Raw genomic sequence first — 72089 nt, 5'->3', positions numbered from 1 at the left:
ACAGTGGTCCTGGGTGGTGCACTGCCAGCAGCCACTAAAGATCTTCCTCAGGAAAACGTGAACTGCTGGAGCAGATTGGCACGGGCACTGCTCACCACCTTGCTGGTAGAGGGGGGCAGGTTCCTGCCGTGGCTTTGGCCAGCCTGGCTGCACTTCTGATAATGGTAATTACAGAGCAGCAGGCTGGTAGGAGAGGTCAAATATACTACTCAAAAAATTGAGAACTATAAGAAAGATATTTATAAAAACTGACAATGAGGTGGTGCCTGGAATGGAAGAGCAAAACCGTAGGTCTGACTTTTGATAGCTCACATTTATTAAAAAAATTGCTCTTATTGCACAGCTGTGAATTAGAAGTTCTCTCCAGTCTGCCCTGAAACAGTTTTTGGGTTGATTTTCTGACTCTGCTGGTCCTGCTGTAGTTTTAGATTTATTCTGAAAATAAGAAGCAACCCAATAAGTGAACTTTATACCTTGAAGAGGAGCTGAAGCTGGAGTTGGACGGGCTAGAAGGTCATACTTTCAGAGGTTGTGAGCCTCACAAGGTGACCTGTTTGAAAAGCTGGTTGGAGAAGGTCAATTTAAACGGACATTTGTGATGAGAGGGGGCTTGCAAAGCCCTGGCATCAGAAAGGAGTAGGCACATATGCGAAGGGTCAGGGATTTGCTTGTGAGGCCGTGGAGGAAAGTGAAATCTTGGATTCAGAATGTAGAAACGATGAAGTCAAGAGATATGTAAAGGTGGGATGTTGCAGAGGAAGGAAAAAAATCAAGTATAAGCAAATTGAAGAGGGTTTGCCCACTTGTTTATTAACACTTAACACTTGTTTATTGATGCCTGATATATTACACTTACAAAGACAAGCATTAAGGCAAATGTCAAAGACAGCAATAAATTTCCAACCAAATCTGAAGCTAGAGTATGGTTTGCATTGCTGAATTAGGAACTGAAGGCAAGATCCTTAATTATATTTTTTTTTGATGCAGTATGAGGAACATTTGCTGCAGCAGCTTACCTCCACAGAACAACTGGATAAACCCAGAACTAGGAAAAGCATCCTCTTGTTCATAATTTTTATTTCAGGACTATGTTCCCTGTTTTTTTCTGTGCTATAATTCCAGCTAGTTTTCCACATTTGCTATCAATTGGGAAGCAACTATGCCCTGACATTTCATTGGCAGACTAGTTAGCTGAGGAGAAATAAAATTTTATTCCAGCTGTAGGCATAAGTCTTCTCTGCATTCTCCTTCCACCACCACTTTAAACTCCTTGATGTTTATTAATGTTCTCTACTTTGCCATAAGCTAGTTGAAAATATACTAAATAATATATTGCTTTTTTATATATAAAGTAATTTACATTCATGATTTCCAGCAGAGCTGTAATGCCATGGTATTTTTTCAAAAATATAGAGACACAAGATTCTAATATTTTTGCAGGGGTGATGTGAAGTAGCCTCATATGCTGTCCCTCAGTGTTGTCTGCTTAATGCCACTACTCAGAAAGACAAGCTTTCACAGTGGGGCATATGAAAAGTCCTAGGATTTAAATATAGCTTAAGACTTTCAATGAAAACTGCAATACAATAGAGTCAGTAAATACTTTTTTTCCAAACCAAGACAACGCATATTTACACATTTTGTGTAAATATTGTAAGTACCAAATGAGTAAGCAAGAAAAAATAATTGCTTTACAACCAACAAAAAATAAAATTACTGTGGCAGAGATTTAAATAAATGCAATTCCACACCTGAAGGCCCACATCTCTTTTGACAGTTCAGTTAACCTTAAGCAACATAGGTGTAATTTGTGATATTTATAAAGCCCAGCAATAGGAACAGAACTTCCAACATGAGAAATGTGGATAAATGTTTGCAAAGTTCAGACCAAATCTAATCCTTTGGATTCTGTTCTGTAGGTTTGTAAGCACTTAGCACCCCACATCAATAAAACACATGAGATAGTTTGCACACTAATACACAGTTTTTCCTTTAGGTGAGATTTAATTGCATTCTACTGCATTTTTTATTTGAGTAGGGTCAGCAAAAGAGAAAACGCAACTAATAATGTGCTGTATATGTGTTCAGACCTTTAATCTTTTTTTTTCTACAACACATCAAGTAAAATCCTCTGTTAGAATGATCACTAAATTGATAGACATTGTGTTATACCTGACCAAGACATACCAAATAATTACTATTCGAATAAATTTCAAGACACAGTTTTTAAATTCAATTACTTGCCTTATATTGTTTTCAGTACCAATTTAGATTCAGAAACTAACACTTTTGCTTTTAGTGAAAATTCAGGAGTATGAAAAATGACTGCTGGGTATGCCGAGCTATTTTTTTCCTCTCCTGTACTGCATACCTGGGTGTCTACATCACAGGTGAGGTGTGCCAGAATGCATGTTCTTTATCTTCCACACCTAGAGCAGCAATCTGTCATGAACACACAGGAGACAACAGGAATATTGCAATGCTAGCAAACAATACAAGAGAAAAATGCAGTATTTGTGCCCTTTCACAGCTTCTCTACCTTTTCGTTACTAGTTTTATTGCTAACTGAGAAGTTAGGCATGTCTCCAGGCTGTAAAAAATAACAGATTTAAATATTTCCAGTGCCATTGACTTGGCAAGGGAAAATCCCTAGAATTGTTTATAGAAACAAAGAAAATGACTTTAATATACTACTTTGTTAATACAAGTTCAGTAACACAAATAATGACACCATATGTGGGTCACTGTAGTTTGGTTTTTTTTTAATTTTTCTTCCTGTATTGCTGTCCATTCTGTATTTTGTATGCCTAACCATAAAAAATAATTTTTACATTTTTTTGATCTGTATTAAGACTTTGTAGGGTCATGCTTGATTTGACACAATTTATTGTGACTCTTCCTGCTGAGTTTAATCATAGCAAGATGCAGATTTCTTTCTGCTCATGGTAAAATTCAGCACAGCCAGACTTCTCCCAGGCTTTGCACATCTGTTTTGCTAATCTATGTTCTGCAGAATGACAAATACAAGCCATGTAAGTCATACATTTTGCTGACTCCAGTGAATATACGTGAAACACCTGAAGTACTGCATGACAGACAAAAGTCAAAGGAGTTTTTAAAACCTAAGATGGTATTGGTTCTATAGTTGTTTGTATGCTAATGATTGCCAGCCTCTGAAGACTTTAAAGAAGCAAAAAGAGATTAATTCAAGTCCCTGCAGGATTAGATACCCAGCTAGATCCTCTTTGCTATTATTCTGTTCTCTGGAAGCACTAACAGCAGTTCAGTGGGGCTGCTCACAATTTGGTGGGAGATGTATTAGTCCATAGAGCTTAACTTTTTCTGTAACACTTTGCAAAAACACAAGACTTTGTTTAAATTTTGATACTGGGCAGACTAACACAGAAATAGGTTGGGGGAATCATGCAGCAACCAGGAATTTATAGCAGAATGGGCCTTGTCCACCACTTCATCGAAATTTCATAACATCTCATTTCAATTTTCTCAATGGATTTGTTTCAAATACAGTAAATTTCCTCTTGTAATATTCAGGGCTATAGATATCTCCATGCTTCATCTTCAGTTTGAATTAAATTGAATGAAATATTAAGATAAATTAAATCTGCTTTGTCATGTGAACTGTGAAAAATATCTGAATGGGGAGCAAAACAAAACCCAAAATCTTTCAACCATATACAAAAACTCTTCAAAAACTTCAGATTTATTTTTGTTTCTTCCTTTTTTCTTTTCCATATTTACTTGTTTATTTGCTTCATTATTATTCTCCATGGGTTTGGGATGTCCATTTGGGAAGTTCATCATGTCAATCACTGAGCTTGTAACTTCTGTAAAAATGAGAAGATTTTTTTTATGTGGGACCTCTCTTAGGAATGATTTCAGACTAAACATCTGTCCAGCTTCTTCCACTGAAAGATAACTGATGAATGTTGTATTCATATTTCTAGAGTCCCATACCTTGTCAGTGATATTTCTTGGGGGCAGTTCTTCACAGTCTTTGTCTTTGTCTTCGTCTTCGTCTTCGTCATCGTCGTCTTCGTCTTCGTCTTCGTCTTCATCTTCGTCTTCTTCGTCTTCGTCTTCTTCGTCTTCTTCTTCTTCTTCTTTGTCTTCTTCTTCGTCTTCTTATTCGTCTTCGTCTTCTTCTTCTTCGTCTTCTTCTTCTTCGTCTTCTTCTTCGTCTTCTTCTTCTTCTTCTTTGTCTTCTTCTTCGTCTTCTTCTTCGTCTTCTTCTTCGTCTTCGTCTTCTTCTTCTTCGTCTTCTTCTTCTTCTTCGTCTTCGTCTTCTTCTTCGTCTTCTTCTTCTTCTTCTTCTTCGTCTTCTTCTTCGTCTTCTTCTTCTTCTTCTTCTTCTTCTTCTCCTCATTCTTCTTCTTCTTCTTCTTCTTTGTCTTCTTCTTCGTCTTCATCTTCTTCTTCTTCCTGCCTCTGCTCCTTAGTCAGGGCTCCTTCCAGGCTCTCCCTGACTGGCCAACCCACTCCCTTTTATCCCAGTTATCTTCACTAGCCACAGCTGCAGCCCATCAAGAACAACTGGGACCTACCAGGGCAAGGCCTATATACAGATATTCAAGTACTATATCTCCCCCTTTTCCTTTTACTTACAGATATTCAAGTACAATACATATCTTTCACTGTGACTCAAAGACCACCTCTACTGTAGATAAAGACAATGAAAGTAGAGAAATTATTATTGAAGTATTTTAATAGTTTGCAATGTTGTTTATTACTCTTCTGTATCACTTTAAAAAAATGCAGCAGTACCAGCTAAATGAAACTGAATTATTTAGGCTAATTTATGGAATCTCTACACTATACTGCTAACAAACACTGAGAACAATTTATATAACCTCCTTGATTCCATCCCCCACTTTATTAATCTCTCTACATCCTCAATAGGTCTTATGGGCCTGAGGGGTTTTCAGATTAAAGATTAGTGGGTGTTTTATCTACAGGTTTTCTGGAAATGAATAATTAAAACCGATATGCTCACGTGATGGTAGCTTTCAATTATTACTTCATGCACATTAATTTTTCTTCTGTTTACCTAGTGCAATCTGCATCTCTTGGGTTTCATGTAAGCCTGAGGATGTTAAGGAACATGTGTTTTTTCCTCTGGTATTATCATCATCCATTAATTATCTACACACTTGCTGATACACACCGTGTCATCTCCTCCCCACATATACACAGAGACACATGCTAAATTTCTTAAAATAGCTTGTTTCAGCTTTTCAGTGACAGATGCCTTTCGTGTAGTACCCTATGATCACTGTCTTTCTTACAGCTATAAAACCATTGGGTTTCTTGTTCAAAATTCTTACATAGGTCCTGCAGTTTAGAGGAGGTTTCTTTTAAGCACTACTCTTATAGTATAAAGGAAAGTAAAATAAAACCTTTGGAAATCTATCCTCAAAAATATGAGGTGTAGTGCCTCTAGCCTATGCCTGTGAGTAACTAAATGCTGAGAATACTCTCTGGGCCAACTGAAAAATATCACATGGCAAAAGAAAAATCTTGATTAATCTATTATTTTAAAAATCTGTTTTAAATTGGCTAAAACTGATATGGGATTTTTTAATCCAATACTGCCTAAAGAGACTGTACATTTTGCACAGAGTTCAGAATTACCTTAGGAAATTTATGATTTTGCCCAAATTATTATTTGAAAAATCAAAATTCTGCATTTGAGGATGTTTAAACTCAAACAAAACCATTTTACTTTCTGAAACTAAATTACAGCATCCCCTCTGAGTTCACAGACAATTTCTTCTTGGCTGAATTGTGGGTCACTTGTGGTTTGGATGGTTCATCTCTCTGTTGTGGATCTAGCCACGTCCTTTGCGAGGTACCTCCCTCTTCCCTTGTGCTCAGCTGATGTGATGTGTGAAAGGTATGGGAGAATTGTGTGCCATAGATTTCATGGAGAACAACTGATGAGTAAAAAACAGTTTATTGGAGAAGGGTTAAATGATAAATGAACCTAAAATAATCTTCGCTAAGATCCAGCAGACAACTAAACAACCAAAATTATTATTTCAATTCCTAAATGGCTGAATTAGCCTTTACAGGAAGAAATGCAATGAGATGTTTCAGAGAATAATTTTGGGACATATCTGGTTTTCATCATTATTAGAATAGAAACAAGTGGCAAAAATTCCATGCAGTAAGGATTCTCATTTTTTGTATTCCTTGATGTTGATTTTTTCATATATTTAAAATTATTATTTCAAAAGGAAAATATAAAAAGAGGTCTGTTTCTAAAACTAGGTTATTTCATAACATTTCACATAAAATATTTTTTTACTTCCCAGTAAAATATTCATTGTAGTTTTTAAGGAAACGGAAGTATCAGGAAATGTATTACAAATGCCTACAAATTATGTGCAAATGTAATATAAACTGGGGGGTTTGAACTAGGTGAACTTAAGGTCCTTTCCAGACGAAGACATTTTATGTGTGATTAATTAATTGATTAATTAAGATTATGTGATTAATTAATTGTATTGTAAATACATTATTAGCAATATTGATGTTTAGACAAGGAAAAAAGTTCAGTACTGACTTCTCTTCAGTGACCTATGCAATGTTAATTTTTTTTCTTACAGTTTAAAAGAAAATGCTGCCCTAATTAGTGGTAGTCAAATATTGTATCATCTAAAAATTGGTTCCTTTTGACTAACCATCTAAATTACTTTGTACTTATTTGAAATTTTTATGAAAATGACAAGACTTGCAAGATATGTTTTGTGTTTTTTTTTCTTTTTTTTCTTCACTGACAGTTAGAGAAGGATTCTTACTTGTGGTGCCTTTAGAAATAACCCAGTCTTTTCATTTGTGATGAAAAGAAAAAAAGGAAAAAAAGCACACATGTAACACAAAACCTCTAAAAGCAAAATAAAACAAAAGAAATTATAACTGAAGTTCAAGGCTCCCATGTCCAGCATGTGAGTGCCTTCATTCCATTTTCAGTTAAGCGCATTGTAGAGAATTTGGAAAGGTTTTGAAGTTTGTTTCAAGATTATGTTTTGGGTGCTGCTTTGAATCATGGTACTCACAAATTTTGTTGTAAAGGTTTATAATATTTGGGGAGTACATTTTACATCTAAAGTCTTCAAAATTCCTTGATGTCAAGTTGTACCAAGAGGAAATAAATTTCATCCATTTTATCCATCTCACAATTTAAAAATTGTGCTTATCTTCCCAGGAAGTTCCTAAGCAAGCCACAGGAGTGAGGATGTTGAGAATTAACTTGGTTTGAACCAGGTAAAAAACTCCCAAATCTTCATTCACACATGTCTCTGGAGATGGGAAAAGAAATTCAGAGCTGGACAATATTTTCAGAGTAATGCCATCTGAGAATGGTGTGCCTGTAACTATCTGTCCTACTAACACTTTCCTTGAAATTCTGGAATCTGTGGAGCAACCACCAACCTCTTTGCTTCTAGTCTAACAAATTATGAATGCAAAGAAGTCAATAAAATGTGAGACCTCATAATCTCACCCATATATAAGTAATACAAACCAGTCCTATGCAGATGGATTAAACCTAGTTCCATGAAAGACCTAGGTGTATCTAAGTGTCAATTCTATATCAGAAGGAATCCTTGACTTTTTAGGTTATCAAAAGAGCTCTTGGTGAGTTGGGACCTGGCTGGTAACAATATGCAAGGGCCAAACCTCAGCTGGTGTGAATTGATAAAGTTCTGTGGAAATTACTTTATACCATCACCGACTTGCCCTGATGCTCTTGTTCAATGTGTCCAATGAGACTGTACAATCCAACCCTGATAAATCTGATAATTCAGCATGTCCTGAAATATACTGGAAAATAAATAACTGCAGTTATTTAATTTTGAAGTAGAAATACAATTCAATGGAAATACAGGCATCAGCTTGCTAGTGATCAGAATCATTGGACATTAAAAATTCACTTGAAGTTAGCAATAGTTTCACAATATGGTAGTGAGGTTATTGCTAAGGTTTTGTTCTTTTATGTTAATACTGACTCCATTTTTATAGTAGCAATGCAGCTTGTTTCTTTAAAACTTTTTTTGCTAAAGCTGAGATATGACTGAAGGAAAAATCTAATATTTCTCTGCCTGAAGAAATAGAATATTTGTTTCGCTCTACACCAATGTTTTAACACATGAAAACATATGTATTTGAAGAATGGGTTTATTCTGAATGAAGTTCAAAAGGCAGTCTATATGACTTGTGCAACTATTTATCTAACAAAAATTAATGGTTTTCTGTTGGCAGACAGAGACTGGCAAAGGTGGATATACCAATAGATAATTAATACTGTGAAGGTATCTTTAAAAAATCATAAAATAGCTTGGGTTGAAAGAGACATTTGAGAATCATCTAGTCCAAGATGCACCGCAGTAAGCAGGGACATATTTCACTAGACCAGATAATTTTAAGCACCATCCAATTTGGCCTTGAACACCTTCAATGATGGGGCCTTGAACACCTTCTCTAGGAAACCTGTTCCCATGCATCACCATCATCCTAAAAAAAAAGTTTTCTTTATGTTCAATCTAAAGTTATTGTCCTTCATTTTAAATTTAATGTTTTTTTTCTGGTCACTATAGACCTTAGTAAGAGGCTTAAAAATTATTTGTCTGTCTTTTGTTGAAACCCCTGCACACATTTAAAGGCTGCAACAGTCTTAGAGAGCCTTGTCTTCTCCAGACTGAAAAACCTCACCTCTCTCAGCCTTTCCTCATGGAAGAAGGATTCTAGCTTCTGACCATTTTTGTGTCAGTCTCTGGACCCACTGTGACAGCTCCATGTCTTTCCTTTGCTGTGGGCCCCAGACATAAATGCACTACTCCAGGTGTGGTTCACAAGTGCAGAGTAGAGCAGGAGAATCAGCTCCCTCACTGTGCTGGCCCCTTCACTTTTGATGCAGCCCAGGGTAGGGTTGGCTTTCTGGACTGTGAGTGTACATTGTCAGGTTTTATCTAATCTTTCATTCACTGACACATCCAAGTCCTTCTCTGCAGGCCTGCTCTTTAGTAATTAATCCCTCAGCCTGTATGATTCTGGGGACTGCCCTGACCCAGGTGCAGGACTTTGCACTTGGACTTGTTGAAGCTCATGGTATTCAGAGTTCATCACTCTTTAAACCTGTCAGGATCTTTCTGGATTATATCCTTTCCCTCTAGGAAATCAGCTTCACCATTCAGCTTGATGTTGCCTTCAAACTTGCTAAGGGTGCACTCAATCCCATTTTTAGGTATTAAATAACGTATGTCCCAGTACATACCTTTGAAGAACACTGCTGGTTATTGATTTCCACTAGGAAATTGAGCTGTTGACTATAATTCTTTGTGTGCAACTATCCAGCCATCTGTCAAACGCATTTCTCTCCAATTTAGTGGCCAGAATGCTATGGGACGCTGTATCAGAAGTCTAGGCAGATGACATCCATAGCTGTTTCCTTGTCTGTGGATGCAATCACTTCATTGTAAAAGGCTACTAAATTAGTCATCTATGGTTTGCCCTTGTTGAAGCCTTGTGGAATGTCTCTAATCACCTCTCTGTCCTTCATGCATTTAGACATGTCTTCTAAGGCATCTTCTTGGAGCACATCTAGCAAGATGTGTTCCGACTTCCTACTGGGCATAGAAAGTGAGACTGACTGGTTGTTAGTTCTCACTGTCCTTCCTCTTACCATTTTGTGCCATTCTGTGATTACCTTGACTACTAATTGACATGTCTCATTACAATATCGCTTGTCTAAGATGAAATGCAGAGAGCAGTCACAGCTGAACTGAAGATAATTTTTTTGGCTTTATCTGACTCTTTTATAGCCACAGAAGAGGATGTACTGATAGTAGAACTCCTAAATACTGCTGAACACATTTTCTCCAATAAGAAAAAACATTAGCCACCCTCTTGGCAAAGACAGAGGAAGAGATCAGACAGCTGAAAAGTTATTAAGTTTGAATGATCATTACTTGCTCATATTTCATATCTGGGGAGAGAGAAAATGTGCATATTTATTCTTCACATGAACTTGCTCGCACACCGGCACACATTTGCTGTTTAAAAGCATTGGTTTCACAAGACTGAGAGCAGTTATGAGAAAGAACAGGGACATAAAAAGACTGCAGCAAATGTCTGCTTGACAGTGGCTTGCTGCATATTTCAACCTCAGTTCTTAAATGGAGAAAATGATGCTACATTGGGTAAAAAAAAAATAAATCTTTTGACAGGATGTTTAAGGACCTGCAATAAGAAACTCGAAAACAAATGGTATAGTATAGGTGATATGAGACTGTTTTTGATACTTCACTTGTTTAGCTAAAAAAGTGCAAATGACAGAAACACCAGGGAGCTCAGAATAATTATAGTATTATACAGTATAATGTGCATCTGATATCCAAACCTGTTCAGAACTAGTGAGGTCATACAATCTGCATGTATTTTGAGCATATGAATTATCTCAGGATAGGTGTTGCTGTCATACAACTCAGGGTAGTGAGGAAGGTGCCAGATTGGATGTAGCCAGGGCAAATATTCCTGAATATTTCATACATATACTTTCAGCAGCAGGTCTGCTCAGAAACACATCTTGGATTGAGATTTTGCACAAAATCTTTAGTTAAACAACTGCTAGTTTAAAAAAGAGAAACATAAGGGGTGGTTTAGAGTCTGAAAATACCTGTTGAGTGAAAAAATACTTGAAATTCTTCTATAACCATTCAGAAAAAAAATAACTTCTAGTGGCTGAAATGTGAAGAAAGATAAATGCAGATACAGGACATCTATTCTTGTTTTGCTTGTTTGTTTGTTTTGCTCAACAGCACAATTACCTCCAGAGCAGCTTCCTAAAGTGACTCGGTGAGTGACTGAGTAGCGAAAACTCAGTGCTTTACAAAAGTATGTCTTGCATCAAATGAGAATTATTTCAATGGTGTGATACTGTGTGCATTACAAGAAGCTGAAACAACAATTTTTTCTGACTTTATATTATCTGAATCTGTTCTACCTTGCACATACAGCAGCAAATCCTTTCATCATCAGCTTAGAGTATTCCACTTGTTTGGTGTCTTAAATTGTATATTACAAAATAAAATCAGCAAAGGACACCAATGATATGGAAAAGGGATGGCTTGTTATGTGCCAAGAGACATAATGTGAGAACACAGCTTTATAGCACCTTTTGTTTTATTTTCTGATTTCAAACAACAGTGTACCATTTTTATAAAACAGAAAGTATCATATAAAACAGTCTGGTTAATCTAAAATACATCATATATATTATTCCATTTTATCCATATAGACTGCTATGCTATATATTTGTCAGCATATATTGTTAAATTGCCATTTTTGCTGCAATTCATTCCGAAAATATGATTACAAAATCAAGAATATGTGAGTCTGCAGGGACTCATATTGAAATCCCATGTAGGCAAACCAACATCCAACCCTCACATGCCTTCATTTGTTATCTTAGATTTGCCTATGCAATAATTTTGTGCTTAAGAAATTGAGGAGCTGTCAGTGACAGGTCGTGAAATCAGATGAAACTTGGAGTTGAATACTCTTTCATGAGTAGCCCAGATGCAGAATGTAATGGAGGTTCCTGTGATCAGAAATTCTGCTCAAATTAAATCCTGCTCTCCCAACTTTTTCTCTTTTTAATCCTTAGAGCACTCTTCCCTGAACAGTACAGACTGTAGGCTTTCTTGATGCTATCTCTGTGTTTGCAGACACTCAGTGATGTAACCTCCCAGAGGCTGCATTCTGTCACCCCTTCCAGAAGGACCCATCTGTAAACAAAGCCCAGACTTCAAATTGTCCAAAGGTCTTCTTAACATATTTGCTGTTCCTCTCCAAAGAACCCTCTGCCTATAGGACTTGCAGCACTTTGAATTTAGCCGCAGATTTTGTAAATATCTATCTTTATGGATTCTGTCTCAATCAGATGGAGAAAGATTTTTGTATCTGGCTTGTTCATACCCAGAAGGACCTGTTAGAGTGCTGAGACACGCTTGTTTTAATGTCTACCACAGACAGACTGTCTGCTCTTACAGAGCTAACGCACTTTTTATTACATTACACTTAAGCAGATATTCTCTGCACAGGAACAAAATACCTCCATGAATTCCCACTGAAGGATATCTTCCTTTGCACAGGAAGGAAAGGCATGTGCCTATTCCTTAGAAAGAGCAGCTGCTTTACCATTTAAAACTGAAGTGAGGGAATGAGATTGCTAAATTCACTGTATATGAGGAAAAAGGCTCACGTCAGTCACTGTTTAGGTCTCTGCAGATTTTTTACTCCTAAACAGTGTGGTTTGTGTTAAAAGCCAGCTAAAGAATGTCACAAGAAGGAATACACCCAAAATTTCTCACCTCACCCACGGTTGTTGTCCCCAGAGACACAGCCCTGACCTAACAGGAGTCACAGTGGTATCTAGGGACAGGGAACAACTGCAGGAGGTTGCTGCTTTTCCCAATATTTTTGCTTTACATGCTGTCCTTTCAGCAACATTAAATGATATATCAAGGCCATTTAAAAGCATAGGTACACAAAGTAAGAATTTGGGATGCCATCTTAAAATGACTGTAATGAAAACCAATTGCTATAATGAAGTAAATTTATGTGTGGTTTATTGTTTATCTCTGTGTAGTTTAATTGCACACAAAAAGTGGATCTGTGTTATGTGACTGTGCTGTGCCTGAGGGTCCCCAGGGAGTTAAATTTTTAACATATGATGAAATTACAATGAGTCAATGCTGCATTGTCTAAGAAAGCGCTTTTCATGAAAATAATGCTTCAGATACCATTATCATCTCAGCAGCAGGTCACAAGAGGACTATTATTGTTTCATAGGATTTTATTTTTCAGGCAGTTAAAGCAAAACATTTAACAGAGGTGTTATTGGTTTCGTTTGTGCTGGGCTTTTTTGTTTTGGCATGAAAAATTCTCATTTGATTTACTTATATATATATATATGTGTGTATATACAGACACACACACACATATACATACATATATGAAACTCTCAAAAAAAAAAAGAGAATATGTTTTTCCAAGGAAAATAACTTTGTCTTTTCATTGAAAAATACCATTTTCAAAAAATCTTACTCTCATTAACCTCCTTTACCATTATGAAATGGTCAACAATGTATCTATGGTAACATAATTACTTGAAGGAGCTGAATGTTAAACAAAAGAAAAATTATTATGAACTTACCATTTTAAAAAGTGTTCCTTTTAATAGATGTGGACTAAGTCCTCAGAGAACTTTACTTTCTGTTCCTTTTATTGCAGCTGCCCTACTCACCTTGCTACCTCATATTTCTCTTTTCTTGTCTAATCTGAAATCATTCCAGTCTCCCCTAAAATCACTCAATCAGCTCATAAAGCCACAAGCTGATGTAATCAAAAGAATAATAAAAAGTGTGGTAAAACCTGTGGGGAAGTCTGTGACAGAAGCCATAAACAAAAGAAGCAGCAGACAATAATAAAGTTAAATTAATTGAACAAAGGAGAAATGGGACTGAGCAGAAAAGACAAGGAATTGGGTGGTTGCCTCTATTTTTGCCATTAAATTAAGACTCAGCTGCAGAAAAACACACTGGGGGATTAGTGGTTGTAATTTCTGTGCCTTGTCAATACAGGTATAAAAAAATCACTGGAGAATAATTTCATGAGGACAATTCTGATCTCTTCCACTTTAAAATACGCTCAAGTATTATCACACAGGAAGATCCTTAAACACAATTTATGGTGCTTCATGTCCAGTGGAACTGAGCCCTTTAAAAAATTTCCTTCTGCCTGGAGAGTCATCAACGAAGGCTTTTTATTTTCACCTCCATTCTGAGGCAGTGGTGTAGGAAGAGAATTGTGGGAGGGTGAAATGGAGGGTGACTATGATTGCTGGTCCTGCCATGCTGTGACAAATGGAAAACTGAAGCAAAAGATATTTTTTTGCCTGTGTCACTCTCAAACCAGTGCAAAACTTTATTTTGTTAAGATCTAGAGCAAACCTCCCTCTTTCTTCAAGTTACATTATTAATACTAATAATTTGCTGTTAGAAAAATATCTTCTATGCACAATTATTGGTAGATAATTTTCTGAGTCAGTTACAAAACCTACTTGATCAAAACCAAATTTCAATAAATATAACATCAGCCATTTTTGTTTAACAGAGCTTGACAAACATCATGTTATAGTGGCATTAGACCACAATGGTGAGAAGTGGGCCCTCAAATTCAGTAAAAGTAGAACATATATCTGAAGGGTTTTCTGGGGGTGGCACAGAGATTACTGACTTTCATATACTATAAATGGGCAATGACAAGGTCAAAGGCAGAGAGAAATCTTGCAGAAATGCTCCAAATATAAAAAGTCTTCAAGAATGAGCATCCTTACATGTGTCCCTCAATGGCCAGAATGAAATTCATTCAAGATGAGGTAGGTGAAAAGGAAAGCAGTGAAATTATGACTGCTGTGGGAAATAAACAGGTAAGTGTAAATATTTTTTTTTATAGTATACTTTAATATTTCCTGGAGAAAAGGATAAAGTATCCAACAGAACATTAAAAAAAAACTCTTATGTAACAGAACTCCCCTGAGTTTCAGGCAAGGTTACGAAATTTGAACACCATGGAGAGTTATGGTTACTTGGCTTGTTGCTTCTATCCAACTGTATCACATAGAAAGAGGAGCAGTCTCTTAAAGCTGCCTGTGAGAGAGCTATGCATAAAAATCATTAATGTCTACCAAGACCTGGATTCATACTCTACATTACATTAAAAATGTTCCACTAAATGACCAGAAATCCACACTATGTCCATAAGGCCCAATATATTAAGTCAATACAATTCTGTGAGAGCAATAATGATTTAAATCAAGGTGTACTGGTTCCATTTATATTCCACTTTGTTTTTTGTACAGCTGACTATAACACAATCTGTCTTGTTTGAGCAAAAGCTATAAATACATATGCTAGGAAAGGTAGCTGGTAGCCTGGTTTACTGTACCCTAGTATTCAATTAACAAATCTTGTTCTTACAGCTGTTCTTCAAGAAGATTATTCAGACACAGAGCTTCTCTCTGAGCTTTTGTTCCACTTGCCCCACAGTCAGATTTCACTGGTGGCAGCAGTTCCAAATAGGTCCTGTACAATTGAGAAAGAATTAAAAATCATTTACAGGGAAAAAAAAGCATAGTGGAAAGTTTCCTTTTTAGCACAAAATTAGTTTTTGAAGAATACAAATATTGATATGTATATGATAATTTTGTATAAGCCAGCCGCCTTGAGTGAAGCAAATTAAATTACAAACCCTTTCTAATTTTATTTCTTTCATATTCTTAAAATCAGGTAACAAATTCTTACTCCTATAGTTTACTGTTACCCCTAAAATGGGTAATACTGTTCCCTTGTCAACTTCTTTCAAGATAAATAATAATTTAAAACAAATTTTCTTTTGAATGATTTGGATTACAGATAATGAAGAGAGTAGCATAGTATAGTTACATTACTATCCAATACCAGTAACAAATATCACAAGCCTTCATCTTACTGCAATTTTATGTCAGAATAACTTAATGGAATGACAAGAAAGATGTCTGGAGAGTGTTGCTTTTAAGGGTAAAGGTTTGCAAAAGCATTAGTAAAACTAATGGCAGACATCTTGCATTAGTGTAGCTCTGATAAGGTGCTGCCAAAGTCCCAGAAACGTTCAGGGTCAGACATTTGTGATTAAAATGGTTATTCAAGTTCGTCCTCATACATTAAAAAATCAGTGAGGAGCCAGGGAAGATGTTTTTAAAGGCAGATCCACAAGCTGCAGGGCTGAGAAGGTCCTGCCCACTCACACAGTGCAAGATGCAACAGGCTATCTCTTGGGAAATGAGTAATTAAAATTAAAAATTTTTTGGAGTTCACTAAATCATGAGAAAAAATTGTTTCAACCATACTTGCATTCAGTTCTTCAGAAGAAAAGGACTGGAAATACAGCTCATTTTTGAAACTTATCAGCCAGTGATAGCAGTGTGGCTCATATGGCTTCATATAGAGTAAATTACTGTATATAACTAAGTTTTTCCCAAAGCAAATAAAACATTCAGTATGCCAACTCTATTATTTCATATTTAGTGGCCATTGTGGTTAGTATATTAAAAAAATTATCACTTACCAACAATTACTGTATCACAGTGCTTTTTATTTCATCCTCTAAGGACTGAGAAAACATTTTATCTCAAATATCATGATTTAGTAACAATTTCAACCACTGACTTTTGATCGAAATCAGTATAATTCTGCCTTCTTCCTAAAATGCAAATAGCTATTAGAATCAACAATTTAAACCATATGACAATTTGTAGATAAAAAAGTGAAGAAGTTAAGTCTTTATCAGCTTGCAATTCAGAACAAATAAGCTGCTGAATATGCCCCTTTGGAGTCAATCCTTTTAAAAGCTCTCTGCTGAATCTGTGCAGCTGACTGAGTTTGGACCTTAGCTACTCTTAGGAGCCCTTACACCACAAGCTGCCAAAGCCTTTTATGATTTTTTGGCTCACCTCATCACTTTGTTCCCCAGCTCAAAAAAAGCCACTTCTCTCAAACCTGACCAAGGTCTAGAAGCAGATAATCAAATCAGTCTTTCAGAAAACTTATTTCACATAATTGTTTTTGAATAATCTTCCTCTTTTCACTCTTCCTTGTGACAGAAAATGTAGAGATCTGCCATTAGCTAATGACTATGAAAAACCTAAAAATTGCTTGAAAGGAAATAGAACTTGATATCTCTGTAAAATGCAGTTTCTGAATCAGCTACTTACATTTTGAAAGAGAGCCATTGATCACTGACTTTGTACTCTCAACAGTCCATCTTAGAGAAGTGTTTCTCAATCTTTTTAAATTTAAGGGTCACTTAAACCTTTCTGCAAAAAAATCTGAGCATGGCTTTTTAGACTATTACCACAGTCCCATACATTAATTTACAACCAGTTTATTGCCCTTCATTCATTATTTTCAATTTTATAATTTGCCTTTCCTGTTTGTCAGCCTGTTTGGATTGTTAGTTTATGATTTGTTTGCATTTTTTTAATAAAATCTTTTTTAATCATTGTGTAGATCTCCATTTACTATCATTCTGATCCCCAAGGGGCCTATAAAAAAATGGCAAATTGCCAGTTAAGAAAGGAATTATTTCGTGTAAATGTCTTTCTGAATTTCAGGAAATTAATTAGATTACTTTGGAGAAACATTTAAAATTTTCTCTAGAAGACAATTCTTTGGTCTGGTTTTCCTAAAGGTTAAAAAATAAGCTTATTTTACAAGTTCCACTGTATACCAAAACCACTACATGAAGAAAGAAAGAAGCTAATGCTAACTTGTTTACTTGTTTTGTTGCTGTAGATTGTCCATAAACAATTTTATGAAGTTTAATTTCTGAGCAGTTTATATGCTAATCTGGAGTTCCAGATAGCTTCTAGAATTCAAAATTGCAGATCTAAATCAACTCTATTACCTGTTGTCCAGCTGTGCATGAGTAGGTATTCAATCATATAACAGCTGCTGGTACCATCCAACTTTCAAGAACAAGAACCCAAAAGACGAGGAAAATTGTTAAAGGGACATGGCAACCCACTGCACTGTTCAAGAATAATAGCTCAGAAGAAGATGATGGCTATTGGCAAAAGTTGTGATCATTATCTTCTACTATTACTTACTAGATATGCATTAATAAATATTGTCTTCTATTAATGTTTCAAATATCTACCTCTAAACACTTGTGGAGGTCGACCCTGGTTGGCTGCCAGGTGCCCACCAGGCTGCTCTGTCATCTCCTCTTCTCAACAGGTCACAGAGAGAAAACGTGATAAGGACAGGCTGATATCACCCAGTTACAGTTACAGACAAAACAAACTTGACTTGGGGAAAATAAATTATTATCAGTTAATAAAAGTAAGATAATGAGAAATCTAAAACCACTTTGCCTCCGAACCCACTCTCTCAGTGAATTGGCACTTCTCATACAGCTAAACACTTCCTTCCCAAAGAGGATGGCAGAGTCAGACCAATCTGGGGGCCATTCTGTCCCCAGACGAAGCTCCTTTGTTTTGTGGGGTCCTACCTGCTGGTCTAGCCCAGAATGCTAACAGAGGTGTGTGTCAACATTGAACAACAAAGGTGGTGCTGAGCATCAAGCCCATAACCTCATCCTCTACAGTTTGTAAGGATGGACATAACCACAAAATCTGTGTCAGACCCTGGGAAAAAAGGTCTCCCGAGGTCTCCACACTCACATTTATCTATGAGTAGTGATTCACACTCCACATCTACTGCAGATGGCCACATTACCAGAGAAATTCAGTCCTAGGGTGATGATAGACTGATAAGTTCCTCCCCAAAATAGTTGCTGGACTGTGTGGACCCAAAACCCTGACCCCAAAGGGAGAGCTTCAGCAATCTCTTAATGCAGCAAAATAATATAATAAAGGAAAGGATTAGATTGATTCTAAACAATACTAAAAATATAAAATATGAATTATCATGGGGATTTCAGGGAAACACTGTAGTATCCAAAAACCCTGTCAAACAGAACTTGAAGTATTGCAATTATATTTTCCCAGAGCGAGAAAGGAAGGTTTCAGTGTCCCGTTTCATGTCTCATTGGAAAATTAAATGCAGGGTGAAATGATCTGTTCAAAGCAATTATTTTGCACTTAATCCCTAGAAATCATTTGGAGACTTAGAATAATGACTTCCAAGCCCTTTGGCATTTGGCCACAATCCCTGAAAATATCGCATAATTCTGGAGAAAGATTATGCCCCCCTCGTTATGCAACTTCAAAATTGTTAAAATCCTTTTGAAAACCCCTTCCCAGAGCAAAGACCATTTGCAAAGTGACCTTCCAGACACAGAAATTCAGTCTGCAGGCCTGAAAAGAAACCTCACCCCTATGTGTCTAAGGTCTATGTTCCATATCTGCAATGTAAAAACAAAAATTCTTTTGGCAGAGTTTCCTCCCAAATAGCAGACAGATTATTACATAACTGGCATCCCAGCTCAGGTTTTTGGTGGGTAATTGAAGGATTTCTTGTCCTAGAGATTAGGTAATTTTTATTACATGTAGGTGATTCAGTGCAACTTGCTTTACATCCTATCCATCCCCAATTTTGGCAACTTTCATCCCAATTTGTATTTGTCAACTAATTTAAAATGGCTTTGGTGAGGATTTTTTTCCTCAGTGTCTTGAAGCAGATAGCCAGACATAAAAATAGTTTAGGACACAGTTATAAATGTTCATGCTACATCCAGTGAAAGCTAATGAAGAATTAAGTATTCTGGAACTGATCCCTATCCTATTAAATCAGTGTGTGTTTTTACATACTGATTTAAATTGACAAGTCAAAACTGTGAAGATTTATTTTAAATATAAAGCAGGAGGAAAGTTATTCATAGTACGAACAAGAGGGAATTATATTTGATAAAAAATCCCTAGTTTCCTTCTTAGTTCCTTAATCTGTTGATTGCCTTCCAGAGAGATAAGACATGCTTTTAGTTTAACATTTCTGAAAATCATATAACTTTTTTTATTATAGTATAATGAAAACTTCAACCCCCCAACTACAAATTTTTGGTGGATGTCAAAAATAGACATTTACTATTAAAGACAATTTTTTAAATGCTGCAATGATCTGTTAAAAAAAAAAAAGGAAAAATTTAATTCCATGCTCCAATAAAATCAGACTCTAGCCAGTCTCTGAAATTGACTAATTAACTTACAAAAAGAAAAGTCTGTGTCTTAGGGTAAAACAGAATGAAGACTGAAAGAATTAATTTGGAATGCACTGTATGGTAATATTAATATTAAAGATGCTTTTAGAGCCATAAAATATTTCTCCATGCTAGCAGAAATTTTTGTGGTGTTGGGTTGAATTTGAGGCCTTTGTGAAATTAAAACACCAATGCCAATGACTCCACTGGAGCAGCTAGTTTGGCTTCAAGGACGATTATAACTTGTATTTCTTTAAAGCTGATGGCTTATACTTACACTAAATGAAAGGCATCAACTAACATTGTGGCAATGAAGGTGTTCTTCTAATAATATTAAGATTAGAAGACTAAGTTTTCTTAATAGCTTTTCTTTCTTTGTCACATTATTTAAAGGCAAGGCCTGCTGCCCTTCCTTGCTTTGTTTACACAGTCAGGACATTGTCTAACTCTTCATTTTGGGGGGATGGCATTACAGCCCTTCACCAGGGCACCCCCCTCCATGTCATGAGTGTCACATCTGCAGATTGCACAAGTTAATAAATATTGGTTTAGCAGCTCAAACTTCCCAGGCAAGGTGTGTGGAGCACAGAAAATGAAGCATAACAAGAAAGTTATACTGCTCAGTGCAGTAAAGGCAGTAAAGATTCTTTCTTGAGAGGCCCTGAACAGAAGTGGAGGTGTCTAGAGGGAGATAATGTCAAAAATATAGGTGTTTCCTTCAGGACTTGATGTACACTGAAAGTGTTGCAGGGCTTTGCAAGGGTCTTCAGGGGTGAAGAGATAGATGAGAATCTTGACTCCATGATCAGAAGGCTGGATTTATTAATTTATTATATATAATACATTAAGACTATACTAATAGGAATAGAGAGAGAGATTCAGAAGCTGGTAAGCTAAGAATTGAAAAGGAATCAATAAACAAGGGAGCTCTCTCTGATACTGTCCCAGAGAGAGCTTGGCCCCTGATTGGCCCTTAATTGTAAACATGGAACATGGGCCAATCACAGGTGCACCTGTTGCATCCACAGCAGCAGATAACCATTGTTTACATTCTCTTTCTGGGGCCTCAGCTTCCCAGAAGAAGGAAAAATCCTAAAGAAAGGATTTTCCACAAAAGATGTCTGTGACATTAAGAAGGATCTTCAAGATGTGAAATTTGGACAGGTTATTCATCTGGCAGTTAGATAATTAACTCCTACTTGTCCAACCTTGAAATGATGCTTTCCATTTCCATACCAGCAACACTTTTCTTGTAGGAAAACAGATTTAAACAGAAAACCTTTCATAGAAATAGCATATTCAGTGTGTGAACTGACTTCATGTGCCTTTGAGACAATTTGCCTGTAATTCTTCAATCTCATTGTCTCTATATGAAAAACAATTTATTTGAACAAAAGTTGATTTAAGGGTGTCTTTTATACATGACAAATTTATCAAATCCACTGCTTTCACAGTAAACATGCATTATAGAGAAAGTTCTGATTGTTCATTCAAGTTACAATTGTCAGAGTTTATTATATTCCTGTTGGGTTGCTTGTGTGGCTTTGTTTTTCTTTTCTGCGGTTTATTGCCTATGTTGATGAAAAAACAGAAAAACATTACCATGGAAAGTAATACTACAATAATCTACAGCAAATCTACAATATTCTCATTTTGATTCACCTATAAAACAGCTCTACTGTAAAATTTCAGTGTATAGAGGGGGAATTTGAAGAAAATTAAAATGCAAAATATAATTTTGTCTATGTCCACATTTGCTGAAGTTAAGCTGCTGCATTTTGGTCTCTATAGGGCCAAGTCAGGAATGGTACATCCTGATGTCCTTATGAAAGTTAAATAAATTTATCTCTTTCCTAGGGTTACCATGTCAAGTCGTATTTACAACCACACACAAACAACTTTCTTTAACATAAACATTAGTAATTTTTCATAAGCCCTATGTACAGTTACAGGTCAAAATATTAAAATAATGCTCCAAGTGAAGTAATAGGTTGAGCTGAAAGTAAGAGGATGCAAATTATAATATGCAATTATATATACAAGAGAAACAAACCTTTCTGAGGTCACCAAGATTTCAATCAGGCAAATAGATTTGAAAAGTAAATTTCAAGGTCACTAATCTGGAAATCAGTCATTACCATAGTACAGACTACCTAATAGACAGTGTTCACTGATGGAGGTTTATCTTTCTGAAGTTTTCCTAGCCTCTTTCAAGGTTGAAATGCTCTCTATTATTTATCAAGCAAAGGAAGGATAGTCATATGGAGCATAGATATCAAGCAAGGCCTATCAATAATGTTTATTTCCATCTAAGCATAAAATGTGTTTGGGGTGCAGAAGTAGAAGATCAATCACCAATCCACGTGTCAGGGGACATGTCACCTGTTCCTTGCCTTTGTTGTCCCCCTGCTTCTATTTCCTATATTTTCGTTATGGTCAGATCACATCTAGGGCCCCATGGATGATTAGTTAATAAGAGTTTCAAGATAGTTGGAAGCAAAATGCAGCACACTGTAGGAAATAGACCAGTAATAAATTTTATTCAGCCTCCACCTTATTTTCCCTCAAATTTCCAATGAAGCATGTAGTTTCATAAAAACATGGAAAGGTATATTGACTTTGAAACAAATTGTGAAATGTTTCCTTCAGCATTAAAAACTTTCTAGAAAATGTCTTTTTCAGTAGGGATCCACTGAAAGAAACCTATATCTAATGTGATGGTTTTAGGTTATGCTAAGAATGCTATTGTTGCTTTAAATAGAAAGAGAAGACTGTTGTGTCCCATCCTAGCAATTCTACAGATAACACATTTTAAACAATACAGTCCAACTTTATAGCAAGTGTACAGACTACACAGCTAATTCAGAAAAAAAACAGGGTACATTGATTAGCCTGAATTTGAAATTATTTATACAGTTTTGCAATGTAAATCAAAATATTAGGACTGATTGTTTGGTTTATTACAGCAATATGCTTGAGGACTTACTGTATAAAGAAATAGGATAATTTGTGTCAGAAATTAGGACATAAAGCATTAAACTCCTTGGGAACTTCATGTGGTGACTATATAGATGATTCCCAGTTCTGTTCCTCTCATATTTTGATGTAACTTCTTTCTTTAAAACAAAGACTATTGCAAAGGGCAAAGATGATGCCTTGATTCCACTATGATTAATTCATTTTGCCATGGATTTCAATATCTTTGAAAGAATACTTTCCTAGTGATTTCCATGTTGCAATGCCTTGTCCTGTTCCAATCTAACTTTTGTTACTGGATTTATCTGGTAAAACTCCTCTGCAGGTATCCGAGATTTGGATCTTATCTCTGTATGGGTAGAATTTTGCTGGCCTGGCTATTACAGTGTGTGATTTATAAAATCATATCAATCTTTTTTTAAATTGTCTTTTTAAAAGTTTAAATCAAAAAACAGACGTGCATGAAAGCTCTCCTCAAGTTAAACTGAGATGACTCAAAAAAGCCCATTTGACTTATAGCAATCCAACAACACTAATAGGATACAGGATAGTTGACCTGTGTTTGAATTTCTCTGCTGGCATATTGAATTCATGATCACTCTTCCCTGGAGCTGGAAAAGGAACTTCCTTCTTCTGTGTATTATAGGCTGATGGTATCAACATATGCAGAAGAAATGCTGCAAGAAATCAAATGGGGTTTAGCATGGTGAGATCCAGCTTTTAGTTAAACAGTTAAGACAGGAAGAAAATCTGGATATATGTTGAGTGTCTATATTTTAAATATTCTTATTTTTAAAAGGATTTTTATATATTAAACTGCTGCACAGAAATTTTTAGATTCCTTGGGAGAAAATATTATATTCACATATATAAATTATTAAAGCAGATGTGGTGACTGGTTTCTACAAAATATCATGTTTTGTTTTAACATAATTTTTATATGCTTTAAACTCTTCTGAAACTTAAATTCATTACAGAAGGCTTCTTAGATTCCTTAATCATTGTACATTTAGATTTAATTAGTAGAAGAAATTTCTTGCATAATATCCAAAAGTTATCTAAAATTTTCATAATGTATCTGGAAAAATTGCAGCTGCTTCCATTGTTACTTTTTAAATTAGAGTTTTTGGCATCTAATGTATTAATGCTGTATATGCTATCAGACACCTATATTTTCTAGAGAGTTAAAACTTGAAAATCAATAAATCTAATTAAGAACTTCAGGTTTCTGGAATTCTCATCATGGCTACTTCCTGTACAATAAATAATAAAAAATAAGTAAAACCAAGCTGAAAAAAGAGATTATGAAAGAAAAAATCAGTTGAACTAAAAGGTGCCAGATCCTTCAAGTAAACAGTTATCAAAGAACTGTGACAAGAGAGTCTTACTGATCTGAGATATATTCATACCATTAAGGTGTTTTGTAGGTTTGTTAAAGTAGGAATTTTTAACCTTTATGTACACAATGAAGAAGAAAGAGTTTAAATTGAGGGTAGTATGTGATTTAGCTTAACTGCACATTTGTAAAGTCGCTGAACTGAGTCTGGATGAGGGATAATAGAGAATATTTTTATTTCTCTTGTACTAATTTATTCATTCCCACAATCAAAAAACAGCTCAAATATATCAGTACAGAAGCAGGACACAATACTAGAGTGCAAATCCCTATTTAAGCTTAACACCTAAACCATTACAAATACATATTTCTTAGTATCTGTTGTGATGACAATAAGATGTCTTGTTAAGAAGGTCCAAGTCCCCAAGAACTTATAAAGTATAGAGACAACAGCATAAATTTTATGTCATTCCGAGATGCTGCAATACTTCTGAGAGGTAGCTGAACACAAGATCAGAAATAGCAGCTGTCATTTCCTGGTTCCTCTTGCTTCCTGTAATTTCTTATGCTAATCAAATGAAGACTGAGACTTTATCATTAAATCCAAGTGTTTGAAGCTACTGTTGGCTTACTGACCTATATATGCATGTTTTTATTTTCAATGAAAATATTTACACCCCTGTCCACCTATCTTCAGTATTTTTAAAGGTGGTACAAGCAATGCACACAAGTTTCTGAGGACAATGTGGTTCACCAGTCTTCATTCACACTAAATCTTGCAAGGAGCTAAAGCTGCCAAGCTTCTATAATTACAGGTCCAAATGTTTGTGCATCTGGGCTCTTGCACATGTGTAGGAGTGCACCAGCTGTTCCCTTTCTCTGCATAATTTTCTCCTTTCCATTTTACCTTGTGAATTAAGGTTTCCTAAGGCAGCTGATAAGAAATTTGGGATCAGATGAGCATGAACTTTATCAGAACTAAGTCTCTCAAATACACGTAGATTTGCCAACCACTGTAAAAAACTAGGATTTTTGCTTTGATCTTCCTGATCCCTTAGTGAGGCAGTAAGAGAGCAAGAACCAGTGAAGAATGAGCTGGAAATCATATTCAATGTGGAGTGGGTTAAACTGTTGTTATGGGCCTAGAGGATGATTGAAGTAGAGACAGAAGCATGGTTAAAAGCATCTGACACAGCCAAGAACGGAGGATCAGAGCTGTGAAGCTGGAGAGGATAATGATAGATACTGGGGTAGTCACGAAGTGAGAGAAGAAGCCAAAAAACTAAACGGATACACTCTACTTGAAATCAATTTCTTCTGGAGGCTTGTTGTTTTGTAAAAGTTAAGAAATGGGGCAAAAACAGTGTTATGAACTTTGCAATATGTTCATCTACTCAATTATGGCCCCAGTTGCTGCAGTGAACCACCACTACCTCAGTGTTTGGAATAATTACAGATTTAACTACCTTTCCTCCTAATACTTTAAGGAGCTTCGTGGGGTTTTGAGGTTTTTGTTGCTTTTCTTTTTTTGTTTTGTTGAGTATTTTTGTTGTTGTTGTTGTTTTTTTGTTTGGTTAGTTGGTTGGTTTTTTCCGTGTTTTTTTGTTTTGTTTTGGTTTGGGTTTTTTTTGTTTTTGTTTTTTTGGGGGTTTTTTTGGAGTATTTTTGCTGGTTTTTTGGTTTTTTTTTTTCTTTTTTTTTTGTTTTTTCTTGGAATTAATAGAAAATGAATTCCCTTTTTCAACAGTAACTAACTACCAAGGCAGATCACATGTGAGATGAACCACAGGCAGTGGTCACACATCAGACCAGGCACATTCACCCTTTGGCTTTGGAGCCCATCCCAGCCCAGTCCCTGTCCCAGGCGCTCCCCTGAGCCATCCAGCTGCGCCTGCGTCCAGTCCTGGCCCTGGCCTGACTGCACTGGATTCTCTTCCTGCCTTCTCCTCCGACATAGCTGGTTAGAAAAAATTTGTCTGGGGATGCCTAGGCTCTGAACAGCCCTGATTACTCTCTCTGGATCTTCTCTGCTCTCCTGGTTTAGGGAGTGCAAGATTCTGTCTAGATGCCAGTCTGCTGTCACTGTTAGCTCCTAGCTCCCTTGCCTCAGTGAAGCAACCCACCCTTGCTGCCTCTTCAGGGGATCAACTAGCTTAATGAAAGCATGCAAATGTGTCCCTAGAAAGCCAATAATAGCCAGAAAATTAATGCAGACATATAGATTAATGGATATCTTTTCCATTTTTGACAGTCAGGCTGATATGCTTGTGATAGTGGTATAATTTAGATGCAGTTTTGAAAACAATGTAAGTAAAAGACTCAGAAGTACATATGCATAATGTTCAAAATAGTATATTTCATTATAACATATAAGAGAAACAGGTTTAGGTATTTGCCTGTGTGTCACTTACAGGGTATCTCTTTTCTCCAAGACAGGCCATAAAGTGAACGGTCTTCCATAAGAACCTGCTGAACTCACTATTTAGGTAAAAGCAAGTGTGAAGAGGAAGGATTTCTAATGTGCTCTCAGTGTTATTGAAATCTGGATTTCTATTGCACTGAGTAGAGAGCAGAAAGACTCAACAAAATGTTATCTCACCATGACGTACAAGTGTTGCAGGGACATTTTCACTCTTGTTCCAGAGGCACCTGATTGATAGCCTAGAGCAAGTCCAAATCCTGAATGACTTTTCAAAGTAGAGCTTATTCCTCCAATTACATTGGCAAATGATCTGGTGGCCTATGTAAACCTTTGGGCATAGGGACCATGTGCCCTGTATGGTCCTACTAAGCAGGAAATCATACTCTTCTAGAAGAAACTTCTGAGTGTTTTTAGATGAGAGATTTTTTTGCTACCATAATTAGAGCAGAAAGCGGCAAAGCAGTTTAACTATGAACGATTCACATGGCTAAATAACAGTGCTAAAAGCCTTAGTTTTCTAGGAAAGGAAGAAAAGTCATACAGATTTTTTTTCCCCCTCTAACTTCACCTCTTCAGATACTTTTCTCCTCTTCACATGAAAGAGACTTCTTGTCTCCAGATTTTTTACTGATGATTGCTCTCAGCAAATTCTTACTTTTCTCTATATGGGTATAAGTTACGTCCATCAGCTACATAGTTGATTTTCCCAGTTCCATCAGCATTAATGAATTCTTACTATGCCATAATATTAAATATTCTTAAACTCAAATTGTATTCTTGAGTAAGTAGTTTGAAAAACTTAATACATTTCAATACACAGTCATTGTATTTTATGGGAAAAATTGGCATAGAATACTCTCGAGTCCTGAAAAAACAAATAGATATATTTTTTCATCCTTTTTTTTTTTTTCATATAAGCATGCATGTATTTAACCTGTTACTTTGTCTTATTTATGCTTCATTCCCGGACTTTCACATCTGTCCATATCAGTAAACACTGAAATCTTGTTTTGGTCAAGACTGTGCCTGAATTTTCCTATTCTCTATTATTATGCTTGAGCCGGCTTGTCAGGTAAAACCTCCATTATTCATATACTTCCACATGCTTCCTACAACAGGTAGGAACTCTTAAGAGATGAAAGTATAAACATTTCCATTTATTTGTTTGTTTTATTTTCAAAATAAGCCATGAAACTCTTCAACACAATCTGCTGTCTTTGAGTAACCATTTAAGCATACTGCAGTGAATATCCATCCTCCCACATCTTCCAACTTCTTTTACTACTCCTCATCTGAATTTAGTTTGTTAGCATTTCCAAAAGAGAATAACATTTTTCTTTCTCCTGCTCTCAGACAGTCACTAGGGATGACTTGAACTTTGAATCAAAATGAAAGAATTAATAGGCCATGGTAGTACAGCACAACAGGAAATGATAAATAGCATAAGCAGGTGAAATTGTAGGCAAAAATGCCAGAAAGCAGAATGCAATTTTTTAGGCAAACTGGGAAGTGTCCAGGACACTGAAGCCAATATGAAAGCTACTGGAAACTTGACATAAAAGATTAAGCATAGGAGTAATCATAGTTAGTATTCCTGTCATATTTTCATCTTCAAAACACAAAGTCAATGAACAAGCCATTATTCATTTTCCACAACTGTTTAACACAATGATTTACCTAACTGATCTATAATATCACTTCAAACACTCACTTTTCTTCCCATGACTGTCCTCAAATTTGGCTAAAGGCTGAAACAAGACAGGGAAAATCTTTGTCAGAAAGCTTAGAAAGAAAAGCTTACTGGAAAAGAGCTCTGATTTCCAATATTAAAGTAAAATCTTGGAAATTAGAGTTCTTTCTCAGTAATCTGAAATTTCAGACACAAATCATGCACTTCAGTGTGAGAGAAACTCCAAATCTCAAATCTCCAGACAAACTTAACCCCTCAAATCAAAAAATAGTTCTTTCAAATTTCTAACATAAAACGTTTCACTTAGACCTGAAATTCCATCTAAGAGGCCGTGTCCCAAAGTTCCTGTTTCAGTCCCTTTTCTCCAGGATTTATGAGGTGTAGGGATGAAAAAAGTTTGGTTGTCCCCATTGAGAACAAAGCCCAGATATCAAAAAACCTCATGGTACTGTTAGTAACTGTGCTGAAACTCAGCTCCATTTCAAATGATCAGAAGATGCTGTCTCTGACTACAGGGTAGTGCTGGGGCACAAGGGACTCCCTATCAGCTCTTTTACCTCCAGTCTTCCCCATCAGCAAATGTAGCTGTCTTATCCTGGATTCAGAAGCCTAATCATGATTCAGCATGCAGGAAATGTGAGCAATCAGGGACAGTGGCTCATGAGCACACTTGGAGGTTAAAATAAAGTATAAATGCTCAGACTTGCAAGGAATCAAGACTCCAGGTCAATACTGAGAAAGTTGGAAAGACATCTTTCCAGGTCCAGCACTGTGTGCAGAGAGAATTTATTACACTGGACCCATAAATTTACAGGGCTACTCAGATCTGGGTGTCCTTTATCCCTGTCCCAGGGCTTTCTTTCCACAGACAAGCTGGACTATGCATTCAAGGACTTTTCATTATTCACTGAGAGTAAATTTGTCTCAGAAAAATTCTGACCAACTCTAATTTTACCTGAGCTCATTTAAGTTCTATCAGTAACTAATTCACAAGATCACAAAGCCAGAGTCTTTCTGGGATACCTCATTTTAAGACTTGTTGTCCACATTCTGCAGAAGACACTATTTAAGGAGTAGTTTGTAAAATATATTATGCATGTATGCAACTTTGTTAGCTGTACAAATTGATCTCTAGAGTTTGTCATAAAATGCTCAAGTACAAAGAGCTAAAAACATGAAAGAGTAGATGGAGAATAAGATGCTTCATTAATATCAAGAGATAGATAAGGAATAACATTAGTTTTTATTACTTGGTTACTATTTGTACAGTTCTTTGAATATATAACATGCTCCATATAAGCATTAAATTATTATTATTATTATTAAGCTGTCAAATTTCTCTGCGCTGTACTTCTCTCACTTGCTGGGTACTATGAAAATGAATACATGCCGAAGACGATGAGCACTAGATCAATCAAATCAAATCAAATCAAATCAAATCAAATCAAATCAAGGCAACACCTTTAACCAGCATTGCTGAATCTGTTTTTCAGATGGCAGTAATGATTTTGCACCTGCTGCTGTAATATTCATTGAAGTACTTCCTTCTGACTTCACATATTTTTAACTTTTTGGCAGCATGAATGGACCAACGCTGACCCTACTATATTTTTATTTTCATGCTATACTGTTGTGCTGGTAGCATTTCTATCTGTTTGCACCCAATTTGGAATTCTTTACCAGTATCATATTATTACAAGAACTAGTTTTATTGAAAGTCATGAGGTCTTCATTCTACCAATGTGTTTAGAGCATCTAATGAAAATTAGAAGCCTGCCCATTTAAGGCAGCTCAAAGTATTTACAGATACTGATCTCTGGGTTAAATTTCATACAGTATATAAAACTTATATGAGTATGCATATCTATATGCATATCAGTGCAATGTTGTTAATGCCATATAATTACACTTGAAAGGTGAATTGACTAGTGCTTTACAGAATCAAGCAAGGTTCCTTTCATAAAGCACCTGGCTAATCTAAGAATCAGAACTGATGTTCTTTTAGAGGTAGGGTAACATTTTAGTGCAGATAAATATACAAAAGAGAAAATCAGAGAGACATATGACAGCAAAAGATACAGAAGAGTCGGGAAAAGAGACAGAAAAAAGGCCCTCCCCAAATAAAAAAAACCCCAAAAACAAAAAACCAAACCCAAAAACCTAAACCAAACTCATGAAAGAATTTTGAGGTTAATCATGATGATTTTACAATGCTTGATTTCCTCAAGTGCAGGGTAAAGCAGTGTTTCTCATGCCTCATATAAGTATCAACAGGATTGTACCAAAGTAACCTGGTTTCATCACCATCTTTTCCTCCTAACCAAAATAACTCACAGGACCATGGATTTTGGGTAGCCATTCAGTTTGAAAGAATTGTACATCCTTGTTCCTTTGAACTGTGACATCATCCTACAGAGTTCAGAGTGCTGCAGTCATCTTGTGTCCTTGGTGTCACTGTGTGTTATCAGAGTAGAACGTGATATTTAGCTAAATGACTTACTGAAAAAACTTGATTTTGCTTCACTCTCAGTAATGTACCACATGGTAGAAAAGAAAGAAGTGTAACATGCATATAATTTTAAACAAAATCATTTAACAGTAATTTTTAGGGCTGCAGTGAAACAGGAAAGCCAAAAAGAGTCTTTTTGCTAGGGAAAGAAACACCCCTAAACAAAAACTTATCTCTAATGACTTCCTACCAGTGAGAGACAGGATTGACACTTTTGCTCATAATATCTGAATGAAATGTTAGCAGCAACTAAAGCCATGGAAATGAATTCACATGCCCTGTGGGTGTGAATCTACAGCCCAGGAATAATTAGGTTACTTTTACAAAGTGTAGACTTTTACAAATAAGCCAAATTTCTAAATTAATGTGGAATTTTAGATAAGTATCAGACTAATACATTGGAAGATTATTTTTTAACCTCCTGCTAATGCTGCTTTAAGCTTGCTTAGGCAGGAACAGCATCCAGGGACATATATTTGTCCATGCCCTTGTCTTTAGCCTGCCCTACAGCCTGTCAAGGACTGGCAGAAAGCGTTGCTCTGGATAATGTCTGCTGCCTCATTATAGTCTGCCTCGGAAGAACAATTTTGTAATTCATATAAATAAGATTTTTTTGTTGAGGCCAGTGTACTGAGAGAAACATACGCTGTACGCCTGTCACTCATAAACTAATTCATACATATCATGTGTCATAGTAATATTTTGTACAGATTTATTGAATTATTTTATAGGCTCTGTTGCTGTTCTAAGGCTATTTCGCAGCAGCAAAATCCAAATTCTCTGCACTCACTTCTAGATATCTTTAAATAAATCTATGTGTGCTATAATCACTGAAGTATCAGTGAAACTTAAACATTGAAAAAGGAGTACATTTGCATCTGGACCTACAAATTTTTTTTCCATTCAGCTTTAAAATAGCAAGGACTTATGCTAAAATGAACTCCATTGTAAAACTAGACTGAAATTCCCAAACTTCTCTCTCCAATGTTTAGAAGAAACCAAGGCAATTGATTTGTTCAGACTTTGCACCACATTTTTAAACTATTAAATTAAAGAAAAATAATTCTGTCCCTCAGTCCCCGTCTGAGCACCTGATGTAAAACACCAAAATGCCTCTTGGACCTGATAAACCTGACCTCAACCTGCTCCCATCTATCAAATCAGAATTGTTCTTGTGCTCAACATTATCTCCTCAGGGCTCAGAGACTCAGAGCTGGCCTCAGGTGACCTACTAGAAAAACTTCAGTAATGTTGCATACACATTCTATTTATTGAAAGGAGGGAACATTAGCAGTTGGTACTAATAGCCTATTTAGGAGGACTGCAGTTGAGAGAATGTTGGAATGAGATTGGCGTTTTACATGAGGAATTGGTACTACTTTCCTAAAATGCACCAGTGGTCTCCAAGTTATATTTGTGCTTCAGAGATAAGCCAAATGCCATTATTCTGTCCTGCAGCAGTCTGTATTTTTAGAAAAGATGAAATAACCAACACTTGCATTTTTTACATCTGTGATATGAACCAATAACCCCATGAAATTGGATGAGCACTAACCTTCTGTGAAAAACGATTAGCCCTATGCTATGTTCTAAGATAAAAATAATAAAATATGAAAAGTTTTTGAAGGGCAAGAATTACTCCTACTGAACTGAGAATTAGATTTCTTTGTGGAATTACTGAGAAGAGTTTTTTCCCAGAAAAGTGTGAAGCAGCAAGTAACACTATTTATTAAGATTTAATGAAATGCGTGGAAAAGCTTGACTCTAAGATACATTTCTCAAAAACAATGTGGTAGCTGGGATTTCTGTTCATGCCTTTCATCTTGATCTTCAAAACTGATGTGAATGCATGCAAGGCAGAATATGCCAGTGCCGCCATCAGGAAGATATTAGGCATTAAAGAATTTAAAATTTGATGCTTTACCAGTCATGTGCATTAGTTCATTTAAAGTTTTTCTTAACCCCTGCATAAAAACCTTTAATTTAAAAAAATTTAAATTATATTCAAGGAATAACAAACTTTATCTTTTTTAACTCAAATTTGGACTTCATAAGTAGAGGATTGAACCTTATCCTTAAATCAAATTTATATTTATATTTTTCAATTAATTTTGTTTTTTAATAGCAAATTATCCAGGTTTTTTCATGCGCAATTCCAAAAATCAAAACCTGTAAATTTAATGTCTTGATTCCACTAATTCAATCAGACTTAAATATACCTTCTTAGAAAAACTAAAGATCATAATCACAGATAAAATTATTAGAAAGAAAAAAGGTAACATTTTCAAAAACAGCGACATGGTTTTGAAGCTGAAATTCCATGTCAGAAATTATTGGTGACTCTGGAGATTGTTTACATTTCATTCAGAGTCAACAGAATTTAAGCAATTATAGCTTACATTCCTTTTGATACTTCTACATATGCTTAGGAGAAAGAATAAATTACAGGAAAAGGAAGATCACTGATCTATTTTTCATAAAGTATTTGTTGGACTGCCTGAAAACAGAAGGCTGTTGAGTAACTTAGAGGTTATTCATATTTTGGAAGACATAAAGGATGAGGCAAGAAGAAACAGTAGAAAATTTAAATCTTGGAAGTAGAAATGGAATGCTAAGGGGAAAAAGAAGACTGGAAGTCCCTCTGGATATCCATAGTGTCCCATATTGGGAAAGCTACCCTAGTAGTTTCCTGGTAGAGCTTTGGGCTTTCCCAGGAGCTCTCCCAGTGACAGGCACCTCTGTATCAGTTAACAGACTCAAGGCAGATGGGCCCTGCCTGGTGGGGCCCAGAGCTTTTCCCTGTCTCACCTGTGTGAAGGAAGGACACTTTATTTGCCTTTTGTTTTGAGACAAGGTCAAACAGCCTGATAGAATTCCACTCATTCAAATCTTTATGGATGCATGTATATGAGTCTGTTTTAAATCCGAGACAGTTCAGAATCCAGTTATCTCCCTCTTTCCTTCAAATGCACTGAATTCTTATCTTTACCTGAAAGCTTTTCTGATAAGTGCATTTATTTTTCCCTTATATCCAATGTTACTGGTACCATGATCCTGATGAGAGCACTTGGAAACACCAATAGGTTTAAATTTTAATTAATAAGCTGGAAAATAGGAACAAAAAAACCAACAAAGAAAAGCCTGATATCTGTATACAAAACAGAAAATTGTCTGGGGATGGCAAAAAGGAAGTGCTTTGATAGCAACCATCCATTAGGAACTTATAAAGATTATTCCAATAGGACTCAGCTTGCCCTTGAGTTTCAATTCTCTTGGGCTAGAAACAGGGTTAGAAATAGGATAGTCAGTGAGTTCATGTGCTCCAGGAAGGAGCATATGAAGGAGATGATGGATGCTTTCAATCAGAGGATACAGATATAGGGAAAGGGAGAAAGTTCTTACACAGCTATATAGGTTTCATCTTTATATTGAGTCCAATGATTTTATTTAATGACTGGCATCCTTTTACTCTCAAATTAAGTCATGTATTTAGCCCTGAATACTTCTGGACAGAGAGTCTATAGATGATCTTAAGACAACAAAATATGGCTGCTTATACATATAATAATACTACCAGTAAAGATATAATATCTTATGTTATACTTCACAGTGTACTTTGACTTACTTTTTGGCCCTTCTAACTGTACAGCCTGTACAATTTGTCCATTTAGTCATCCCATGATTGTATATAGGAGTGAAAAACTACACAGAGACATCCAAGCCAACCATATCAAATTTAGCCTGTATTCCAAAGCAAAACAGTCTTGGTTTTGCTAAACTCTCTTTATGAACATATGCACTGTTCCTCTCATTAACTTCAGTGGTGTAGTACACTAATGGCACCGGACAGTTTCTGATATCTTAATATGTATGAATGGTCAAAACTAGTTGAACGTGATAGAGCATTGATTTAGACAAAACTTTGAATTGAATATGTCTAGAACTCGTCCTTTTTGTGATCTCCTCTAGACAACCTATAGTATTGTCTCTTAAACTGGAAAAGGTAGCTTTCATTGGAGAGTGAACTTTAAAGGAGACAAAAATTAGAATGATTGTCTGCCTAGCAATAAAAAGTTTATTAAGTTCTTCCTCAAAAGAATGTCCTTGGCAGGAAGTCTTGGTCTGAACTGGAGGCATCTTAGACTATGGCAAACTTAGCTTATTTCTCTGTTGTCTTCTGCTGCCTCCATGGCCAGGATACCTGATTCTTGTTCCTTTCTACCTTTTTTCTTCCCCTCTCTGTTTGAGCTAAAGATTCTCTGGTTCTTACTGTGTTCACCTCGCCTTTTTTTCCCCTTTGTATCCTGCAGACTGGAAACCTCTCCCTCAGACATGCTCGTGATCCATCTCACCCTCTCCTTTGTTTCTACAGAAAGATGACATCAGAAGAGAAAACACCTGAACATTCATTGCTTGGAATTATCCAGATACTGTGGGCACACTATGATAGCACAGCCTGGACGCTACGGGCTCCTCATTGACGTAATGAGTCAGCCAGGATCTCTGTGCCAAGAATATATCCTCATTGAGAAGAGGGAGAACAGCACTAGTGTTAGAGGTGAAAATGTGGAAGTCACTGTGTCACATCTGCCTTACCACTTTACACATGGGCTTTTTTCTTTGAGGCAGGATTGTTGTAAGGATCACACTCTATATATCACAAAGATGGAAGAATAGTAGAAAAACAGTCACGAGAGCATGTCTGCATATCCTAGAAAAGAAATAAACTTTCCTGAACTACTCTATTTCATTCACTAGATGACATAGTATATCAACACATTTTGGATGTTAACCTAAATATTATTTGTTTAAATTAATAGTCTGAAAGCAGCTGTTAACCAACAATGCTTATGATTTTACCATTCTTTGTGACTTAATGGTTATGAAAATAGAACATATTTCATTTGATGTGGATCATCTTCTATGATTCAGAAGAGAACAAAGAATATATTTATATTATTTGATTAGCAGCAAAAGCAAAATGAAACAAACACTATTGCAGTCATTAATCAGAATCAAGTCCCTGCTGTGCTAGGCACATATCAAGCTGACATGGGAGATATTATTTATTTACCACAGAGAGAAATTCACTTCTGTGTAGAAAGTTAGAGGTCTATATATAATCTAAAGCCCACATAAATCTACCGGTTTTATGTTGATTTTTCAAATGCAGTAACATCTTTTTCATAAAGAAAACAAGATTACACAGGAGAAAAATTGCTCTTTTTTTTCAAGCTGAATTTCTCTTTTATTGCATACAAGATTTACAACAAGTTTATGTACCTAAGTGCCATTTATAAGGTTCAATGTGGCAGTACTGACTGAAATTTTATCGCCTTATCTGTACTAAGGTTCTCAAGATGAACAAGTCATTTTTCTGAAAACTTGATAGCTTGCTCTGAAATAAATGTGAGGAACCATTTATGAGCTAGGATACATTTAAATCCTCATGTTTCAATGATTACACTGTGCTAGTAAAAAGGCAAAACAGTTTGAACAAACAACAAATAGCTTGGTTTTCAACACCAACAGAACAAAAGGTGTGTAAAGCATCTCATTTTAGATGTTTTTCTGCTCTAAAAAGAATCCAATCTCCACCTTTAGGTTGTAAAATCAGTCATTCTAGATCCTACATCTTCATAAAATTCATGACTTGAAAAATGGAGGGCTGAATAAGTCATTGGAGGGTTTCTTGCAATGCAACATCATAATATAACTCTTTCACACTAAGTCTAACAGCTGTATCACAATGCAAAGTGTGATGCACGGAAATTACTTGAGTGCCATAGTGAAATTAATATTTCTACCTCCATGCACATGTAATTTGTGTTTGAATAAATACTAACATGGAAAAGATAGAAATGGGTGACTTTCAGATATTTGCTATGACAAGTATCCTTTAACTGTTTTGATATTAGTTGTATAAAGACATTGTTCCTGGAACAAGGTCTCTCTACCTCAGTTTTTGGGAAAGCCCAAATTCAGAAGTAAGTGAAAAGTAAAAAAATCCCACATTTGTTCAAGAGGAATGTTGTTTCTTTACACCATCCTGCTCTGAAAGTTAAAAATGGGAGCTGTTTGAAGCTTTGAGAGCTGTGAAATGTTCAGAGTTTAACCTGAGATAGATATACTAGGAGAGTGAAAATGAGGTGAGCAAGAGAAATGAGGACTATAGTTTCCATGTGACTTAGAAATTTGTCACTTCTATCTCAATGCATTTTATGATTCATGACTACAGAATACAAGATAGCACTGCATATAGTAAAAGATTACAAACAGAAGTTTTGAGGTGGATAAGCTACAAGCTATGCAAATCTTCCCCAAAAAAGCATAGATAAAAATTTTATAACTTTGCACTTGTTTCCTATGCATGCGGAATGCATATCTTTCAAATGTTTTATCCATAGGCATTTTTTGGTTTTTTCATTGAAAAATAATAACTCATGACTTTAACATTTTAAAATCTTGGTCTCTTCAGGAAGAAGAGTGTTCGGAGCCTCTCTGAGAAGATGAGAGTGCAGATTCTAATGATATAAAATGTCCTGACTTTTTCCCTGCAGCTCTGGAAGAGATAAGATTTTAATGCCAGCAAAGATCCATTAGAACAGAAATAATATTTGAAAGGAAATTTCTACAATTTCTATACCTTTCAAAAGATACTACGCTGTTAACCACATGACCAAAAGTATTAGATTAAGGAAAATAAATGCCACAATTTAAAATTGAAATGTCATTGTATTTTTTCATTAAATACATTGATGCTATTCATGTTCTTAAATATTATTTTACCAAGCTTTTCTCTGAAACTGTGATGACTAGCCCATTTTTAGCATTTCTACCTCACTGTTTGATAAGAATTGCATCCAGGAATGAAAGTTGTGAGGACAGGTGTGTTTCACTTGCAGAATGCTGATTTGTGTAGGTGAGATTTTAGAAAAGTAGGAAATATGGTAATATGAAATAATGAATTCTCAAAGCTACAGATGTTCCACATTTCTACATGCAACATTCAATTCTTTACAAAGCACTAAATAAAATGGCATTTTTTAGCCAGAAACTCACAAATATTAGCGACAACATTTAAACTACTTTTTGACAGATAAAGTTGATTCTTAAAACCCACAAGAAATTAAACCATAAAAAAATATTACTATATTCCAGTACCACACCAGAGATGCTGCTAGCAGCACATCATAATTAAATGTTGGCCTTTGGCATTAATTTTGCATGTTGTAGCCAGATTTTGTAATATGGAAAATCACTTGTTATTAATAATTTAGATGTGCTTCAAAAGAAGGAAAACAGTGATCAATTACCACGCTGATGTGGTTCCTGAAAGAAAAATGCACAGCAGTAAAAAAACATTGAAAGTGATACTGGATCAGACAACAACTGGTGCTCAAAATCCCGTGTGTTCAGTAAGCATCAAAAAAATTCTTTTCATCGGTTTCAAATTGCTTCCTTACACCTTTCCTTCCCATACACACCTCTAAGAAATAGAACACTTTATGCAGCAACCTTTTCTCAGTATTGCAGTATATTGTCTAATTAATGTTGAGTACTATAAGTGGTGTGTGTTATACGTAGATTATTAAAAAATGGGTTTGTAAAAGCTTTTTAGTATTATTGGTATTTTTGTTGTATTCCAAATTCATGACTTCTGAACGTGCAGAAGTACTGCAGTATTACTTTATTAATAAAGTTTAAGGGAGGAAATATTTGGAGAAGAATAATGAGGTTGTAGAGTCTCCCTCACTGTCAATATTCGTATGTGTCAGCACACAGTCTTATGCTATGTGCTCTGGGATGACTCTGCTTCAGCAGGAAGGCTGGACAAGGTGATGATTGTGGTCCCTTCCAACCTGGCCCATTCTGTGAATCTGTGATTTAATGGCACAATTTAGACAAGAATATCAAACATGAATATCATTCAAACAAGAAGTCTTTTCCCTTCTCTTTTGCCCTCACACAGTTTCTGAAGAGAAAGCAATTATCAGAATATGCTCAGTATCCACTTTTCCCATCTCTTGTTTATTGCATTTGACTGTGTGATGAAGCTCCTGCCATGGAAGGCATTGTGAGAGGACACTTCTGGCATGCAAGAAGGGCATGGCTTTAGTGTCATGGACAGACACCTTCACACATGTTCACCCACCCTCACACATCCCCAGCAAGGCTCCAACCAGATCTGGCTCCTACACTGTTCGGCCATGTCAGTGTGGGCTCTGCTCTAACTATGGCCTAGCTAAGACAATTAGCACTTAGTCTTGTGCTAATTTGGCTGCTCAGATTTAGCACAGGTTGATATTCCAGTAGATCTGCCCTGCTGAAGATGTGCACAGATGGAGTTAGAAGATTGTTCACAAAGCAGCATTCAGCTGTTCCAGTTCAGTCTCCTCAGGACTCTGGAGTTAGTGGATACTGATAACATTTTTGGGGGAATCATGTAAAGCAGGAATGTAATATAGATTCTCCAAATTACATCCCACACACTCCTCCCTGCTACAGAGGAATGTGCTTCCTGTGCAGTAATTTTTCATGTAAGTAAGCCACAGTCAGTTCAACACATGCTTTCAGTTCTGGGTTAACAATGCAGTCTTGTTCTTAACTAGCCTAAAGATACTGTGAAAGCCATTTCACAGACATACATTTAACACAGCACTTACCAGCCTTTAAATATCGACAAAATGAACTTTGCTTCAGGTACTAATGCCCACAAAGAGAACCAGAAATTTGCCTACCACAGGAATGGTCAGTAACACTCCTTCTCCTTCAGCAAACTTCAAGTCCCAGTGTTTCCACTGTACAGCTTTGTGTTTAATAAAAGAAATGGAAAAAAAACCCCTTTTTTCTTTTTTTGTGGCTGCAATGGCGGATTGCCAATGAACCTGTCACCCCACAGGTAATATTATATTGCTGCAACATAGTAAATAAGTCCATGGGCATGCACAGTCTTGCTCTGACCTGATTGTAAATCCTGTGATCAACATTAGCACAAATGTCAACTTGGCTTAGTAGGACTGAACTCTATTTGTTTGATTCTGGACCCAGAGCAGAAGGAGATGACCAAGTTCAAGGCCACCTAAGGAGCCTGAATGTGCACAGGTCCGTGGGACTTAGCAGGATTCACAGATCCAGAGGGAATTGGCAGAAGAAGTGACTAAACCACTATCCATCGTATCAGTCTCACTTTGTGCCTAACAACATCATGAATCAGATCTTCCTAGGAGCTTGCTTAGGCACATGGAAAATTAGGAGGTGACTGATGACAGCCAATATGGTTACAGTAAAGGACAGTCATGCCTGACAAATTTGGTGGCCTTTTCTGATGTGATTACAGAAGTGATGAATCAAGGGAGAGTGGCTAACAGTGTCTACCTGGAGTTGTGTAAGGTATTTGAGTATGTCCTAAATGATATTTTTGCTTCTAAACTGGAGCAAAAATATCATTTGAGATACTGACTTGATGGCCAGATCACTTCATGGATAAGGAATGGGCTGGATGTTCAGACTCAGAGTGTTGTGGCCAACAGCCCTGTTGCCCAAGTGGAGATCAGTGACAAGTGGCATTCCTCAGGGACCAGTGTTGGGAAAGATGCTTTTTTACATACTTTTTATTGACATGGACTGTGGGATTGAGCTCCCCCTCAGCAAGTTTTTATTTTACACCAAGCTGTGTGGTGTTGTTCACAACACAGAGAAGGGATGCATCTAGAACAACCTAGACAGGCCTGAGAGGTGGGACTGTGTGAACTCCATGAAATTCATCAAGGCCAGGTGCCTTGGTTCTGTGATTAATTAATGACTCAGATCACCATCCCAAAGAAAAACAAGAGTTGATGATATTATCCTTATCTTCCATCAGGGAATGATTTAGAATTGCTGAAGTTAAAAACAATGTCCTGAATTGTACAGACCAACCTGCTGGTTTTCTGTGCAAATTACAGAGCATCTATGAATATGAGGGCAGTGTACCACACTTTTTACTAAGAAAAACCTCACATTCTCTATTAGCTCCATGACTGAGTAAACTAAACCTCCCAACAGGTTTCCATCATGCATCATCTATCACATCGTAAGGTTTAACTCAAAGAGATATCTGGAAGATAAATTGTAAATGTAATAATTTATTGAAATGAAGCTGAAAGCAAAAAAATAAAAACATAAAAAACCAGATAAAATATGACAACAGCGTTATGACCTTATAATTTATTCACTGACCCATAACTTATTCACTTGACAAATTTTAACTATTGCATTTAGAACCATTTATACTGGAAATTATTTGGTAAACTATCACTTGGAGTGCTGCACAAACAGTACATGCTCTAGTCACAGTCTCTACCAACATATCTTACAGGTATTTGAAGTATAAATGAATTCTCCTTGCTACATCTTAGGGAATTTTGTGATGTATATTTATCTTTGACACTGAAATATATGTAGTTGTAATTATTTATATCAATATATCTATGCTGAGGCTAAAGTAAAAAGAAAATTACAATTTTGTGCAAGTAAAAAGGAGATTTATGCCACAGAAAAGCATCTGTGTAAGTGCTTAACTATCCCATCAGCTGCTTTATGAGGGCTTCAGAGAGTTTTCTGTTGCTCATGAATTGCTCTGGAGATGCTCACACCTTGACATAAATTTCATTCACAGAAAATAAAAATCCAACTTAGTGTTACATAATAACACTTATGGCTGGCTCTTAAATCCCCATACAGCACCAAGCATCAGGTAAGCAGAGTATATTTCAAAGAAAGAAAAATTTCAACAATGGGAATTTTGCAGTTTAATTTAGACTGTTAGAGAACCTTAGTTAAAATAAACAAACGAACAAAACCAAACAAAACTTAAACAGAAACTCAACAACTAAAAACCAAAACAAAACAAAAAAAAAAAAAAAAAAAAAAAGAAAGAAAAAAAACTTCAGAAAAAATGATATGAAGATTGGTAGGAGACTATCTTCATATAGTTAAACAAAACAAAAGAGATTTAGAAAACTGGACTGGAAATTGTGGGATCTCAGTCTCTCAGAACTGGGGTGCAGGGTGAGCAAGACCCCCCCTGGGGGGCTCGGGAGTCCTGGAATGCTGCCAGAGATGTCTGGTGGCTGGACTTTGATCCCACATGGGAGATGACATCAGTATGAGGACGGGAGGATTTCACTGGGGTGAATGGTGAAGGGACAAGTTAATTGGAGTGTGAGATACAGGGTTTAAGATCCCTGTACAGGGGGGTCTAGAGAGGCAAGATGGAGGGATTGGGGCGTGCCCTTCTCCTTCTTCTTCTTCCTCTGGGCCTCCATCTTCTGTGGTGATGTTGGCACTCCAGGATTGGACCTTACTAGGGGAACACTGGTTAATAAGGGTAGAGGGTATTGGAGAAAAATGATAAATATTGTATACGTAACTCCGGGTATAAAGATAGGTGACCGCCCCAGGGGCTTTCAGTGTGTGCCCATGGCTGACTGCTGAGCAGAACTCTGTCAGGCCAAGAGAAAATCTTTTAGATAAGCAATTAATAAACACCGAGACCGAGAACAAATCCGAAGCTTCCTCTCGTCCTTTCGAACCCGGGGGCCCAAGGCCATCTTTGGGCTTTTCCCCAGACCATCTGAACAGCTGAGAAATCCCACAATTGGCGTCCGCTGTGCGGGCTATCTCCCACCAAACCTTTCGGGGGGGGGAAAGCCCTGAAGAGCTGAAGAGCCAAGAGAACAGCACTGATAACTCCAGAGGAGGGAAGCCTGAAGAAAGAAAGAAGAAAAAGAAAAAACCGGCCGGGAGAAGCTGCAAAAATCAGCAGTCACTGAGAAATCCCATCTCTCAGCTTCTGCTGAAGACAGCTCGTAGCAGAGCGGCCTGGACTGGGACCAGAAAGGCGCCTCTGATCCATCCCTCGTGATCTGCTGGACGGAGAACAAGGGCCTCCAGACCACGCTGACGACGGATTCGGTAAGAAGGCCAAAATAAAAATAATGGGGGCAACACTCTCCCAAGAACAACGGGAAATCTTATCCACCTTACAAAGTGTAGCAGAATTATATACAGAAGGGATCCCAAAGAAAGAATTAAAACAGCTGTTATTATGGGCAAGGCTCAATTACCCACTTGCAGAAACATATCTTTTGTTCGAAGTCGGGTTTTGGCAAGAGATTAATAGGCATTTATATATTTTAGCAACAAAAAAAGATGAGACAGCGTTAAAGCTACTCTCGCCAGCAAGAATCATGTTACAAGGTATTTCAGTCCAGTCTAAAAGGCTGGAAAAGCAGCGAGAAGCTGCGGTACCCTCAGAGAAAGGGGCGGAGCGGCAGAGCTCCGGGAAAAAAATTGCTCTGGCTTTGAAAGGCCAGGGGGAAAGGGCTCTCGAAAAAAGAGAGCGGGAAAAAATATTAAAACCCCCGATCAAAAAATGCAACAAACCCCAAGGGCGTCCTGAAACTCCAGAGAGTGTGGAGGAGTCAGGAGCAGAAGGGGGGGAGCAGGAAGATAAAGGATCGGGGGGGGGGCCTGTTCGCGGTGAAAGCGGCAAAGCGGCGGCGGCGGCGGCAAACGCGAGCAGCGCGGGTGAGGATGAGGACACGCGCGCGGAGGGCGAAACTCGCAAAAACCGGGGGATAGACTCACATACCAGCGCGGGGGCGGCGAGCGCGCAAGGCGGGCTGAGGGAAAACGCGCAGCCTCAGAGGGCCGCCGCGGCGGGACGCAGGAGGCGCGCGGGTGTGACGTCAGAGCCGGTGCGACGGTCAGCTCGAATCGCGGGTAGAGCCGGGGTGCCGGCGGGGGAGGCGAACACAACGTCAGAGGAGGAGGGGTCGGATTCCGGGACAGACCGAGGGGCGGGAACCTCGGAGGTGAAACAGGGGGGAGACGATGATGACGTCACCTTGGGGGACACCGGAAGTAGCTCAGAGAGCACGCACGTGCAGAGAGTAAGACGCGGGCGGGCCCGAGCCCGGTCCCCTGTGACGTCGCGGGTGAGGAGGGGCCGTGCTAGGGATTCTACGTCCCAGGGCTCCACTCCGTCTCCAGATCTGGCGCCTTTGGTCCCGAGCCTCGGAGTTTCAGTTCCTTCCCTTCATGGGAGACGCCGAGCAGGAAGAGGAAGTGGGACAGTCGAGATTGCACCGTCATCCGAGCCAGGGGGGCCGGTGACAGCGCCACCTAGTGGCAGGAGGGCAGAAGTGCACGACATGCCGGGTCGGCTCGGCGGAGCCACAGCGCCATCTCGTGGCGAGACTGCAACAATGCAGCAATTTTTTCCAACAATATATAAAAAGAAAAGCACCTCGAAGAAAACAATGTTAACACGACAAAGGGATTATCCATCCACTTCGGGATTTCATGAAGATGATGAAAGCTCAGATGAAGAACAGCTACAAGGGGAAGATGTCATAAGGATCACAGCATCGGAAGGTGTCCTAACATGGATGCTATCAGCAGCAGAAGCAGCAAAAAGCTTCTTGCATTCATTCGATGCAGTAAAGAAGAAATATCAACAGGATCCTCGAGTTTCCTTTTCGGATTTAGGAGCAAGGCCAAAAACCTCAAGGCGAAAAATGAGACACTATGAATCACCGATGACATCTACAACACCATTATTCATGCAAATCCCAATGGAATCTGATGAAGAGGGGTTTCAAGAGCCGGTGAAGACAATGGATTGGAGGCAAATCAGAAAAGCATTGGAAAAGGAAAAGCATTTATTCCCGGGATCAGGGGATTTGACAATGCCAGTGACATATGATGCCCAGGGACAGAATCCAAGGTGGGAAAGGATGGGTCATGAGACACTCAAAGACTTAGGGAAGGCAGCTCAGACTTTTGGGCTGAACTCACAATACTTCAAACAGCTATTAAGAGGGACATTCTCTATGTATGATCTCACACCATATGACATTCGAAGTATTGTGGCAATGATCCTCACTGACACACAGAGTCTTGTCTGGGAAAAAAGGTGGAGAAAATATCTTGCTGAGTTGCGGAACAGATACCAAGGTGGGCCGAATGCGAACCTCACAGAAGGGCAATTAGCAGGGGATCCTCCAGATGACAATCCAGGGGAACAAGCAGCGCGGCTTCCACGGAGAGTGTTAAGCGACATCAAAGAAGCAGCGCGATTGGCAATCATGCAAATTACGCCGACAGGAGCTCCGGATGTCCCGTTCTCTTGCATCAGGCAAGGTCCCACAGAGCCATTCATGTCATTCATCGACCGACTCACGCAAGCCGAGGATCGACAGGTGACAACAGAAGAAGTGAAGAGGCCTCTCTTGGAGAATTTAGCTTTCGGCAATGCCAACCCGGATTGTCAACGGGTGATTAGCACCATGCCAGGACGGCCATCCTTGGCAGAGATGGTGGAGGCATGCAGCAAGGTGGGGACGCCTCAGCACGTCGCAGCGATTGTAAAGGATGAACTAAAAGAGGAATGGGAGAAACAGCTAAAGGGACGCTCAGAAGGGCAATCAGAGGACAAGACATTGGAGAAGATGTTCGAGAAACTACTTCATCAACAGGACGAAAATATCAACAAAGTTCTTGCGGCAATGCAGAAAAGAAACAGACCCCAAGGAGGACAGTGTTACGGATGTGGGGAATCTGGGCACATGAAAAGGAATTGCCCACGGACACATATACCAACGCCAGTCCAGAGAGCGGAAAGACCAATTTGCGCACGGTGCGGAAGAGGAAGACACTCCGTGAAAGAATGTTATTCCCGGACAGATGTGGAAGGAAATCCGTTGCCGCATCCGGGAAACGGGAAATTGAGCGCGGGAAATCCCCGGCGCGCTCCGACACAAATACTGGCGGTGTCACAAGAACAGACAGGGCAGTCATCAGTGAGCGACAAGCAGATGCCCTCAGCAAAACCCTCAGTCGATTCCACAGTGACCCAGACCTCCTCCCACCAGGGGCACAGTGTGCATTGGCAGCTTCAAAACTAGTATGCTTTCTAGATGAAAGTCATGCGGACATACCAACAGGTATCCGCGGGGACTCATACAAGAAACAAGATTTTTTGATAGTTGGACAAGATAAGTGCAGTATTCTTGGGCTCATTGTCTATCCAACAGTTGTCTCAGCAGACAAAAATACAGAGTTAACAGTTTTGGCAAGAGCGCTTCGTCCACCATTGACTGTACCAGAAAATACTGTGGTTGCGAGAGCCTTCGCACTGCCACCACATGCAGTTGGAGAGGTCATGTCAATCTTCGACGAAGAAGGTCTCCCTATGAAAGAGCATGTTGAAGTACATACAACATGGGTGAAGCACATAGGTCGAGACCGACCCACGCTCACGTGCCAATTGACATGTGGGGACAGGACAATATCAATCAGAGGTATGCTCGACACAGGGGCGGATGTAACAGTAATATCGTACATCTTTTGGCCACGCAATTGGAGCTTGGTCGCGCCATTGGGCTCTCTCTCAGGCATCGGGGGAGCATCTCTGTGTCTGCAAAGTGAGAATTCCGTCGTTGTCACGGGACCAGGAGATAAGACGGCGATCATTCGTCCTTTTGTCGTTCAAAAGCCGATCACAGTCTGGGGTCGGGACCTTTTGGCACAATGGGGCGCGAAGATCGAAATGGATTTTTAATAGGGGTCACTGCAGCACTCGCCACACTGAAGCTGACATGGAAAACAGATGATCCAGTTTGGGTGGATCAGTGGCCCCTTGAGCGGAAAAAATTGAGTGCTTTGAAAGACCTGGTCCAAGAACAATTGCAGAAGGGACACATCAAGCCAACAGACAGCCCTTGGAATTCTCCGGTGTTTGTCATCAAGAAAAAGTTGTCGGGCAAATGGAGGTTGTTACACGACCTCAGGAAGATCAACGAAGTCATAGAAGACATGGGGCCACTTCAGTTGGGACTTCCATCTGTCTCAATGATTCCCAGAGATTGGCAGCTTGTGGTCATTGACCTCAAGGATTGCTTTTTCAGTATCCCACTCCATCCAGATGATGCTCCGAGATTTGCCTTTTCAGTCCCGAGTATCAACAGGGAAACGCCTCTGCAGCGGTACCATTGGGTCTGCCTTCCACAAGGCCTGAAAAATTCTCCGACGATCTGTCAATGGTACGTGGCGCGAGCTTTGGCACCAGCACGAAAGAAATTTCCGAAGGCGAAGATCATTCATTACATGGATGATTTGCTCATCGCAGCATCAACACGACAGGAGCTGCAAGAAGCTCGTGACTGTGTGATCGCAGAGGTGCAAAAGGCAGGTCTGGAAATCAGCATTTCAAAGATTCAAGAGGTTGCACCTTGGAAATATCTAGGGTGGAAAATCTCAGAGAAAACAATAAAGCCTCAAAAGGTGGAGATCAGCACAAAGGTCAACAATTTGCATGATCTGCAACAGCTTTTGGGAGAAATCAACTGGATGAGACCAGTTTTGGGAATCACAAATAGTGACATTCCAGCACTGCTTGATCTCTTGAGAGGAGACACAGACATTCGTTCTCCCAGGACACTCACACCAGAAGCAAGAAAAGAGTTGGAGAAAATCTCGGATGCGATACAGAAAAGGCAGGCACATCGATTTGTTCCATCGTTGCCTTTTCAGTTGGCAGTGCTGGGGAAGAAAACGCAGTTCCATGGTTTGATCTTCCAATGGGATGAATCACAAAAGGACTCTTTGATAATCATAGAGTGGATTTTCCTACCGCACAGGCCCGCGAAAACGATTCTCACAGATCTGGAGATGGCAGCACAAATCATCATAAAGGCGAGAACAAGGCTGCTGACAATGGCAGGAAGAGAATTCTCAGTCATCAGGTTACCTCTGAAACGAGACTACTTCGATTGGGCAATGCAACAATCGAAAGACCTGTTAATCGCATTGTTAGCGTTCCCAGGAGCTTGCACAATCCACTTTCCCCAACACAGAATACTGCAATCGCAAATATGCTATAGAGCAAAACCACAGATAAGTGAAGAACCTTTGGACGGGATCACCGTGTTCACGGATGGCTCGGGGAAGACACACAAGTCAGTGATCACGTGGAGAGACTCAACGACAGGGGATTGGGAATCAGACGTGAGGATGGTTCAGGGCTCTCCACAAATTGTGGAGTTGGCGGCCGTTGTCCGAGCATTTCAGTTGTTCAAACAGCCTCTCAATCTGGTGACAGATTCCGCATATGTTGCGGGTGTGGTCAAGAGATTGGAGGGTTCGCTCTTGAAAGAAGTCAGTAATGAGGTTTTATACTCATACCTGACAAGCTTGAAAACACTGCTAGAGAGCAGGGAAAGGGAGTATTTTATCACACACATTAGAGCGCACACAACACTTCCAGGGTTTTTAGCGGAAGGGAATGCTCGGGCGGACAGGTTGACAATGCCCATTTTGCAAACACTGCCGGACATTTTTGAGCAGGCAAGGTTAAGTCATGCGTTCTTTCATCAGAATGCGCAAGCACTGATGGAGTCCTTTCGTCTCACAAAGAGTCAGGCGAGGGAGATCATTAGTGCTTGTCCAGACTGTCAGCTTGTGCAGCCACCTTCTTCTACCGGGGCCATCAATCCGCGGGGGCTGCAAAGTCTTCAGTTGTGGCAAGCTGATGTCACAAAATACCCATCTTTTGGGAAGCTCAAAAATGTTCACGTTTCTGTAGATACATTCTCAGGTGCAGTCTTTGCTTCAGCACATGCTGGGGAAACAGCAGACCATGCTTGCCGACACTTTCTGCAGGCATTTGCAGCATTAGGTGTGCCTCAGGAGATAAAAACAGATAATGGTCCAACATACACAGGCAGGGTGCTTGACAGATTCCTGAAAAGATGGGGTGTCAGACACACGTTTGGTATTCCGCATTCACCCACAGGTCAGGCAATCATTGAGAGAACACATCACACCCTAAAATCCCTTCTGGACAGACAGAGAAGGGGTGAGCCAGAGGCAACACCTCACATGAAATTAAATAAGGCATTGTATGTGCTGAATTTCCTAAATAGCTCATCCTCGGAACCTGATCCACCGATCGTGAGACATTTTCTAAACAACACACAGGCAAAGCTAAGGGAAAATCCTTTAGTTTTGATCAGAAACCCGGAGACCGGACAAATAGAGGGTCCTTTCAGACTAATCACTTGGGGAAAGGGTTTCGCTTGTATCTCCACAGATCGAGGTCTGAAGTGGGTGTCAGCGCGGCACGTGAAGCCATTCCGAACGCGAGAACACGAGAATGCTGATCCAAGAAGCAGAGAGACGAGTACTCAGACAGAAGTCGAGACTCAGACTGCGAAAAACGACCCAGAAGAGAAATAAAAAAGAAACCAAGGACCTTGGGGGGTTTTCACACAAAAGCAAAGTAATGGGTTTCATGATGCTTATGTGCATCGTTTTTTCATTCATTGCAGTAAGCAGTGGGGGAGATTTACCTGTTAGTCAACCAAGGCAAAATGTATGGGAGGCTTTAGCTCGGGCAGCGAATTTAGACAGCATCTGCCTGACACATTCAAGACCAGGTAAACCGTTTTCAGCATGCATGGTTGGATTGCCAGTGGACCAATGGCCAGTTCCAGGGCACTCGGCAATTAACATTTCGCAGGTCATTAAAAATCCTATAAAAGAGTGGTGTGCTTGGACACACCTGCTTCCTGTGGCTTCTACAGAACCTCAGGAATTGGAGATTTTTGGGTCCATGACAATGAGACTCTGCATGCAGTTTGAAGCTCCGAAAGTCACAAAGGTGAAAACTATTGATTTAACTCCCACTCATGAATTTTATAAGAATGCCTCAGCTTGGTGTAAATATACAAAGAGAACTACCAAAGGATCGATCCAAGTTCCGGTGCAATTGCCGCGGGGTCTGTTCTTAATTTGCGGGGACAGAATTTGGCACGGCATTCCTGCTAATGCCACGGGAGGTCCATGCAGCATTGGGGAAATTTCAGTGCTATCGCCTGATTTGAACATGTTAAGAGAGGGAAGGCACAGAGAAAAAAGATCAATATGGCAATATGCAGCAGATTGCAATGATGAAATGTTTTCTTGGGACAAGAAAACGAGTATTGCTACAGCAATCTTCTCACCTCAGACAGCATCGGGGGTGGCCTTGACTCAGATCGACCGCATGGGTTGTTGGTTGAGCAAACATGCGCGGTCTGTGTCTGTCACATTGGATGATATGTTAAAAGACGTCGGTAGTGTGAGACAGGCGACTCTTCAAAATAGAGCAGCAATCGATTATCTATTGCTCGCTCATGGACATGGGTGTGAAGAGTTCGAAGGGATGTGCTGCATGAATCTCTCAGATCATTCAAAGTCAATTCATGAAAATATCAAAAATATAAAGGACAGCATAAATAAGCTTGGTGAGATCACAGGATCATGGATCGATCAATTGGCAGAATTCTTTGACATCTCTCCCATTTGGAGAGGAATCTTAAAAATAGGGTTTTATGTTTTAATAGTTCTCCTAGTCCTCATACTTGTTGTCCCATGCATATTTGCATGTTTAAAACATGCAATGAATCGGATGGCGAAAAAGATCTTTTTGGTGCAAACAGAAGGGGGAGATGTGGGATCTCAGTCTCTCAGAACTGGGGTGCAGGGTGAGCAAGACCCCCCCTGGGGGGCTCGGGAGTCCTGGAATGCTGCCAGAGATGTCTGGTGGCTGGACTTTGATCCCACATGGGAGATGACATCAGTATGAGGACGGGAGGATTTCACTGGGGTGAATGGTGAAGGGACAAGTTAATTGGAGTGTGAGATACAGGGTTTAAGATCCCTGTACAGGGGGGTCTAGAGAGGCAAGATGGAGGGATTGGGGCGTGCCCTTCTCCTTCTTCTTCTTCCTCTGGGCCTCCATCTTCTGTGGTGATGTTGGCACTCCAGGATTGGACCTTACTAGGGGAACACTGGTTAATAAGGGTAGAGGGTATTGGAGAAAAATGATAAATATTGTATACGTAACTCCGGGTATAAAGATAGGTGACCGCCCCAGGGGCTTTCAGTGTGTGCCCATGGCTGACTGCTGAGCAGAACTCTGTCAGGCCAAGAGAAAATCTTTTAGATAAGCAATTAATAAACACCGAGACCGAGAACAAATCCGAAGCTTCCTCTCGTCCTTTCGAACCCGGGGGCCCAAGGCCATCTTTGGGCTTTTCCCCAGACCATCTGAACAGCTGAGAAATCCCACAGAAATTAAAAAATATTTATGGCGCAGTCCAAGGCTGCTTTTTAATGTGAATGAAGCTTTGAATTCAAGAAGTGAAAGAAAAATTTGAAGAAGGATAAAAAAATAGAAAGATTAAATATTGAAAAGTGAAATACTCCAGCTAAATAGTCTGCCTGGACTGATACTTCAAAGATGAAAGAGAAAGAAAAAGATTATATCTATTGACAAGGCTATGAACAATCTTCCTCCTAACAATAGGAGCCATTCTATTCATTTCAATGCACTGAACTTAAAAAAAAATTTGGGAGAAGTAGAGAAATCTCTGTAATGGAAAAGTGCAACTTTAATTAGCTATAAGCACTTTTGGTACAGTTTGATCTTAGCATATCAAGCAGACTTTTTACCCAATAAGCGAAATCCCCAATTATACAATGTCAATTAACAACTCACTTTCAAAAATGTGTTCATCTGTTTAGGAGTATTTTGCCAAAAGCACACATGGACAAATTAGCCTTTTAGAGATATGAAAATGGATGCTACTGTCTAGAGTCAGAGGACTGAATAATAAAGAATAATGAGCCAAAGATGCCAAGTTCTATATTTCAGGTACGAAACATCACAGAAATTAATAAGAAGCAATGATTTAGTCTAGGTTGAGACCATCAGTATCTGTAACTTCCATGATTGCATTTTGTTCTTCCAGTGAAGTTCAGGGACAATTCAGTAAGTGCACTGATTGACTGATTGAAGGATTTGTTTTTCTCATACATTTTTAGAAACAAAATAAACCATGCCTGAAAATCTAAAAAGTGTCATGTACATTGATAATTGCTGCCCTTAATTCATCAGCTTTTATTTCTTTTTTTTTTAAAGCTTGGATAATTGTAGTGCAAAGTAGGATTACATTGAATATTAACAAAATATTTTTAATTCTTCTTAAGCAAGATGAAAATTACTTTATCTCTAGAGACAAAATAATTAATGTATTCAGTGTTTATTCTGAGACTCCTGAAAGGGAATACAGGCAACTACTATTATTGCAGTAATAATTTCTGTATTAATGTCTCTGTAAACAACTTGAAGCTCATGTAATTAACTCTTCAGTATTTGTACCCCTCATTCATTTTCAACATTTGGGATGTAAATGAAAAACTTTAACAATAACATTATGAGCAGAAGGAAGGACAGGAGATAGTGAGATTACATGAGATTGACAATTTCAATGAACAAGGACAGACTGCTGTTCCTGTCTTGTTGTGATCATTCTACAAATTCAATGCTTTCCATTTTAAATTATATCAACCAGCTGTACAAAATAATCTGATATAAAATAAGATGGTATCATAAACTTAGATTTATTTAATTTATCGTTTGGTTCTTATCATAATACAGGACAAATAATGTTTCACAATAAAAAATGATCAGTTTTCAGAAAATCTCTTAATCTTATTTGGGATTATCTGCTCGGCAGAATATGAACGTGAAAATGTTTTTTAAAATACACATCTCAAAGTCTGAAAGTAGAGGTAAAGAAACTAATATTGGTTCTGAAGAGTTGTAAAAGATTGGGTTTGTGTTTCCTTCCATTTCCTTATCTAAACCCAGGATTTTTTTATAGCTGTTTTGTTCCTGACAAATGAAGGTTTTTCCCTTCTTCTTTAAGATGTACCAGTAATGGAGATTCTGCAAAACTCAAGGTTAATTACATCTAGTATTCAACTACTTTTGCCATTAGAAATTACATTCAAAACTCCACTAAGAAATACTTGAAGGACATTGTCATAAGCTATCCAACATGGAAAACAGAGAACAGATATTTCCCCCCTTCTTTCTGTATCTCAAGAAAACCTGGTAGATTCTTGCCAGTATCTTGTTTTCTGGAGCAGCTAAATTAAATTCTTCTATTTGGTCATCAATCTCTTGTGATCTTTCTCTTATTAGAATGACTTTATTGAAATTAAGAGACTTGATCTAGTAAAAAATATCCCTGCCAGTGGCAAAGGCATTGAACTAGATGATCTTTACAGATCCCTTACAACCCAAATGGTCCTGTGCTTTTATGACTCCATGATATCATGCTCTCAGAAACTTAAAACACTCCTACACAGGGAACTAGAGTAAGTAATCAAGACTTACTTACTCCGTTAATATGAATTTACAAATGGTCTGTCTGTGCAGGATTTCAACAACTCCAGTTTCTTTCAAAGTCAGTTTCACCTTAGGAATATGATTTGCCAACCTTTCCTTGATACACAACCAACACAAAGCCAAAGTACTGCTCACTGCATCCAGTCCCCCGCTCTTATAAATATCTCTATGTTATGAAGACTTTTAAATTATTTATGTGTACGCTGTATTTTTAAGCTAATAAAGTTTTTCTTATGCTGTAGGAATATTTTAGAAAAGCATTCCATTGATGGCTCTAATTTTAGGATTCCATCAAATATGGGCTATCTTATACACATGTAATGCTTTATCTGTTCCTGGACATGAGTCACATTCCTTTTTACCTTTCACTTACTAAAGTGAACTTCTTAAATTCTTTTGGTCAAATAAAATAGGTTTGCTATCTACCTACAGATCTCCCCCTTTTTAAAGCAGTTTCAACTGTGCTTTCTTGAACATGAGTAGTTTATTTACACATGATATTCTAGGTAGAGTTGTCCTTATCTCTCTCAGAAATGCCTCAAACTCTATTTCCTGAGATTAGGATGTTCACTTTTTCACAGATACATTGTATAATGGCCTATATTCTCTCTGTTCTGTATTAACTCAGTCATGTTTTTTATTCCTTTGTTATTTTCAACTGATAATCCTCCAATTCATAGAGGAATCTTTTTTCATTAGTCCGAAAGTGCATGACTTTGCACTACTGTACTTTATCCCATTACCATTGCTTCAGTTTTCAAGGTCATCCAGCTCCTTTGTGTCTCCTCCAGCTACCCTCTACTTTCTCAAAGTCTAATATCTTCATGTCATCCGAAAATGGTATTCAAATATTTTTGTGTCTACCAAGAAAATGCATGAAGACATTAGCTCAGTCTAGTACCAAGGCTGATCTTTGAGGAACTCCCTTTAGTAGTCATTCTTCAGCATGGTAATCCCTCTTTCAAGGTATGCAAGAGCTTTTCTCCACAAGAACCAATTTCTTGTCCACCTTAACTGTGTGTTCTAGAATAAGTAAATTCTGATGCAGAATCATATCAAAAGCCTCCCTGAAGTAAATTAGTTCTGCTGTATCATTACTCTCTAAAACCAGGAAAAGCCAGTAGTTCACAAGAGCAGAAAGCTAGAAATGATTATATGCAACCTTCCAAAAATGTGTGGTTCAACCTATCCCTTTATTCTTTTAAATCTATAGCTTTATTATCATCTCTAAAACATGTTTCAAAGACTTTTTTAATTACTGTAATCAGAGTTCTGAGCCTGCAGTTTATTTGGAATATATCCTCCTGTTTCTTGAGCATAAGCATCACATTCCTGTTTTTCAGGTCATATAGAGTTGAGGCCTATTGACAAATTAAAGTTTTGTGTAACGTGGACTGGCAACTCCCTCACTAATCCAGAAAAGCAGCTATCTGCCTCAGAGCAAACTCTGCTGTAATGATGTCTGCCTACTGTGCACTAAAATTTCTCACAGACAACTATAGGAAAGTATTAATTCAGTTTTGGACTTAGATTTTGATGATACCTAACTCTCTTTACTTCCTATTCCATCAACAATGTATAAATTCTTCATGGCACTTCTCTTAGTTCTGCTTTACATGTTTTCATTTCCCTTTCAAGGTCAAATCAACTTAAGTTTTGATCATTCCACTTCAGGCCTTTACTTTTTAACTTCACAATATTACTTGCTGATAAGTGTCAAGCTGCTTCCAAGATGTCTATTTAGTTTGCTATGGAAACCATTCCTAGAAGGATAGGATGAAAATTATGTATGATTTAAACCTTGTATTTGAATAATTGCTGGGCCTTGTACACATTTTTCACCTGTAGTCCTTCTGACTTCATGGAATACCTTTTTTAATTCAGCAGATTAAGAATTGGATTTTAGTATCCTAAATTCTAGTCCCATAATCCACAGCAACACTTTTTCAGTCAAATCCTCCTGGTTTAGCAACCAGTGTCTGCATATGCTTCCCATAATTTAGCAAGTTTGTTCTGACAAAAATCAGGGCACTCTCTAATCTCAGGATTAGTGACCAAGCGGCAGAGATGAAATTCCTTTTTTTACTCCAAGATCTTTCTGAAGAGGAATTTATGTATATATTGCACCATTTGAGTACTCCAATCTATCCCCATGATAGTTTTGCATTCTTTAAAATAATCTATATGCATCTCTCTTTTTTTCTCACCCCACCACACCCTCTGATTTCCCATCTGAAGCTATTTCAGATTTACTGGTTGCACACTGAACATTTCATTCTATGCTGTTGAATGTTTCTCTAAGGCAGGACAACTTGGAAGACTTAAATTTCCACAGTCTTTACACTATATATGTGAGATATTCATGTTGTTCCCTGCTCCTTTTCTTTCATTTTAACTGGGAGGGATCTTATCCTTCCTTCTGTTTAGGGCAGAGTGTCTCAAGACACCTGTGACAAACACTGTGCTTTGTCTGTTGTGTGGAGCTTGCCCATTTGTCTTTTATTTCCTCATTTTCCTCAATCTCAATGGAAGGTCAGTTGTCCTGCTAAAAGACAATGAACTCTGGTCATGGAAAGAGCAGTAGTCACACACACACAGATAATGTAAAAATAGTTTAGGCCAAAGGAGTAGCTGAAAAGGGTAGGAAACTAAATAGGACCTCATATTGACCAAGATGAGAGAGTTGCATAGAAGTAAAAGATGAATTAGGGAGACCTATTTCTGTAAATAGGAAACCTGACATTTCTGTAAAACTATTTGCAATGGGATTTGTTGTATATCCTTACAATTAAGACTATTGCTGTTAATTACGATTAATTAAAATAATTAAGGTTATTGCATTTTCCTGCTTCCTGAACTAAAGGAATACAGACTATAGATGTTCTCATCTAGGTCCTGAAGGGGACTAGCAGGGTTAATTTTGCTTTAGATCTCAGTTAAACATGCATACACAGTATGCATGCATTAACATCACATTCTATCCCAAATCCTAAAAATTCATTTGGTTGCTGCTCATTGGTGGATCCTTTGGAAGCAAAAGATTTTCCATCACTCATAGAACTCATCCCTGGTCAATTTGTTTCTGGAGGAGTGGTATCAGCATAAATTGCTGCTTTTTTTCATTATCCAGGTTGATGCATATCTGGAAGTATCTTGTAGCAGCTGAAGTAATTCTAGGTCTTGAAAGTGACACAAGAATTGTTTTAGAGAGTCCAGGCTGCATAAAACTCCAAAGCACTTTGTGGTATAAATATCTTGCAGATATTTAGCTGGCTACTTGTAAATAAAAGAAACTATCAATTTTGAAAACAGATGGAGTTCAAGTTCACCTTAATGCTGCATTGGCATCAGATTGGCCATGAAGGAGTGGAGAGCTGTCTCATATGATGGAGCTATTTGTGCACATCGAGTCATCACATTCATCTGTGTGAACTTCAGCCCATGAAAATCCTTTTAATGCATGTTAGAGAAATTTGTTCCTGCCTTTAGAAAATTTATTGATAAAATATCCATTTTATAGAATGTGTTAAGTGGTACCTGAAGACAGGGCTTTATTTTAGATGACATTGTTAATGTGATAGTTGAAAAAAGAAATTTAAAGAACAGAATTTAAATGTTAAGTAGGTCCTTCTATGACAAAAAAATGCTCATGCTTGACCTTCAGTGGGCTTTTAAACCTGATTGAGTGCAAAAAAATCTGAAAACTCTCTCAAGACAACTAGTTTATTTACATTTTCCACTTTATGTTCTGAAAGAAATTTAAACAATGAAGGGGATAAAAGTTACGGATATGAACACACATGACATTAGTATTCTGACATCTGTATTTTCTAAATATTCTGAGCAATTATAAAAAAGGAGAATTTCATTGACTTTGGGTACATTTTTCACTAAAAGCTGAAAAAGTATTTGCATCCCCCTGCAAACTATGTTTCTGCAGTGCCACTTATTTTGATAAAACATAATCAAAATAAAATATAACAATATTCTGGACAGAATGTGTCATAAACCAAAAAAAACAGAGGTTTTAAAGGTAAAATCATAAAGGAGGAAGGAACTCAGTATTTGAGAAGAAGAGCAAGAAAATCAATTCCCTGACCAAAGATGAGAGTTAGAGAGACAAAAGTATCTTGGACAGCAAGATATTATAAGCAGGGATAATAAAATTGAAAATGTGCTGAAAAGAATGAATGTATGAATAAGGGAAGATTCATACAGTCAACATAGGAAGTAGAGGTCATCAAGATGTGGAGTAGGGTAACCTACATAAAAGAGAAGCTCATCAGAGCCTCTTGAGGACAGGCAAGCTGCATTGCCCAAGCAGTCGATCATCGTAGGTGTCCTCTGTGGGCTTCAGATTCGCCTTGAAGGAGATCTTGAAAGATAGATGCATGATTTATTTTCAGTCAATTTACTGTAAAAATAAAAGAGGCTTTAGTAAATGCGTTTTCATGTGGTGGCTAAACAGATCTACTGTGCCAGCAAAACCGGCCTCTGTGTATTGAACATCTAGTTGAATGTACATTTCATTAGAGAGGAATCCAGGGACTGCTGCTGAAGAATCTATTGGATATAGACAATGAGCTAGCAAAAGACCCTCAGTAACTTGGCTCTAAAATCTCAATTCTTCACCAACTCTAAAAGAGCTGTATCTAACAGTATCTATTATTAATGGATGTGGTTAGTTAACGTTCTGAATAAATAAAGGCTTTTCTAGTTGTATCAGCATTGAACATTGCTAGGCAGAACTTTATCAGCAAATCACTGTTCTGAAAAACAAAAAGGGGAAAGAAGAATGGGTTCCAAAAAATCACAGGTTTGTTTCCTTTGGAAAACACTTTTGGTCAGGTAAAAGGCCTTTTCAATTTTTCTTTTACTGTTTCACTGCAGCATTTTTCAAACAAATGATTTTGGTTGGCCTCAGAAACAAAAATATCATTATTCAGACAACTCTGTGTGCAGTTGTCATCAAATATCCTTTATTTCACAGTGCATATTCCCCATTAGTCAGTCAGCCTATGAATACGCCAGCTTTATTCACGCAGCAATAACTCCAAGCACCAATCAACAATTCCTGGCCAAGTCTAGCACCATTTGGCAAAGGATGACCTGAAGTCAGCATGATTCATGCTTTTGTGCCCACATAGTTCTACAAAAGTAACACATGACACCCAGAGAAAAATTTCGATATTATGTGGAGATCCTCAGTAATATATCAGCAACAGTGGTGGCAACAAACAAAAAAAAAGAACTTTTTCTCTGATTCCTAAGAGTTTAGCAATGATCTATGACATGATAGAGATGGAAAATTCCAGTCTTAGTTTTGTAAGACAGTTTTCTTAAAAGTGCTTTTGTTTCTTCTTGGAAAACTGACTCTTTTAGAAGAACTAAAGCAGCGGTTTAGAACTGCAGGACTGATCACGCAAATGTTCCATGTTTGAAAAGTTTAACAGTTACCAAATAACAATATCAAGAAAAATACTATACTAGCCTTTTTGAAAATTCAGTATTTATTTTTTTCTTTACAATAAAACCACAAAAATAAAAAGAATTCTGAAATTGCTTTTAAAATAGTGTCTACATTCAATTCTATTCTTTATTTATTTCAGGCTCATCACTGTAGTCTAAAATTTAAACACCCTGATGACTCATTCATTTGATAAGGATAGTTTTTACCTTAGTGTGGTACCAATTCAGAAGACACGAGAAACATGGTGGAATTTGTCATAAAGAGACAGCTTTGTTAATAATATCAACAAAAAATAAAATATGAACAGCCTGCAGATGTAGTTATGCTTTTCTTATGGGTGGATCAAAATATGCAGAAGGGCATTACCAAATGAATTTGCAATACCATTGTGGTAAGACTTATGTTTTCCCCATAAATACAGATCCTTGTTCTACTCTCTGAAAAGATTCAGATAGGAGAAAGATAACACACATGATTTATATCAGTGGGATGAGGTAAATCCATGAATATGGTTCTATAATTATAAATAATTGCTTACCTACAGTTACCAGAGTCCATGATTTCAGCGTAATCTTCAATTTTAATATTTTTGTATAGAGGGTTCTGTACTGAATCACATGATTCATTTATTGGCAGCAGTGACTGCTGCACAAGAACTTGTTGAAATCAACCTTTAACTGTAAACAGCACTAAATTATAATTGTATATTTATTGTGGCCAGTCTCTTTTTGACACTTTCATGTATGGTGAAAAAGGGAAATAACACTTAAAGACCTGAAACCTTATTCCCACTGAGTCCACTTTTAAAGGCAGAAAAATTTGCTGAAAAATGCGTGAAGCACATGCTGTTTATCAGGGGCTCAAGTAAGGGTTCAACAGCCAAATCGTTAAGGCACTAGACATACTTTCAGTCTGTTTCAAAAGTCTAGTAACTTGAAATCATTTTGCATAATATTTTGTCCAAAACCTGCCATACCATCATTTCTTCTGCAGCTACCCTTTACAGAAGACCAAAATAACATATTTCATGTGTAAGAATGCTTGACTGTTGCCTGATTTTAGCATTTGGAGGAGTTGCTTATGATGACAAACGTCTCTTTAAACCTTTTAACACTGGGCACACCAAACTTCAGAATAAAAGTGCAACAACTGATATCAGGAAACAACTTCCATCAGATTCTCAAGGCTTTACATACCCATGGTGGTATTGCAATTACATGGTAGGATAGTTCACTGCCTTCACAGCTGCAGCTTTATTTTCGTAGCTATATGAGAGATGAGATTCATATAGCTAAAAAAGTCCCCAACATGTAGATAGCAAACTGTTGAAGTTCAGCTGCCCCTTATTATATATTTTAAACTTTGACTATTACCACATCACCTTTAATATATTTTTATTTTCAATAAAACAAATTTACTTTTGGTTTTATATTTTATTAAATTTTTATCAGATCGCTTTAATGGCACTCTATCTCCCCATAAAATCCTGAAGAAATTAAAACTGTACTGAAGATAAATAAATGAAAGCCCTTAAAAGAAAGCTTATACTTAGAAGCAATGCAGATTTATTCAATATTTCAAAAATTAGGACTATAGGAATTCAAGTAGATTTTTCACTGTAACCAGAGTATAATTTACGGTCTTAAATTAACATTCCTCCTACTACGATTTTATTGTAAAAGAAAATGCAAAAGAATATCAGAAAAACTCTCACTCAGAAAAATGGTCCCAACTGTCAATTAGTGATTGGGTTTTGCACAGATAGAGGCAATTTGTACTTGGACTGCCTTTACAAAGATGGCTGTAATTATTCAGTTAAATAAATATTCTGTACAACAGAAAAAGTAATTTTAAACCACGATTCCTTGAGATACTGTTGAGGCAGATGTCTGACAGTAACAATAACTGTGATGCACAGACAGGGATAGTACTAGACTTCAAAATACCACACCCACGGTTCCTCATTATTCTTTCAGCAAGAGGAATCTTCAGGACAAAATATTGAAACAAAAAAAGCATCCAATTCATTCAGCGGGATGAGGAGAAGATCAGATAGTTTGGAATTAATTCATGTTATGTTTTTGTTTCATGAACACCCAAGTTCACCTGTAGAAGGACTCTACTTTCCAAGCTGCCCTGGGGAATTTGTGGAGCTGTTCCTGAAGTTCTAGCACAAGGCTGTTTGCTCAGTCTAACTTGGCTGGCAAGACAAACTCTGTGTTAGCACATCACACCTCAGCTTTGTGATAGACCAAATATCCAAACCAAACCCCTGAAATTCACCAGGCACAGGTGACAGCTGCTGACTTGGTACAAAGCAGCTCAACTCCATTAAATCTGAAGGAGCCACGTTGCTTTATTCTATCTCAAGATTTTGCCAGAATGTCTTATATACTTCAGTTGCTCTGAAAGAGTTATCTGTGATAGCAGAAGTTTTGCCTATGTAAATTAAATTGTAAAGTGATTTTACTACCTCAGTTCCAGACAATATTTACTGAATTTCTTGACCACTCCAAAGCCCACAAAAGTATCTAGTAAAATAGGTCTTAAATGTATCTCATTCTCAATTTATATACAAAAAATAAAGATGAATGCTTGCTGTCTCTTTTCCGTGAACTATATGGTTGGACGGAAAACAAGGTTTCCATCTTCCATCTTATGATAAATGTCAGAGTTCTGTGGTTTGTGTTCAGTTCCTGATGTGAACAAAAGCGGCTTTCAAGAGTTTTGGGAGAGATGTCCAATTTCAGAGGGGCTGATACTCACAGCATGCATGAAATTTTAGTTTCTAATGCATGCCTGAGGAACAAGGGACTTAATGCTTTATTTTCTATATCCTAAGTGAAAGCACTTAGCAACAATTTTCTCCAGGGCAACTTGTCTGTGGACTTTTGCTCACAAAATCTATCTTTTCAGACAGTCTTAAGTTGACATCAGGATAACTTTGTGGAATTTGCTAGTGTGAAGGAATATGGTTTTTTACAACACATTCTTTGTCTTTTTTTTTTAAGGGTATTTCACCTCAAACACCAATTTTGAGCCCTAATAGTGGTAGAATCCCAGCTCCCACATAGTTCCAGCCTGCCACAGGTGGCTTCAGGAATAAGTGATGGTGCCAGGGACCTGAGACACTATTCTTCAGAGAACAGGGATTCCCATTTCAAATTGGAATAGCACCTATGCTCAGAACCTGAAACTGTTAATGGCTAAAAGAAGGGGAACGGATGCTAGGCCAGATGCTACCTCCCTTTTTTCAGGTACTGAAAAAGTAAGAACCCTTATTTTCATAACACTGTCTTGAACAGTGTGGTAGCATAAAAGTAAAGTTGGTAAGTAATTTTGTATCACTGAATCAGCGTTACATCTGTGAAAAAAAATTCAGGCAAAAAAATTTGAGAAACCTGGCAACAAGCTCACTATAGCAGATAATACTGACAGGGAACTCTTGGCTTAACTTGCAATGTCCCAAGGGACCATTTGAGAATCAAAGTTAATCTGGATTTCTCCAGAAATTTAAAGAGCTTTCCAGTTTTAAGGTGATTTAATAATTTTTGTCAGGAATACCCAGTTGTCAATAGGTAGTATGCTTTTTCCCCACAAACCATAATACATGAAAAAGTTTTAAAAGAAATTATCAGTCTGACGATGTACATTACTTAAAAAAGAATCTTCCATGGATATTTAAACTTCAATTATTTAAACTTTAAAAACGTGAAACAAAACAAAACAAAACAAACAATCAAAAACAAGCAAACAAACAAAACCCAACAAAAAACTCCAAACCTATAAAGAATGGTTAAGTCAAGAATAAGAATGGAAATACGAATGGAAAAGTCAAGACCCAAACTACTGGTGCATTTTAGGCTTTGGCTAATGATTTGTAGGAGACTTCAAATGGATATCTATTTACATTATGAATCTTAGTGAGAGGGCAAGAATAGGGCTTTAATGACCAAATTTGGGTGACACTCACTATCTTGCAGGAGATTTACTCTTAGGTGTCTTCCACCAGGACCGAGGAGCATTTTGATCAGCCATATGGGGGATAGCTCTGTGGAAAATATTTCAGCCTTGCACATGAGAACTGATTAGTTTATATACTGAGTCCTTTCTATCTGTAATGTGACAATCTGATTTTAATGCCACCATTTGACAAGCACTGCAGTCATAGTTTACCAAAATTACTAGATACATCTTTCCTGGATTTTTTTTTTCTTAAATCTTGACAAAAAATTTGCTGTGCAACAGGACTCTTCTGAAATTCCCCAAAGGACAAATTACATCCATTTATCATCCCTCAGTCACAGATTTCCAGCTGCCTGGAGTCATCGGGAATAAAAAGCTTCCTTTAGCATCTCCAGTGGACAGGTCAGAGTGCAAAGGAAGGTAACAACATTCATCACCAATTTAGTCCAGGAGGGGGGGATTAACTGCATTAGAGAATAAGAACTGACAACTCACCAAAGAGTAGAGCATGTCTGCTTCTACTGCTGCTACTTTACAAGTTGACCTTCACCCCAGCACTTTTCATAGCTGCAGGTTTGACAGATGAGCAATAATGAGAGTCCAGATAGTGCACAGAACAGACTGCAGCTTGAGCTGCACAAAAGCCAGTCATCACAGAGCACTTGCCTGGCAACTCTCAAAGGATGTTGCACTTTCAGTCCTTTGATCATCTTTTTTTTTAAACGGAGCAAGCAGAGTAAGGCTGGGACAGTTTCAAAAGGATAATCTGTGGTATGCTTCACTCTTCCCTTTTTTCCTCACTTCCCTTTCCTTACTATTTCTCTTCATGTGGCAGACTGCGTATATTAAACTTTGATAAATGACAAATAAATCCTGCTGTTCAAAGAATGACCATAGAGGTAATTTCATTTCCACAGCCATATTAAACTGTCAGTTAATTTATCAGAAAAATTTAATAAGAAATTATTTACAACTGCATACATATGCACACACCAGCACAATAAAGCCACATACACCTAATTAGACAAAAGACATTGCTGTAATGTCTATTCTAGTTTATTTCCCCACACTGTAGAGATTTGACCCTCCTGTCACCTTTCTAGTATTTAGAGATCTACACCACATTTGCACATCTTGGAGAGGAAATATTCATGCTGCACATGACTGCTTTACTTTCTTTGGCAGACTGAACATGTTCACTTATCTTTTCTAAACGGTGGCATCATTTTAGTGCTGGATTCATTCTATGTAGTAGTTTACATCTTGAAGCAGTGTGCAAACTTTAATCCTCACAGTTTCCTCATGGGAGCTGAGAGGGAATGTTATCTCTGGTTTTCAGACAGAGAAGCAGAGCTTTCATGCCTACTCAAATCAAGCTGTAGTGACTCAGTAAATTACTGTCCATTGGCTGAACTATGGAAATAATGTGAGCCTCCTTGAGCCCCTCTTATAATTGCTTAAATCTCAATTAAAGAAATCTAAATCAATGTACTGTTACTTTAGATAAGTAACAGAAAGTGCAGAACCTTCCTGCAATTGCAGACATCCAGCTGTCATTATGTGATTCCATGTGTGCATGCTCGAGGAGTGAAATATGCAAACAGTTTTATACAGCAGTATCCAGCTGCTGGGAAAATCTATCCTAAACTGCTGGACTTTGCACTGGAAATGCTGAACATCTGAATCCTTCATGTCTATTTTGTTGCAAGTATGCTCTTGAAGAGAGATGGCAACAAGATTTTGTAGGCTTCTAGTATCTTAAGCCACTGCATCAACTTGAACGTTTAATAGATACAGAGTGATCCATCTTTTTCTAGTACTATAAAATTAATTATTAATAAAGAGAGAATCAGAGCTAACCTCTTGATTTAGTATTTCATAGCAAAACATCTGCAGGTGTTCTGTCTGATGACAAAGAGACAAAAGGCATGATTTCTAGTTGTCTGCAAGTAAATGAGTAAAAATTTTAAAAGTACAATTGAGAATTCTTTACCATTTTTTTTTTCCTGTGAAGAGGAAAATAAATCCTCTCCATTAAAGAGAGGATTTTGTAACAAACAGATCTACTTTAAAGTAGCTGGTAAAAGGCTGGACAATTTTATTTCTGGAAATGGCAACAAAGTACCAATTTGACCTTCTAAATAGTGATTTGTTACAAAAAGGGGGGAAAAAGTGATATTCTGGTATACAGAATTTTGTATATAATACTGTATTTTTATGTTGCAGCCTCTTGAGCCCACGGGCCTATCCATACATCATTTTCACAGTAAGGCATTGCCACTCCCACTAATATGTGATATTTAAAAACAATAGAAAGGGATTAAATGAGGCAGGGTGATATAATGATTATATCTTAGAAATATATGCTAAAACAAGAAAGTAAACACCAGTAATTGTAAAGTGAAAAGAGGGCTGGGAAATCAGCACTATGTCTGCAATTATGTTTATCAAAGTATAAAGGAAAGAATGAGATTTAAATTCTGACTTGTAGAGAAATATGAAATGAACTGATCTGTATTTATAAACATGCAAAACACACATAGATAAAATGCACTGCATATATTTTACAGTCTAATAAATAAAGACATAGGGGAGCCAGGCATTCCTTTGCCATAAAAGACATTGAGGATGGATGTCACAAGACATTTGTAGAACACCATGTAAGAGGCAGAACATTTTTATACAACTGAAAATTAAATGCCATCTAAAAGGACAGGACAGCCCTACAGCAAATTGACCCTTAGACAACCGCTACCAAAACATTCCAGTTGATGAAATCAAGCCAACATTAGAGTCAGCAAAGCAGCCAGACACAGAACTCACCAGATCTTGTCTTTTTTTCCTGTTGTTTTCTTTTTGTCAAGGTTACTTTCAAGGAAATGTATGCAATACAGATAGGCATAATACAATAGATTATAATTTTATGAAAGAGAATCAGATGCAAACAGAAGGGACTGTCATGGAACATACCAGCACATTAAAGACACACATTAAGACATGAATTAAAGTAGCAGGAAAAACTGTCAAATAAATTGTATTAGCAATCAAATAAGATTCTTAGTAGGGTTTAAAGCAGTAAGAATATTATTTTTATGGGTTTTGTGCTGTTGAATTGAGGTTTCTTTGGGGTTATTTTCAGTATTAGACATCTAAAGGATAATATAAAATCTGAATTTACAGAAATCAGATTGTACAAGACATTCAGTAATTTTCTGGGATTTTTTTTTTTTACAAAATGATTGGATTTTTTAAATTTAGATCAGGAATTGTGATAAATATGATAAATTTGGATTTCACTAAGATGCTTTGAATGGGTCAATATTAGAAATTATTGGTTCATATAGACAAGATGGGGCTTTGCTTTAAAAGTTCTTAGTATGAAATAACCTACTTATTGGTCTTTCAGGAGTGACCTGTACACAAAGGATTAGGAAGTACTACAGGAACGCCATGACATGAAGGAGAATAAGGATGTCATAGAAGGCAGAAAGAACATTCTTCAAGAAAATTGATGGAGAAAGAAAGAATCCAGAAAATAAAATTTGCAAATACATGCATTTAGTAATTAAGACTTTCTGTTAAAAACAGAATCCATCTGTTAGAAGAGGCACAAGAGGAAATCCTGTCATACTTGTCAATATCATAAGTCTGCAGAAAAATCCCAAAACCAAGTGTGATTCTAAAATGAATAAAGCTTATCTGTAAGGTGACTCTGTGGTAGACAGATTGAAGATTTAGTACCATTTGAGAGGACGCTGAGATAATTCAGAATTCTGCATATAAACTTTGATAATCCATGAAGAGACTCCATTGCTTCATTCATTAAATGGGCTGAAGGGGTAAAGAATTTTAACATGCCTGTTGGCAGATTGTGGAAACAATTACCTAAGAGAACACTAAAGATATTTACATATTCCTGAGTTCAAAGAAGCATATGTTAGCTTTCTGTGTAAAGCACGGTGGGTGGATGTGAGTCAGTTTCAGTCAGATGATCTGGTCAACTTTAATTCCCCCTGTATTTACTAACACAGGCTTCAAGTTTCTGGCTACATATTGCTCTTTCCACAGAGCTCCTGCTTCATTCAGGACACACAGCAAACAGTGGCATGGAATGAGCAATTACAACATTAAAAATTATTCTATCCTCAGTGAAGATGCATTGCCATGTATTATTTACAGCTCATCCTTTGAGCTTCTGCACTAAATACACAACTGTTCACGTACACCTAGGGTTCTCCATTGTGTATTAAGTCAAAAGAATATTCCACAAAGATCACTCAATTAATTTTTTATAAGACCGTATCAATGAATTTCACACATTTCAGAGGTTAAGTTGAAAGAAAATAAGAAACTCCTATCAAGTACTTGAGAAAATGCTGGAGTTTGCATCCAGATCCCAAAATACAACTATAACAGCAAAACTTCCTGCTTTCTGGGTTACACATCCCAGATTTCTAACAAAGAAAACAATATTCCTCTGTCTAATGATCTTAGTTATTATAAATCTATGATTCATTCCATACCACAGTCTCTGTTCTTCTTGAATGAGGCAAACTGCTGTGAAAGATTACTAAGTGATTATCTGATAAAAAACTACAATACATACACAGAAGATGGTTGTAAAAAAAAAAAATTGAACCAAAAATCTTGTTCCACCATTTCCAGACTTGATTGTTTCCTACAGAAATCCAATAGTCTCAAAATATTTGCATAATTTATCTGAATCTTAACGAGTTCAGGTAAGCATTTTTTGCTTTCCCTGGAGTTAAAGGAAAATTTCCTTACAGAATGGTTTCATATTAGCATTATATTTAAAATTATTTTGTTACTCATGTCTACTTTGAAGTATGAGCAAATATTTGAATTCAAGGTAATGACTGGGCCACACATCCAATAGAATATGTGTTAAGAGTGCTTTGTTATTTGCTAACACTCAAAGACTCTACTGATCCTTGGAGGTGAAAACTCATTTCCATGGGGAAACTAGCAGAGGCCTGAGTATTAATGATCACTAAGGTTTAGAGCTACATAATCTTATTAGTAAAGACATAAAATTCAGATACAGTTCTTCTTCCAGATATACCTAATTAATATTATACATGAATGATAGATAAATTGGACTGATTAATATTTTTATCAAAACTGTATCTCTGTGTATAGTTGGTTTTGCCATACAGTTTTTTCCCCAAAAACCTCTGGTTTCAGTTTTCGTGGAAAATGTAAGGATTTTTTTCTATGGAATGAATTAATATAGGACATCTTACTATTTGGATGCCACAATACAATGCATCAATTAGATAAGTCTTACATTTAGTTTTCACTTGGAGTTCATTATAAAAATACTGTTATTTGTTATTGATGAATAGAGAAAAGCATAGTACTGCCTTCATAGAGGAGCTGAGGGACAAAGTTTATTGAATGGAAGCCGCTGATAGATCTTAGTGCTTTTTGGTGAAGTTTTCACAACCCAGTAAGAGTTTGCATCGTCTGAATAATTTATAGAAAAATGGTCCACTGAGAAATGTCATACTTTGCATGTTTTGGTACAGTTAGGAAAAGGCATCCATCCACACGTTCATTACCTCCACTGAAATTGTCTGTGAGTGATTCTCCTACTGCCTAGATTTGTTTCATCACCAAACAGTTCAAATGCCCTAAGGATGTCTGGAAACAGCAGGACAGATGTGTAACAGAGTTTATCATGTAGAAAAAGGGACTCTTGACACGCCTGCATTCAAAGAGGTCATCCCTTCCACTGAGAAAAAGCACTTGTTCAGGTAGAATGAATTAGCTACTATTGCAAGCACAGTAGCCCTAGGAGTTTGTCTGAGGACAATCACACAAATAAATGCAAATTTAAGTGATGTGGTTTTTGGACTGGGTTGAACTTCTCATACGGGACATAGAAGGAGAGAATTGTCCACCCCCTTCAACTCTATCTCTCCTTTCCTTACTAGTTTACATATCACTGGTGATTTCCAGATTTCAGTTAAGATCTAGCTACAATTTTGAAGGAAAAAAAAGGTACCTTACATTCTCTGTCTGCTACCCAGCTCTTGACCTCACCATTATATTCCTTCTCATATTTCTGCGCATCCCATTGTAACTTCTCTTACCATTTCTCTCAAAACTCAAGTTACATGTACACTTTATTAAAATAATGACCCTTTCTTTGAATTAACTTTAAGAAATCAGCCTAATCATAAGTCTGCAAAGAATTCAAGAACAAAAATAAACATCTCAAACTACTGAACAATGTGTATTTCTAACCATAAAAACTGTTGTTAAGTAAAAAAACCCAAGCTTTTGCCTTTTTCGGGGAAATATACTGTTGGTCTCATAGTCATTACCATTTTTAAAGAGAACAAAAAGGGATCCCTTGTAAATGAATACTATGTAGCAGTGGAAAATGGAAGTGAAAAATGCATAAATCATTTTAGTAAACTAACAGAAAATAAAAGGAATAATAGATATTACTAAAGTGAAAGACAAAATTTAAGGTATGGTAAATAGAGTTGTTGTCTCTTCATTATAAAGAGAGGAGATCTGAACAGCAGAGAGGAGGAATTCAAATTACTGGAATCTAATAAAAAACTCAGTGACTCAGTCTGTAATGTTTGATGAAGATCAGAAATTACTAAGCAAAATGTTTAAAAGCTTAGTAAAAGCAGTACACTTTGAAATTGCCCAATCTTGCTACATTCTTGGAGGGTAAAATAGAAAACTGATTATTCTTCCATTAAATTCATGCAGCTTCAGGATGAAAATCAAATCCTAAATTACATTAGAGAAGAGCAAAAACATTTGAGGAAAAGATGATTTTCATATAACAAAACCTGAGTCTGGGAAACTCTGGCAAAGTCTGGGAGAGTGTTATAAGTTCAAAGATACCAGTATTCTACTGTAGAAAAATTGGTTTTTTTAGCTAATGGAAGAGTATTTTCTGTGGGAAATTCAGAATTTACCCAGGTCTGTACAATTTTGCAATTAGACAATCTCTTGTCATTAAGTAAGCCAATACCTTTGTTGTTTGTAATGAGAGTCCCTGAAATCACAGACTTAATTTACTGTATTAGGATTTTCTTCCTTTCAGATCCCTGAGTAATAAGTATATCCCTAAATACTCTTGAAACTGCAGCATTAATAATTTCCTACAAGTATTTGCAAAGACTGGGATTGATTTAACGTAGAAAAACCTACATTTCTTAATTTATCTAAAGTACAAAGGAGCCGACTTCTTCCTGCACAGTAAAGGCACCTTACTTTAAAAGTCTTGGAAGTACTTTTGGCCATCTGCATTACATTGTAACACTGCATTACAATCTTCCTTCAGGAACTGAAGAGGAAGGAATTGCTTGGTTTTGCTTAGCACATTGTTTTCATGCTTAGGCAATTTGATACATACATTAAAGTTTATGTCATGAGAGGCAGTTATTTAAAATCTCATTAGAAATACTTTGATGTTTCAGCAACAAATTTAGAAATATAGGGTTGTATCAATAAATATTCATTTTAACAGGAAAGAATAGACTTGAGATTCTAACTGGCCCTTGCAAGTAGAAATATGGGCTAAAGAGCTTATAGAAAATCAGTGCTGTGTTTGCAAAAGTGATCTTTAAAGTCACAGGACTATTTCTAGACATCATGGTCTCATTTTGCTGACAAAAAGAAACTATGTTTCAAAGTTGAGCCTGCAGAGAACAAAAAACATTTCATGAAGTCGTGTTCCCCAAACAGTTTTGGCTTAGAAATGTCCAGGTCCAGCTGCCAAGTGGTGATCTGTCATTTCCTTTAAGCAGGCCTGCTTTTAGAGTTTCTATCTCTGAAATATATTGATGTCTGCTCAACTCTGTTATTTACCTGATCTCCTGTGTTTCTAAGAATTCAGTATCCTCCAACATATCTCAAGTCACATTTGGCTAGGCAGATCTTCCAATAAACAGCAAAAGGGACGTGACGTACTTCTCATGGGCCCTCAGGAGTGGTCTATGATTGTGGCATCTTTGCTCAGGCAGCTTCAGTTTCCAGAGGGGGGAGCAGAGTGAGGCAGTGATTTAGTTTATTTGCATTGAAGTAGATGTGAAGCAGTGTTTGGAAGCCAGTTATGGTGTAAGTATTTAAATCACAAGTGGTTTGTGGTATCGTGCTTTCTTCTCCCCCAAGAGTCGAGGGTAAGTTGTGTGCTAACCCAGTCACCCAATGGATTTGGCAGAGAGGTGAGTGTAACAATCATTTACATCTCAGTTGTTATTTCTGAGTGCTTTTTGCAGTCAGACTAGAGGACATTGCACCTCAGCCTGAGGGGACACCAAAATAAGCCCAAGAAGATCTGATCATCTCAATTGTGTGAAGACTATGGAATTAAAGTCAGAATTCAGAACATATCTGATCAACAAGAAATTAGATGAGATCATTTCCTTGGGGACACTGTCACCCTTCACTGCTGCAGCTTGACATGCTTCGGCTCACAGTCCTATAGATTTATTTATGACAATTCATTGCTGCTTATCCCTGTCCAAAATACAAATGTGGTGGTAGAGGAGAAATTATTGTCTGCAACATTTCAAAGAACTCTTTGCTCCTGAATTAACTATGAAGATACCTCTTTTGCAGTATTGAGTCTTTCCTTTTCCTTGTCCATGCATCCTCACTCAGCTGTCCAAGAATTCACAGGTAAATATTGAAGCATCTACAACCCCAACTGAGACTGAACTTTTACAAAATCTGCACATTACCACATCAAGCAAAGTGCACACAAAGACTGGCACTTCCACTGACTTGCCTTCAGCTGATAGGAAGTATTGTCAGAAACTCCTGCCCCTTAGGCTACTCTCCACCTGGATCTCCAGAATGGCTCCTCTTTTTTAGCCAAAAGATGTCAAAAGCATGCTCCTTACATTTTCAGGACTTCACACCATGTGTTTGAAACATAGAGGTTTCATTAAATTACTGTGACAGCTTTAATATCTGTCTTCTGAAAATTCAGTGAAGAGCTGATGTGAAAACCCAAATGAATGTCACCAAAAGCCAGGCAGAGAGAAATAATTTTCCTCACATGGTTGCAAAGAGCAATATTTTATTTCTATGGGCTATTAAACAGTTAGGATTCATGTCTGCATAACAAGGAAGGGATATAGCATCAGATAGAACACCTTGCAAAAATGCAATCTGACTTGAGCCTGCACAGATCTTGCATTTTATAAATTATTTTCTGAATACTGAAATTGTAAAACAAAGCAACTTCCCTTCTTCTCACACATAAGTTACCTCATTTGGATGAGAAGCAGCACTTTCCATGGGAAAGGAGTTCATAAAAGCAGGGAAATTTTGGAACCAAAATACGATTATGTGCATCCAGGCTGATTGGTTGCCTTGGCTTATCAGTAAATTGTTGAGTCATCAATAAAGAGTCAGGTTCTCTATTTAACTAAGGAAGCCTCCAGGCAGGAAACTGATAAAATTAGTCAGTGGTACGTGTTATGCTCAGAAGCTCTGAGATCTCTAGTTCCCTACTGGGATCTAAAAAGAAGGAGAATTTGTGTCAGTGTGACTTGGAAATTACTGTCAAACCTGCACCTGGTGGTCAGGTTATGAGAAAATGGGACTTCAGAGAGGTAAGTTATCTCCTAAGGAAGTAGATTTTCATTCAGTTAATA

Source organism: Melozone crissalis, unplaced genomic scaffold, assembly GCF_028551555.1.
Source record: "Melozone crissalis strain CALT ecotype California unplaced genomic scaffold, PUWL_Pcris_2 ptg000002l_1, whole genome shotgun sequence".
In the NCBI taxonomy this organism is placed as follows: domain Eukaryota; kingdom Metazoa; phylum Chordata; class Aves; order Passeriformes; family Passerellidae; genus Melozone; species Melozone crissalis.
Note: the sequence above shows the minus strand (reverse complement) of the source record.